Consider the following 60258-nt stretch of genomic DNA (forward strand, 5'->3'; position numbering starts at 1 on the left):
ACAGAACCTCTATCAAGTTTCTGAATTGCTTTACCAAGGATTTTTAAAATGCTTTCTAAAGAATATATGTGTTTGTGTTGTGATTGCGCTTTGCAATAAGCTTAAGTATTATGCTCTTGAATTACTTTTGATGTTGTGTTGTGATTGCCTTTTGGTGCCTTCCTCTATAACAAATGTATCTTGATTCCACAAGGTTTCTGATACCTATGAGGGTTTTTTTTTTCCCCCAAAATGTGTAGTTTTCTTATCATCATTTGTTTTTATTGTTTTCTTTTACGGCTTATATACCCTGATTCCGGAGGTTCTTGATACCTATGAGAGGTCACTTCACCAAGAATAAAATGGCCTGAACATAATGAACCGATGCTGCATGGAAACTCCTCTTTTTCTTTGCCTTCCATCATCGTAATTCTCTTTCCATGTCTCGACCATCTTCCAAACCTACCGTTCACAAAAATCTCTGTGCTCCTTTTGGTTTTTGTTGTTTCATAGTCTCTACCTCACAACAAAGAGGAGTAGTTGTTAGCACCCAGTTTTTGCTTGGTCTGCCGCCTGAACCCCAATTTGTCCCAAATTCCCTTCCGATGCTCACAATATGCTTCTGGGTTATTTTGCAACAAATAAATAATAAATGAGGAATACTTTTCAAATTAGCCTATATGAAGCTAAACCTTGGTCCCACCATCTTTGATGCTGCTGGCAAGATGGCTATAGCTTATGTAGATTTGTTGGTCATGCAATCCCATCCATTTCTCAAGTCTCAACATAAGATTAACAAGTCCATCCTATCTATCAAGATTATGGGTCCAATTAGAGTTAGAACAATAACAAGTTTGTGTGCGGTTCTAGAGTGGAGTTCATATGAAAACTCCATCGAAAATGTGCACGGTTATAAATGAACAAATGTTGGGGGAGATAGATGCTAGGGGTAAAATTTACCACCTTTTTTTGTTGTTTTTTCAACCTATACGTGAACAATCAAGTCTCCTCTTCTCTGTTGTTTCTTCAATCGAGTTTGAAGAGAAAGGGATGGAATGGGCTATGCTTACTACCTTCATTTTGTTAATAAACGATCAGAGTTGAGTGAAGCATGCTCAGAATGAAGAGCGGGAGTTAAAACTGGGTAAAATGGTCGGAGTTGAGTGAAGCATCCTATCTTCTCTCGTTCCTTTAACCCAAATTGAAGAGAAAGGGGATTAGGGAAATAGGAAGGGAAAAGGGTAAAACGGTCCAAATCTTTTCATAAAGGTTAGTTTTGGCATTACAAAAATGTTTTAACCACACTTGATATCATGTAATGGTTTTTGATTGACGGTGAGTTAACGTTGGATGCTAGATTGTCGCACATTGAAAGTTCGGGTACTAGATTATCACATTTTAAAGTTTGGGTATTAAGGGCCTGTTCGATTGCTCTGAAGTCTGACATTTGAAAGTGCAATAATTACATTAAGAGGTATATTGGTATTAGTGAAATTTTCTTTCCTTTGAACTCTGAATGTAGAGAATGTTGTTATTAATTTTGAATTTTAAATAAGAATTATCAAATATACATTTTTACTACATATATGAGGGTTTTATTTGTTTTTTTGTGTGTGTTATTGGAAAACAAAAAGTTGTATAATTGCACTTTAAGAAATAGTAGAAAACATGTGCGTGCATTTGCACATGACGGTATCTATAAGACAAAACTATTTATAATTCATGGGCAGTTTTTGAACAATTATAAGTGGGTGGTTTCTGAACTGTTACAAGCATGGTTTTCAAAACCAGACCGGACCAGACTGTTTGACCGGAAAATTCAGGAACCGGTTAGGTGACCGGTTCCGTTTTTCTCAAAAATCGGATATTTGCAAAAAAATATTGATTTGGTCATCAAACCGCTAACTCGGGTGATTTTACCATTCGAACCGTTCAAAAGCTTTGACCATTTTTTATTTTTTTGTCAAAATGGAATGATCGTTTGGACCATTTGACCCAGGGGTCAAACCCCTGACCAATTCATTCTTTGGGTCGATTTTAAAAACCTTAGCTATAAATGGACAATTTTTAGAATGAGAGTAAATGACATATATGTTCTTTTTATGCCCGTTGTAGTCTACTTAGATAATGGATAGAAAATGTCCGATGAAAATTGTAAATAAAAAGGATTTATAGATAATATAAAAAGATGGATATGAGAAATTGAACACCAATTTCCTCTTGTTAAGAAGTAAGAGAAAACAAACATGCCCTAAATTGGCATTATGCCTAAACATCGTATCTATCTGGAATTTTCCCTTTATAGAAGTATGACTTATTTTTCATTCGAATGGGGGAACACGGTGGATCTCCTCTTTCGTTCGAAGAGAGGCGGAGCGGCAGCGACCAGAATCATTTTCCCTCTGGTTCCTCTCCGTTCTTCCATTCTCTCCACTTTTCCCTCTCTTCTCCCTTCCTCCTTCTCTTCTTCTTCTTCCGTCGAACCTTTCGAATCGCCATTTTCTACTGTTTGTCGCCCTTGATCTAGAGAACCAGCGACAGAGACTCAGTAGCGCAAAACTTTCACTAGCAGCAGCAGCTCAACCGTACCACCTCTTGTATTTCAAGCAGCATACCTCCGAGGCATCGCCATTTTCCCCAATCCCCTGGTTAGAATCCAAATGAAGTGAATGATCTGAGACTGAAACATACTGTGATCTCCTCTGTGTTCATCGTTCATGAAGTGAAACCGAACATAACAGCCTTCATTTGAGCTTAACCTACCTTTCTGCTCCATTAATCTCTCGATCAGCAACCGTTCAATTTCAGGCCAACATACGGCTCTGGTAAGGTTTCGTTCTCACCAGTACTTCCCCCTGTTAATTTTCGGGTCTCTTTCTTTTCTTTTTTATCTGACTGCCGGTTATTGGGGATGGCGGTGAAGTTCCACTGAGCCCTTCTCTGTGAGTTTTATCCGGTGCCATAGTGGACAATGCAACCTCTGTAACCGGGTTTTAGGGATGGTAACGTGATTGCTGCCTAAGGGTTTCCAATGGATTTAATTTAGTTATTATTTTTTTAATTTTGTGGTGTTGCTGATAATGATTCTATCTTTTTATTTTTGCTATTTTCATGTTGATTATTACCATTGCTGTGATTTGAGATCGATCTAAAGGTGATGTCCGCCATGCTCTGTTTATGGGTGATTGGTTTAGTGTTTTGTTTTAGTAAAAGTTTGTTTGATTCAAACTCTCGGGTCAGGGATAGATATTTTGATTTGTTATCTAACAAAATCGGGTTTGGGGAAGATAACTCCCCGGTCAATGAGAATTAGCTCAAGAATTAAAATAAATAAATAAAAGAGGAGAAGAAAATCAATAGACTTGTTCGGGCAGCATACCTCCGAGAACCCCCCATTTGCTAATGTTGTTCATTCATTCATTGCAATTAAATATCTTCTTAAAAGGCAACAAAAGTTATAAAATCATTATTTTTTTTATGTGAGGAATAAGAATTTCATATCCTAACATAAACTTGTTCGGTCTTGCCTTGAGGGGTGTGGTACAAAGGCGACTCTTAGAATCAAGAATGCAATATGTTTTACATCACATTAGCTATTTGAAGCAATGCAATTAAGGAAAAAAAGAGATTGTGGATTTTACATGCTTGAAAATGCTTTAAATGTTTACTTTTATTTTTAAATTTTCACTTGAATACGCTTTACATGTTATATTTAGGTATTTTAATTTTAGATAATAGGTTTTTTAAAACATTTATTTTTAAATTTAAGTTTATATTTTTTATTAACATTATGTTTAATACTTTTTGAGTATCCAATACCCTTGATTGAAGACGATAACTGTAGATTCTGTGTAGATTATAGAGCATTAAACAACATCACGATGAAGGACCGGTATCCAATACCCTTGATTGAAGAACTATTTGATGAGTTGGGTAAAGCTAAGTATTTTTTCGAAGTTAGATTTGCGGTCGGGCTACCATCAGATTCGACTTTCGAGTCCATCCAGAGGACATACACAACTGCATTCCAGACCTCAGATGGGCATTTTGAGTTCCTAGTAATGCCTTTTGGTTTGACTAATGCACCTTCCACATTCCAAAGGCTCATGAATGAGATCTTTAAGCCCTACCTGTGCCAATTTGTGCTTGTTTTCTTTGATGATATACTTGTTTATAGCCCGAGCTAGGCCACTCACCTGGAACACTTGCAGTGTACATTGGGCTTACTACGCCTCCATCAACTGTTTGCTAAACCATTAAAATGTTCCTTTGGACAGACCCAAATTAGCTACCTAGGGCACATAATCTCTAATGGGTAGGTGCACACTGGTCCAGAAAAGATAGCTTGCATTCTTATGTGGGCTAGGCCCACCTCCCCACGGGCCCTCATAGGGTTCCTAGGTCTCACCGGTTATTATCGCCGGTTCATCTAAGGGTATGGGATCCTTGCAGCACCCCTCACTCGATTGTTGAAGAAGCACTCCTTTGAGTGGGATCATAAGGCTGAAGAGGTTTTTCAGTTACTCAAGAAAGCGGTGATGACACCACCCACATTGGCACTTCTAGATTTCAACCTAGAATTCGCGGTGGAGGCTAATGCATTGGGTAAGGGAATAGCTACACTCCTAATGCAACAAGGTCGGCCCCTGGCCTTCTTTAGTAAGGCCCTTTCTCCTCAAGCTCAAACCAAATCAACTTACGAGAAGGAGCTCATGGTGATCACTCTAGCTGTTCAGAAACGGAGAGCATATCTCTTGGGCCGAAGGTTCATTGTTAGGAGGGACCACCGCAACATCAAACATCTGTTGGAGCAGCGAGTCTTGGGCCCTGACCAACAAAAGTGGGCCTATAAGTTGTTGGGGTTTGATTTCGTCTTTGAATATAAATTTGGGCCTTCAAATGTTGTGGCTGATGCCCTCTCCTGGGCAGATGACTTTCACGTGATAGGCGTGTTGCGACCCACTTACCCCCTACTGGACCAGTTAAGACAAGAGGCCCATGCCGACCCTCACTTGGCATAGATATAGGCCCTAACCCTCGACAGTTCCACACTTACTTTAGGGTATGCTATGAAAAATGGTATTCTCTTCTACAAAGGCCAAATGGTAGCATCTGATAGGTCCAAACATCATTAAGAATTGCTACGGATATTTCATGACTCGACCTAAGGGGGTCATTCAGGGGCTCTTTGCACCTATAAGCGTTTGGCAGCCCATTATCATTGGAAGGGCATGAAACGCTGGTACAGGAGTATGTCGCAAGATGTGCGACTTGCTAACAACAGAAATATAGCACGCAGACACCAGTCGGGTTGTTGTAGCCTCTGCCCATATTGAAGAAAGTTTGGGAAGAAGTTACCATGGGTTTCATAACCAAGCTTCCCACGTCTCAAGGGAAGTTGGTAGTGTTGGTGGTGGTAGACCGGTTAAGTATGCACACTTTATTGCACTCTCCTGACCCTACTCGACAGCCATAGTGGCCTGTGCCTACATACAGGAAGTGGCAAAACTCCACAGAACCCCCCACTCCATTTTGACCGATCGAGACCCACTCTTCATTAGTATCTTCCTACTTCACAGCTCAAGGGGTTCAATTGCTACACTCAACCAGTTATCACCCCTAGACGGATGGACAGTCAAAAGTGGTCAACTATTGCTTGGAAACATATCTAAGGTGTTTTGTGGGAGATATACCCAATAAGTGGGCCCAATGGTTACCATGGGCCTTGTATTGGTATAATACCACGTTCCAAATCTCAGCTAGAACTGCCCCTTTTAAGGTGCTTTACAGGTGTGACCCCCCATCCATCTTACCTTACGAACTAGATACGTTTCCGGTAGCAGAAGTTGTAGTTCACTTGAGGACAAGGGATAGCATACTCAAGACCCTCAAGTTCGATCTACAATAGGCTCAACAACGCATGAAGCTAGCTTATGATAAGAAGCATCAGGAGTTGGAATTATCTATTGGGGATTGGGTTTATTTGAGGATCCAACCATTCAAACAGGCATCTTTGGCTCGAAGGACGTCCCATAAGTTATCTCCACATTACTTCGGCCCATTTCAGGTGGTTGAACGAATTGGGGCTGTCGCCTACCGTTTAAACCTTCCTACAGAATGCAAGTTGCACCCCATCTTCCATGTTAGCCTTTTGAAGCCCTGTCTGCCTTCCATTGATGTTGCCAGCCCTATTCTCCCTCAGTTCATCGAGGCATGAGAGGTGGTGTTTGAACCTCAGTGGATTAAGGATCTCCAGTGGATAAAAAGTGGCAGCAAGACCCATAAAGAAGCTCTAGTAATATGGCATGGCTTGCCTCAAGAGGATGCCACTTGGGAAGACTATGACCGACTCCAGAGGCAGTTTCCCACCATTGACCTTGAGGACAAGGTCATTCTTGATAGGGGAGGGAATGTTAGGTCCATGTCACATACCCACTAATGGGCCATTAGTGGGCCCACTTATTGAATGTGGTTTAAATTAGAAGAATTTAAGTAGTGGGTGTTTTTTCTGTTAGTTGTTGGGCTATGCAAGTAGTGGAGAGCCATGTGGCCCAGCTGTGAAATTTGTTAGTAACTTGTTCCTTATTTTTGGGGTCAGTAAGTAGTGGGAGAGTGTCATGGTTAGTCATGTAAGGTAATGGGTTATGGGTAGTTGTATGAGTCTGTTAGAGGAGTCTGTATTAATACTTCCTTTGCTCTTTGAAAGCTTATCAATTGAAGAATTTTTATCTAGAACCGTTTGGTTTTTATTGGAGGTCTCTTGTCTCCCTCGAAGCAGACGAAACTCACGTTATGTCCCTAACTGGGTTTGTAACAATTGGTATCAGAGCCAAGCATGGATCCCGGTTTTGAGCATAAGCTTTCTCAACTACATTCAAAGGTTCAATTGTTGGTTGCTGGCCAAGAGAAAATGATGGAATGTTTCAGACAGATGTCTGATTCCCTCATGGCTCGTTTTGATTAGTTGGAAGCTGTCTTCGGCAAAGAAGAAGAAACCATTGTGGAGGTCACTTCTTTCTCCTCTGATTTTCGGAAAAGTACTCCAGGCTCCAAGTCTACTCGTCATCCTCGTGACTCCTTAGTCATTCGTTCATCAACCCTGATTCAGAATTTTCATAGTGTTCCATCTCGATCTTTACCATCTGCATCGCTTCGTTGGCATCAGAAACCTAACTCTAACACTACTTTGTCATTTCAAATGGTACCTATTGATCCTCATTCTTTCACCTTTTCCACCATGAGTCACATGTTCGAAGGCCTGTCAGTAAGATTAGACCACTTAAAGGAGAAGTGTGAAGTCACACATCATTGCTGTAGTAGTGAACAGTTTGTTTCTGCCATGGCAACTAAAGGAGATGCTACTACAGTGATTACCAACAATCAGTGGAGCTCAAGACCAGAATGTTCACCTCCCCTCTCTCTCTTCTTATCTGAAGAAATCTCCTACGGGAGCAGTAATTCCATAAGCATTAAGCTCTGTGAGTTGAAGAATACTGCTTTGGTTTCAGCTCAGTCCTATAAAGGAACCAACCCTTACGAAGCCACAATCGGGTTTGACATCACCTCTCATTACCACATGAACCGACATTGATCTACAACGAGAGCTTATCAAATTTTTGAATGCCAACATCATCGCCGGAGACAAAAATGAACATAGAGTTGGCGTGATCATCTCCAAAACTTTCGAAACAGGGAAGGGAATGAAGTTTGTAGAAGCTGCAAGGGACAGGAACTTAGTTCTGCACTATCAAGCTAAGATGATGGAGGAAGGGAGCATTCCCTGGGACTCACCTTGGACAATGGGAAACGGTTCAATCTCCATTCATTTGTACACCGGTTTCCTCCATGACACCATTGACTTTGTGTTTGATGGCATCGCAGAGAGTGAGAAACAGGTATTCACTTTTGATGATTTCCATTTGTCTCTGGTAGTTAAATATGATCTCAAGCACGTTAACCACAACGACGATGCTAGAAAGAATAAAGCTGCAATCACCACCTATTCTAGTTCTGCCCTTGTAGTTCCTACAACCAATTCTAGGCCTGCTGGTTCTGGCAACCTAGATGAAAAAGACGTGGTCCATGCCATTGTCAAGGCTGGTCAAGCAGTACAGTGTGGTCTTTCAGCTGCATCATCCCCTATTTGTCCACTTCTGGCAATATGTTTTTCCATGGATGTTAATATTATGAACTCTCAATGCACCAGGTGGCTCACGAAAGAGTATGTTGGAAAAAAAACAATTACAAGGAAGTTGATTGGAGAAGGAATCCAAGAAAGTCTGGTTGCTCATGTCCCTCCTTGGACTCTCGTTGGTGATACTTCACGAGAGGTGAAGTTTCCTTGCACACTGGAGCAGCTACAAGTGCCACCCCGACATAGTCCAAAGACTTCTGTGTTGCTTGAGTTGTATGACCGATCACCACTCTGTCAAAACTGGAATTCTTCCTTCCAAAAGATTGGGCTGAAATTCATGTCCCCACCATCAGACTAGGCACCCATGTCGCTAACATCTCATCACTCAGACTTTTGGATTCCTACGTGGTCAATTATGTGGTCACATCTATGCACCGGTTAAAGATTGGAGGAGCAAAGGCATCTTTTGTGGTAAGCTCAAGGCAACCAATGTGGCTCCAACTAGCTTTCAAGAGTTCAGTCAGGTAATTGAGGCGTTCCCGGATGGCGAAGTATTTGAGCCTCATAATGCGTTTTTAGATTTCAGTCAAGATATTCCAAGATTCTATACCACCATGCATCTCAATAACAGGATTTTTAAGTCTCATAATATTATTCATCCTACAAGTGTGATTCAATGTCTTAATCCTGTGGGCAAACATGCTGGGTTTCTCAGTGGTGAGAAGGCTTCTGTTGTGGAGTTTTGTAATATGAATGGTCACAAGAGCAGAAAGACAACAATGATCATGATTGATGACCTAAGAAGATCAGAACCTTTGGAGGTTTTCCCCTCCTTCCACTGGATCGCTTACTTGCAGATACTATGGCGAAATCACATTGGGAGAAGATTGGTGATTTAGCAGATCAGTTAAAGTCAAAACGATGGGGAATTCTGAAGTCCAAATCAAAGAATTTACTCGATCCTGGTGGGTGGAAGAAAATGATGGGGTGATAGCCAGCTTCGTCAACACGTCTCCATTATTCCATCATGCTCTGCATAGTTCTACTTGGACAAACCAGCTTAAGATTGTTCCATTACAGAGGGCAACAACGTTGCCTAGCAAATGCTGCTTGAGGTCAATTGAGAACACTGAAACAGAAGCAAAGACATCCAAACCTCCACTTCATAATATTTCTACATACGACGGCGGGGGAACTTGCACCGACATTCTTAACAGTGATTATGCTATTGCTCTTCTTCCATTATTTGCTGAGATAACAATAGAATCAAGCTCTTGGTTTCTTGTTCTCGAAAGGCATCTACAATCCCTATATGGAGCTTTCTGGAACGTTTTGGAGTTTTCGCCTACACTCCATAATGGGAAGTTTGAACAGCTTCACTGTACCAAAGCCTATGAGATGATCCGGAACTGCCTAGCTCTTATACTAGGAAACCAAGTAGAGGACTCTAGCACGACTGCTGGGATACATAAGGGATCTACAAGCATGGATCGAGGACCCCAGCTGAAGTTATTTACAAAAAAAGCTGATTGGATTCAACCACAACCATGGGAAGAATATGGAGGAGTTACATGCCTTATGAGGCTATGTTTGTTTCGTTGAAGCTTGGAAATTAGAAGAATTAAGTAGAGGGTGTTTTTTTCTGTTAGTTGTTGGGCTATGCAAATAGTGGAGAGCCACGTGGCCCAGCTGTGAAATTTGTTAGTAACTTGTTCCTTATTTTTGGGGTCAGTTAGTAGTGGGAGAGTGTCATGGTTAGTCACGTAAGGTAATGGGTTATGGGTAGTTGTACGAGTCTGTATTTATACTTCTTTTGCTGTTTGAAAGCTTATCAATTGAAGAACTTTTACCTAGAACCGTTAGGATTTTATTTGACGTCTCTTGTCTCCCTCGAAGCAGACGAAACTCACGTTACGTCCCTAATTGGGTTCGTAACAGTCCGACATAGAAGGAAGCCCAGACAACATGGCCTAGGCCCATCATGCTCAAGCCCCAACTCAGAGCATTCCGTGGATCATGTGCACGACACCACCTTTGAGGTTTGTCTACACATGTCGTCCACGTCATGAGGGCTGATCAGAGTTTGTTAGAGGTTGTTGTCCTCTTTCCATGCATTATAAATATCTGTAATAAGTTGCATAAGGGAACATATGGAAAAACCCTATTAACATCTTCTCTACCTCTCTTCTCTTCCTTTTCTCCTCTCTATTTTTCTCTCTCTTCCCTTCCCTCTCATCCATTTTAGGAGGGTGAGATCCTTCGAACCAGCTCCATCATCATCGGGTTCCGAAGGTGATAGATCCATTAGGATCCCATCCAACCTTGGCCTAGCCCTTCATGGTACTCCACTATGGCATCCTTGATAGAATTTTCATCATCCAACATTTGGCCATTCGCTTACAGTTTGAGAATAGAGTTCTCCCTTCTCCTGGCATTAGCAACCTTACAAAAATTTTTTTTGACGAGTAATAAAGTATTTTATTAAGATTAATAAAGGTGAATTGACAAGTGAAAACTTAAAGAGTCCTTTCTCTTTGATGCCATTTGATCTCCTCTTGATAGGCCAACTTATAAGAAGTTGCTTAGCTCCCAATCTATCCATTTAAGAAAATAATATTCTTCGACCATGTGTGGGCCTATTTTCTTTGAAATCACAATGAAAGAAAAAGCTCATGTCAGAGTGCTTCATGAATTTTGTTTTTTATTTTTTTATTTTTTTAAATTCCAACTTACTACCATGAATCTTCTTTAATTCATATATTGATCTTAATAGATCAAGCTCATGAAGCTTCACCACGGGTTTACCACCATCCCAAACCCCTGGTCTTCTCTTTTCTATTTCCTTTCCTCTCTCATTCATTGTCATTCAGTCACAAAGATGGTCAATCTCAACCCAAAGCATCTACCTCGACTAAAGAATGTCCTAGTCTGTGTAGATCTTGCCTTCATTCAACTCTGGCAAGCCTTCATCTAATTCCTTGACAATCCAACTCAAAGGCATGGGTCCAACAGCCACTAGTGTCTAGGGGTGATCAAATGGGTAGGTTCTACCCGGAACCGAATGGAACCAACCCTACTCAATCTGTTACAGGGTAGGTTCTGATTCCAAATTCTTGGAACCAACCTCCACCTAGGCTGGTTCCAGGGTCTAGGGGTTTACCCTACCCAAACTGACCCAATGAACCAGCCTTGGTTTAACTGACCTGTTAGAGAACCAAACTTGCCTTGAAATAAAGCCCAAAATATTTTTTGGGATGAGAAGATTTGAACCCAAGCGTTCATGGTTACAAAGGAAATATTTTTTGAATGTGTACAATAAGTAATTTATTTATTTTGATAATTATAAATGATTTTATTAAACAAGAGAAATAAGATTTTACAAGACCCCTTGGAGAGGCACAAGATGCAGCCTCCCCTAAGCATTACAAGAGATCAGAAATAAAATTACAATACTGCCCAGAATAAATGGTCCTTAGTAGACCCCTGTTTAGCAAGATGATCAGCCAAGGCATTTGCCTCCCTACCCACTCACTGATATCTACATGTTATGTGCCTTGTTAAACATTTAACTTTTTTGATGAGATCCCTATAACTCCAAACAACTGAGTTTGGATTTGATAGTCAACCCACAATCACCTTAGAGTCGCCTTCAATCAATAGGTTCTCCAATCCTAGTTGATTAGCAATCTAAATTCCTTGTACTTATCTCAGCTCTTGTAGAGTCCCCTATCCCTATTGGGCTTGAGAATAAGGATATGATGTTGCCATTCTCATTCCTCAATACTCCTCCAGTGCTAGGCGGTCCTGGATTACCCTGGTTGCTTTCATTAAAATTTAGTTCAAAAAATCATTCTGGGCGAGTTACCCAAATTCTAGTGGCTCTTGTTTTTCTAACCGAAGAGTGTGCAACTGTGGCCCAGTTCCTTCAGATGTCATCAAATGAAAAAGAGAAAGAGGCCAAGGATTTCAGCCAATGGATAGCCCTGGTTAAGATACATTCCTTCACTTCTACAAATGACCTCTCTTTATCTTGGAAAATTATAGTGTTTCTTTGTTTCCAAATTGTCCATTGGGTGGCTGCTCTGAAACATCTCAACATACACCCTCTTTTTGTTAGGCAAGCAAAGGTAATTGGTGAGATTAATGATTTTACCTCTGTTGGTTGATTCCACCTACATCCAAACAAAACAAACATCCGGTCACAAAGAGCTATAGCAAAGGAACAAGAAACTAGTAAGTGGTAACAATCCTCACTATGAGAATTGCACAATACACACCAGTTTGGGGATAAACAAATAAAAGGCTTTTTCCTTTGTAAGTTCTCCAAAGTATTAATCTTACCAATGTACACTTCCCAGCAGAAAACAACAATTTTGGGGGGTACAGGTTTTGTCCAAACTTCTTTCACTGGAAAAGGCTCAAAAGGAGTATTCAAACACAGGGATTTGAAGAAGGATGCACAAATGAAAGAATCTTTTGGGATAGGAGTCCACACCCTTATATCAGGTGAAGAGGGACCCAAGCAAACACTCTCTAGAATGGATAGAAGTTCAGTAACACAAGCAAGCTCCTCCTCCCTTAAGCCCCTATGAAAAGAAAAGTCCCAATTCCAGGATAAAGGTAAAACTAGAGGGGGAAACGATAGAGATAACCTTCTTTTTATAAAGGGAAAGGGCATACAAAGAAGGAAATAGGTCTGTTAGAGGTTGATTACCCATCCAAGTTTCTTCCCAAAAAAGAACCAAATTTCTGGAGCAAGTATCATACCTTACAAATTGACGGAAGTTGGGGAGGACGCCATGTATTGCCTTCCATGGAATTGTTTGGGTAGCCCGATGAGATACCCCTGCATCCCAACCAAAGATAGAACAACCATGAATGCCAAGCACCATCCTGTGCCATGAACTTTCTCTTTCCATAGGCCATTTCCATAGCCACTTTCCCAATAATGCTTCATTTTTTGAATGTGTACAATTTATTGAATGTGTACAATAAGTAGCGAAGATTTTTTTTTTTTTTTTTTTTTTTTTTTTTTTTTTTTTTTTACAATAAGTAGTGAAGATTTGAACCCCAGAATATTTTTTGAATGTGTACAATTTATAGTGTAAAAGGTAATATTTACAAAATTTAAATTTAATATAAGTTTGAAACTATAGATTATATTTATTAAATTCAAGTTTTTAAAGAACATGTTTTTCTTTTGTGAAGGGGGAGAGTAAAGAAAGTACAGGTTCCATGGGTAGACCCTAGAACTGACCCTGGAACCACCAAGGCTAGAATCGGCCTTGGAACCGACCTTCACAGGGTAGGTTCCGGTTCCAAAAACCTGGAACCGACCTTCACAGGGTAGTTCCCAGTTCCAAAAATCTGGAACCGACCCCTATAGGGTAGGTTCCGGGTTCTGCCACGGAACCGTACCGAACTGGCCCATTCTCACCCCTACTAGTGTCCACTTGCTCTTTCTAGGAAGAAATATTGGGTGACTGGTCCAATTTACAGGCTGATATCCACTTATAGCTTGTTGAAGCACTTAAGCTCGTGCATAGAGATGGGGACAGATGATGAGACGTGTTAGGGTCTGAGGAATTAAAACGAGAAAAAAAGCATTTCAAACAAGCAGACAGAGTTGGTTATCTTTATGCTTGATGGATGGATCATAATAATAATGCTTTAGAATCACTTCTATTATGAATAGAACTGTAGACAGTTTTAAGTTGTTGAGCTGCAAGTGTATAATGTGCAGCAGAACATCATGTTGACTGGAGTTCAAAAGCCCCTCATTGAATCAAAATTCTAAGAGCATCTATACATGAAAGAGAGCCTGTGAGGACCAGAGAACCTCATAGGTAGGGGTTTCTGATTTTCTCCTCTTAAATCATTGAGAAAATGTATCAAGAGAAAACTGATGGAAGGCTTTTATATTTGATCTTTTCATGGTTGTTTTGTCAACCATGTGAATATTGGGTCAAGTTCTGGTTCCATGTAATAGATTTATCAAAGGTTTTGGTAGATTTACTAACTTTCGTATTCATCAAGTAAAAAAAAGATTTACTAACTTTCGTGGATGATTTGCAGGTTAGCAAGGCTAAAATATGGCTTTAGTTGATGTTATCAGGTCTTGTTTGGATTCCATTCATCAAGTAAGATTTTTTTTTCCTGAAATCGGAGGGCTTGTGAATTTATTTAAAGGATCAATTCTTTATTATTTGTTGGACATGGTATTGTTTCTTTTGTTTCACTTCTCAAAATAAGTGAATAATTTAAATGCCTTAGATTTAATAGATTTTTTTCAAGTGAATTACTTGGTTACTAGTTACTTTGGTGTTCCATGAATGCTTTACCTTGGCTTTGACTATTTCAGTTGTTATTTTGTGTCTAAGGTATCTTTCCTTTTGATCTTGATTAGATATCAGAGCACATTGAAGATGCCATTCTATATCTTGATGCTGGTTGTGTGGAGGCCTTCCAATTTCTTGGGGCATTCCCACTGTTACTGGAACTAGGTGTCCGTGCTGTTTGCAGCTTGGAGGGAATGTCTTCCCTTGACATTGTAAGTATAAGTCCATGCGATGGATTTTTCAGGTTTTATTTAATGATTTCTCCTATCTGTCGCTTGTTATTGAGTTCAAATTTGAAATCTTGGGTCAGTTTGAAATAAAATGTTAGTTATAATTTATAAACTAAACTCGACTTAGCCTTAATCCTAACTATTTTGGGTTGAGTGCATAAATCCTCTCTTGCCTTTCTGCTCTATCAAGAACCATGCTTTTTGTTAATTGTTGACTCCTTATAACTTCTTACCACATCAGCCCACATTTTCTTTAGTCAGCCCTTAATATTTTGGAGCTTTATACTTGCACCAAGTTACTCCTCACTGGTGTTTGACTTAAAGGTTTAAAATGTTGATGTCCATGGAAATGTTGGTCGTCCAAATATAAGAAACATGGCGGAAATGTCGGAAATATTGTATGGAAATATTGTAAAAATTATATGGTGCTGGTGGGGTGGTTGCAGAACCCCGAGGAAACTATATGGTGCTACAGAAATGAAGTAAAAAATTTAAGTGGCTGACAAGGAATATGCCTGCTAGGTACACAATAGGTGGGGAGATCAGCAAATGCTTTGGCTGATAGCTTAGCTAAGCAAGGGGCAAATAGGGAAGTCTTGTTTTGGGCTCAGCTGTAATGTTTGTCTTTTCCTTTTAAGTTTCTTTGTAATCAGTTGAGAGAGGCTGCAGCTCGCTCCTCTCCACGGGCTGTTGTACGAGGCTGCAGCTCGCTCCCTTTTACATTATTATCTTGTTCCAAATCACTAAACAAAGCTAAGAAACTAAGGTTATAGACAAAAAAAAACATGTAGAAGTTGCCCTGTAAACCTTAAGATTTAGAGCTTCATGATAGAATGAGTTAAAGCAGAACTTAAACTCACAGAAAATGTAAATGGTTGTAATAGATCAACCAAATAATCTATTACACAAAGAAAAACTAATATTTAACTTCATGCTCGAAATGAATATTATCTTGCTCAAAATGGTAATCATGTAAGTTAGGTGTAACATTGTTAGTCCACATATCTACAATATTATCACCAAGTTATGTTATTCACAATCTCTTACACTCCATATAGTTTTGGTAGTGTTCACCAAGGTATATGTCGATTTTGGTAAAATTTCGTGTTGCTAATGGAAATGGAAATATGTCATGGAAATATTAGGGAAATTGGGGACATTTTAAACCATTAATTGACTTCCCTCCTATTTTGTCATCTACATGGTTTAAAATGTCCATAAATTTCCTAATATTTCCACAACATATTTCCATATCTATGGTGATTGACATGAAATTTTACTGGAATTGACAGCACCAACACTATGTGGACTACAAGAAATAATATTATAACATAAGTTGGTAATATTGTAAATAATGTGGAGTAGCAATGTTATTGCCTTCCTAATGGACTTGATTGTCACTTTGAGCTAGCTTGATATTCTTTTCATGAAGTTAAATATTAATTTTTGTTTGTGTAATAAATTATTTGGTTGGTCTATTTGCTTGAACTCATTCATTCCATCATGTTGTTTTGACTCTTGAGGTTTATAAGACAACTTAACAATGTATTATTTTGTCTACAACCATAGTTTCTTATCTTTGTTTAATATTTGGAACAAGAAAATAATTTAAAAAGAAATGCCTATGCTTCTTTACCATTTCATAAGACATCATTCTATATTTTTGCATATTTTACAAATTTCCCTCCATGTCTATAATTTTTACAATATTTCCGACATTTCTGACATGTTTCCTCTATTTATATTACCAACATTTCCACAGACACCTACATTTTAAACCTTGGTCATCTATTGGACCTACTCCTCTATCCTCTTGAATGAACCGAGCTATTACATTACTCAATCATTGCAACAGGAAGAGATGGATTGCTTCGTATAAATGGCATGGTGGAAGAAAGAGCTGAAGCTGGAGAAGAAGAGATTTCTACTGGAGGAATCAAGAAGTAGAGGAGCTACAGCCCTGAAAATCAGAGAGGACAGCAGGGCAGCAGTTTTATTGGGATTGGAAGCAGCAGGTTAGCTCAAGGGATTCATGGATAGAGCAATGCTTACAGTGAAAACTCAGGGATGGAGGAACAAACTGTGAGAGAAGGAAAGAAGTTTGAAGCTGAAAAGAAGTAACAAAAATGGCTGGTTCATCACACTTACAGAAAGCGTTGGAGGAGGAAGGAAACAGTTGAATGCATTCCAGAAGGTAAGGAGAAACATGGTTGGATGCTGATGCCTAAAATGTTAGAATATTTTCTGGTAAGACAAATGGAACCAAAGATACCAGAATGCCCTGAGAGCAATTCCAAGGAAGAACAAATAAAAGCATGAGAGGAAAAGTTTAGTGAGAGGAAAGAAGATGTTCTGATTGTCTCCACTTTAGCGGCACCTAAAATGATCTCGAGAGGCAAGACAACCGATTGGGGAAAGAAGAAGCTAGTCTCAATAAAGCAGAGAATAACTGACTGGAATGAAGTCCTGGAGATAATTATGGAGAAGCTTCATTTAAAGGAAAGACCGAAGCTTTTCCCCTTTGATGAAAGAAAGGCAGTTCTGGATTTGGTGGAAATCCAAGCTGAAATTGTGAACCTTGAATCAAAACTAGGCCTGATTGCTCTAGAGAACTGGACACCCTCATGTAATGAAAAGGAGTTTCCAGAAAGAGCGATAACTGTCAAGATCTTAGGGCTGCCATTCAACCTGTGGCAGGAAAACATCTTCAAAAAAATTGCAGGGATTTGGGTAGGAGTACTGGAGGCCTATTACTTGCAGGACCTTCATGTAACAATGATGAAGATTTTTGGAACCCACTAGAGCGTATACCATGCTCAATTGACTTCATAGGTGAGAGGTGGAGAAGAGTTTGGTTGGCTTCGATAGCCGAAGCCAATGGTGACCTGGCTAGTAGAGTACCACTTGGAAATCTTTGGTTGGAGCAAGGAATGCTTGGGATGGAGGAGAATATTTTGGAAAATGAAAAGGCGGAACCAAATGGATCAGTGGACTGATTTTCATATAAGGAAAGTTTTTTGAATAATGTTGAATCTCATCCAATGGTGCCTAAGGGCTCTTACGTGGAGATCTAAAAATCTATTCCCTCTTTGAGTGGTCAAAATTCAATTGAAAAAAGGAAGTTGAAAGGCTTGGTTGAAAATTCTACTGAACTAGATTGGGCTAACTTTGGAGCCAGTTTGGTTTCAAAAGAGTTATGTGACTCTTTAAAAATGATGCGGACCTTTTATAACAAATCATTGGGGGGATGATTATCCCCATCTATCATCATCCCCTTCAACTCTCTCTAGTCCAAGGAGGCTCTTGGTGAAGAAAAAACCCGAAGGAAAGAAGGAAAAAATCCGGACGTTCTACAACCATTGTTGATAGCTAAGAAGGGTTTGAAAGGGAAAACTAAGGACTTGGTATGGGTATGGTGCCAAGTGGATAACTCTACTACCCTAGAGAAGCCCAATTCGTGCCACAACAGAGAACATCCAAACGAATCAGAGTCAGAGGAAGAAATGGAGTGGGAGGACCTCAGAGTTTTGGAAGACGAAGATGTGGAACAACCTTCGAGCATTGGTAGCATCTTTACTACAAAAGGATGCAAACATTTGGAATTTGAACAGATGGGTACTGGGCTTCTATTTGAAGAAACTATGGCTATGAAAATTCTTGAGTTGAAGGAAGGGGAGGTGGACGAATGTACCATGAATTTTGGCGAGAACTTAGACGAACTAAATGGAGAAGGGACCATAGAAACAAATCAAGCAGAAGCACATGGCCTCTGTATTTGGGGTGGCGATGTTCAATACAAGTCAAACCCAACTACATGTGAGGAATAGATCAATTTGGATGTACAAGATAATCTTGGAAAGGAACATAACGCACCAGTGTGTCTCTGGGAAAGATTTTGTCGCCTAGATATAGTGAGTTTCTTCTCTTACAATTGCCCCTTTGTCTTGTTATTATACTAACCCAGTTTCCCCCACTTTTTGCTTGCTTTGCAGATCTAGTCATAATCCATCCTCCAGATGTAGACAGTGACCTGAGTGCCTTTGAAAAGGGGGAAAGGGAAGAATTAGTGGCAGAAGAGGAGAAGGTGATAATGGATTTGATGTTTGAAAACTTAGCAAATTTGGTGATAATGGATTTGGACTGAAAGGAAAACTAAAGATGAACATGATATGGTGAACCAAGCAAGTGGAAGAGTTGGTACTAGCTTCTCTCAAAAGAAGAGAACAAAAGAATCGAACGAAGGAATTGTAAATTGAGAGTCTATGCAAGGAATGAAGGGGGTAGAGAGAGAAAAAGGCAGGAGAAAGAGGAGTGAGGTAGAAAGATTAGCTAGTGGTGTTTTCTACATTAAGGATGTGATTCAAAAAAAGGAAGAGGAGGGGGGCACTAAGAGGGTAAAGAAGTGGTAGGGTCCTGTATCCCTTTTTAATGAACATAATTTGCTGGAATGTGTGAGGTCTAGATTCTAGAGAGTGCTAAAAAGAGGAAGTTAATTAGGAATGTTTTGAGGAAAGAGAAACCAAGTATAGTAATGTTGCAAGAAATGAAAATTTCAGAGGTGGACAGAAGATGGATGAGGAATTATGGGGTTGTAGAGGCTGGAGTTGGTCTTTTGCCCCATCCTGGTGCGTTTTTGGAGGGATACTTACAATATGAAAAAATGTAGAATCGATGTGTTAGGAGGAATTAATTGGGCAATTTCTTAGTCTCAGTGAAGTTCAAAAAGGACAATGATGGTAGAGTTTGGATTTTGACAAATGTGTATGGTCCTAACTCTTACAGAGATAAAAGCCTATTTTGGGAGGATATCAACGTTATGAGATACTCAAGTGAACTAACAATCCTAATCAAGGCATAACAACAAGTATGAGGAACTTTAATGCTTTGGTGGAGTCTTTGGAATTGAAGGAACCTCCACTGTTGCAAGCTATCTTTACTTGGTGTGTGGTTCTGAGGTTCTAGTTTGTTCTAAACTGGATAGGTTCCTTTACTTAGTTGACTGGGAGGATCTTTGGGGTAATTTAGTCCTGAAAGCAGTTCTTAGAGTGACTCTAGACCATTGCCCCTCTTTGTCTTTTTGAGGAGTATTATCAAGGGCCCCCACCCCTTTTATATTTGAAAATATGTGGTTAGAGGACCCAAAATTTCTTGAAAAAAAATCAAGGGTTGGTGGATGGATAGCGGGATCAATATTGATAATATGGGGGTGAGGTTCACCAAAAAGTTGAAAGTTTTGAAGAAATAATCAAAGAGTGGAATAAATGGGAATTTGGAAGATTAGAGGAGGTAATGGACATATTTGAAAAAAAGAATGGAGGGGATTGATTTTAAGGAGGTTCAGAGAGTGTGCATGGTGGGGGAGAGATCAGAAAGGTAGAGATTAAATGTGGAGTTAAAGGGGGTTCTTAGAAAAGAAGAAATTTCCTAGAGACAAAAATAGAGATGCAAGTGGCTTATAAAAGGGGATGGCAATACCAAAATTTTCCACTCCTTAGCAAATGGAAGAAGGAAGAACTTGATCTCCAGTATTGAGGTTGAAGGACAAATTGTTACCAGAGAGGAGGAAGTTGTCAAGGTTTTTGTGGATCACTTTAAAGCAATCTTTGCCACCATAGGAAGGAGAAATTTAGAAAGTTGCGATCTTGAATGGCAAAGGGTACCTGAAATTCATTCAGCACCTTTAGAAAGGAGTTTTAGTCTACAAGAATTCCATGAAATAGTGTTTACAATGGAAAGATAAAAAGCTCTAGGTCTTGATGGGTTTTTGATGGCTTTCTACCAGGATTGTTGGGAAATTATAAAGGGTGATTTAATGGATGTTTTTGAAGAATTTCAGGAAAAAGGAAAAATCTCATAGGGGATAAATGCAACCCCCAAAGGACACTATAGGCCCATTAGTCTTTTACGAACCTTGTATAAAATTGTTGCCAAAGTCCTAGTTGGTAGACTAGAGATTTGTTTTCCCTTGGTGATATCTCAATTTCAGGGAGCTTTTGTGGATGGGAGGCAAATAGTGGATCAAATCCTGGTGGCAAATGAATGTGTGAGGAAAAGAGAAAGAAAAGGGGGAAAGGGGTGGTTTGTAAATTAGACCTAGAAAAAGATTATTACATGGTGGATTGGGATTTCCTTGTTGGTTTGCTAGAAAAGTTGGGGGCAAAATGGAGGAAATGAATTTGAGGGTGTTTTACTCGGTGCATTTCTCAATTAGGATTAATGGGATTGGTAGAGATTTTTTCCTAGCAAAAAGTGGTTTGAGACAGGGAGACCCCTTGTTTGCTTTCTTGTTCACTCTAATAGATGAAGTCCCAAGTAGAATGATTATTAAAACTGATTTGGACAATATGATTAGGGCTTGGAGGGTAGCATAGTTGTCAAGAAGGACTGTTTAGAAAGTTGCAAACTTTCAAAAGAAAGTAGCAGAAATCAGAGTTCAAGAGGAGAGAAGAAGAAGAAGGTGGCGACAACTTAGGTTCAGAGAGAGATTTTCGAACATAATCTCTTCTCTTACTCCCTTAATTCTATTTCATTAAGTTGAACTTTTGTAATTTACAGAGAAGCCCCTAGTTGGGCAGAAAATTAAGAAGACATAACATAAGAAAGAATAAAGCCCAGATTAAGGCCCATTACAGCAAAGAACATAAAAGATAAAAAAGGATAAATAGCCTATGGACCATTCGGCCCATCTTCTCTACACTCCCCCTCAAGCTGAGCATAGATGTCAATCATGCCAAGCTTGCCAGTATCATGCTGAAGTTTAGCCTTGGGAATGCCCTTGGTGAGAAAATTAGCTAACTGTCCTTCAGAGGTGATGAAAGGTAGACACACTTCTCCAGAAACCACTCTTTCTCGAATGAAGTGTTTGTCAACTTCAATATGCTTAGTTCTGTCATGTTGCACTGGGTTGTGAGCAATGTTGATGGCGGCTTGATTATCACAGTATAACATCATTGGCTTATCATGCTCAATACCCATTTCCTCCATCAACGATCTAAGCCACAATAGTTCAAAAACTCCATGAGCCATGGCTTTGTATTCTACTTCGGCTAAAGATCGAGCAACAACTGATTGTTTCTTGCTTCTCCAAGAGACAATATTACCTGCCACCAAGCTACAGTACCTAGAGGTAGATCTTCTGTCATCAATGTTTTCGGCCTAGTCAGCATCTGTGTAGGCTTCTAGTTTCATATGGCCATGCTTAGCAAATAGAATTCCCTTTCTAGGGGAGCCCTTAAAATAACACAGAATCCGCTCTACTGCTGCCATGTGAGTATCCCTAGGAACATGCATGAACTGACTGATGCAACTGACAGCATATGCATGTCTGGCCGAGTCATGCATAGATAAAGAAGTTTTCCAAGTAGTCTCTAGAAGACTCCCTTATCTTCTAACAATATTCCATCGGAAGCAGAGAGTTTATGGCTCATACCGATAGGAGTAGCAACTGGTCTAGCACCCATCTTCCCTATTTCAGAGAGCAAATCAAGAACATACTTTCTTTGAGAGATAAGGATTCCATAATTGGATCTAGCAACTTCTATGCCAAGGAAGTATCTCAATTCCCTCAAATTTTTGATCTCAAACTCTGTATGAAGGAAAGATTTGAGATCATTAATCCCTGAGACATCATTAGCAGTCACAACAATATCATCAACATACACAATCAGGTAAATGGCCAAGGATCCTATCCTCTTCACAAAGAGGGTATGGTTAGACTGTGTCTGTACATAGCCAAAGCTAACAAGGGCAGCCCTAAACCTTTCAAACCATGCTTTAGGGGACTGCTTGAGTCCATAAGGAGATTTCTTTAGCCTGCAGACCTTTCCTTTCATATTTGTTTCATACATCCCTAGAGGAAGAGACATATAGACCTCCTCATGTAACTCTCCATTCAGAAATGCATTCTTTACATCCAGTTGATAAAGTGACCAATCTGAGTGTACAACCAAAGATAGCAGAACTCTCACAAAAGTCATCTTGGCAATAGGGGCAAAGGTCTCCAGATAATCAGTCCCATATGTTTGTGTATAGCCTTTTGCAACTAGCCTAGCCTTGTACGTTTCAATGATGCCATCAACATGATATTTGATAGTAAAAACCCACTTAAAGCCTATTGGATCCTTCCCTTCAGGCAAATTAACCACTTCCCAAGTGTCATTCTTGAGTAGGGCATCAATTTTTGTTCTCATAGCATCCCTCCATTCTGGAATATTAAGAGCTTCTGACACAGACCTGGGAATTGGGTTAGAAGCAATAGAAGAAAGGTAGGCAAAATATGAAGGAGAGAGCAAACCATAAGAAAGGTGTTTGGAAATGCAATGTGCAGTACGCTTCATTTTTCCTTTCCTAATAGCAATGGGGATATCAAGGCCTGGGAAGGATGGTTCCAAAGGGGCTAGAACAGTACTTGTTGTTTCATCTGTAACTGGAAGTGCATGAGGCTCATGTGTTGTAGGGGAAACAATCTGCTCATTTCTGGTTCTCTGCTGTTGGTACAACCTGGGATTAAAAAGAGGGCGATGAGGTAAAATAGGAGGAATAGGAACACTGGAATGAGAGTGAAGTGACTGATCCTCCTTTGACTCATTTGAAGGAGGAAGAGACTTAGCAAAAAACTCAATTGGGATAGGAAGAGGAAGAGCAAACACTTGTGACAAATCCTCCCCCTTTGGACGATGTCTTTCTAGAGAAGAACCATAAAAGGAAGAAAGCTCATCAAAGGTGACATCCATTGAGACATACCGAGTGTTGGTCTTCAGATCAAAACAACAATAACCCTTCTGTGTGGGTGAATAACCAAGGAAGATACACTTGTGGGTTTTTAGTTCAAATTTATGTCTCTGGACACTTGGGATATGTGCATAACAAGTGCAACCAAAGACACGAAGAGGGATAGGAAAAAAATCCTTGTCCGGATGAAGAAGACTGAAGGGAGACCTGAACCCTAAAACCCTGGATGGCATACGATTTATAAGGTAGGTAGTAGTGAGAACAACATTACACCAAAATTTTGTAGGGACATGTGAAGCAAATAGAATACTTCTTGCAACTTCAACAATATGATTATTTTTTCTTTCAGCAACTCCATTCTGTTCTGGGGTTCTAACACAGGAGCTTTGATGAATAACCCCTAAATCAGTGAGATAGCAAGTCAGGTTTTTCTCAAAATATTCTTTTGCATTATCAGATTTGAAAATTTTAATTTTGGTATCAAACTAGGTTAGGACAAATTCATGGAATTGCCTCACAAGTCTGGGAACTTCATCAAAAAAATCCAAGTGAATCGAGAAAAGTCATCAATGAACAAGATAAAATATTTGTAGCCACCCATAGAAGGTAAGTGGTAAGGGCTCCACACATCAGAGTGCACAATATTAAAAGGAGAAGAAGATCTTTTATTACTCAGAGGATAACTGTTTCTACAATGTTTTGACAGTTCACAAGACTCACAATGAAGACTGGACAAACTAATTCCCTTAAACAGTTCTGGGAATAAATGACTTAATGCAGAAAAAGAAAGATGACCAAAACGAAAATGACATAACATGACTTGACTGATGGACTCTGTAGATGTAGACCCAAAAGCAACTTTTCCAGGTTGTTCATGGAACTGCCCAGGAGTATCCAACAGATATATTCCATTTGCCTCACGGCTGCTCCCAATCATCTTCTGAGACTCCATATCCTAAAAAACACAATAGGAAGGGAAGAAAGTTACACAATAGTTTAATGACTTAGTTAGGCTACTTACAGATAACAAGTTTGTATTTAGTCTGGGTACATGAAGAGCAGAAGGAAGAACCAAGGAGTCTGTAGCCTTGATGGTTCCCTTACCGGAGATAGGGGCAAGATAGCCATCAACTAGGGTGATTTTGTCACGTCTAGGAAGTAAATCATATGAAACAAACAAGGTAGAAAGGCTGATCATATGATCAGAAGCACCCGAATCAATAATCCAAGGGATCCTACGATTACCTGAAACGATTGCATGATTGGCAGAAGCCCGTATACCTGAATGAGCAAATGCATAAGAGGTTGAATTTCCTGGAGGGTTGGAAGAAGAGGTCACACCCTCTAGGTGATTGATCATCCTCCCAAACTTTTCATATTCTGCCTTCATAGCTGTTAACTGCTCACTAGCCTTCATCTCTTCAATTTGGTATCTGTCACTATCTGGACCAACAACAACATTGTCACTCTCTGCCTTTATATTATTAGACTTTTTCTAAAACCGAAGTGGTAGAAGCTCAGGATGCAATTTCTAGCACTTGTCTTTAGTGTGTTTTGGCTTTTTACAATACTTATAGATAATCTCTTTCTTCCTTGAGCTACTTGGAGTCCCTGCAACCCCCTTGGGTTTCACTCCCATATTAGCAAAGTGATCATTTAGACCAGTCCCTTGGACCTGGACAAGTCTTCTGCTTTCTTCACTACTTACCAAGGCATATGCTTGAGACAGTTAGACACTATCCTTGGATAAAATATTTTGCTTTGTAATGTCGTACTCTGGGTTTAGCCCTGTGAAGAACTCAAACACCCTGTTTCTCTCAACTAGTTTTCTGTAGGTCTTAGCATCATTAGTGGTGTCCCAGGTTACAACTTCTATCAAATCTATTTCTTGCCATAAAGACTCAAGTGTTGAGAAGTATACAACTAATGGTTTCTACCCATATCTCAAATTCTTCACATCACTTCTCAACTTGTAAACCCTGACCACATTTAATTTTTGGGAATAGGTTTCAGCAACACTATCCCAAATTTCCTTTGCTAAATTCATCCACAAATAATGCTGACTAATCTGTGTTTGCATTGAGTTCACAAGCCATCCAATAACAGTATAATTTTCTTGCATCCACTTTTCATATGATGGATCATCTTCCGGAGGAGCCTTTTTTCTCTCGGAGATAAAACCCCATTTGCCTCTACTACAAATATGAATCTTTACTGATTGTGACCAAGCCAGATAATTAGTTCCATCCAGTAGAGAGTCTACAAAGGCTCTCGGATCCTGTCCGGATTCAGCAACATGTTTGTTTTCAGAGTCTGAGGAGTTCATCTTCTTAAATACTTCAAAAACGATTTAAAACAACTTCGAATAACAACAAATGAAGACATAACAAAAACTGTGTTGTGAACCAATCTCTATGCAGTCGTACCGGTTACCTACGTCACACCTGGAAGCTGGGAGAAACAGAGAAAACTCAGCCGCTCCTTGTAGACTTCACAAAACACCAATCCACTTGATTCGATCTTCAAGAAGAAGAATGAGAAGGCCTTCAGTCACTAAGCGCCCAAGTCAAACTCCCTGTGGGGCCCGCAATCAGATTTCTCCAGAAAATTAGGGTTTCGAGCAACACACTTGAATCTGTCAAGAGGACGACAAAACCAGTCCCCTTTTCTCTAGAAACCACTAACAATTGGGCTGAAATAGGTTTCTTTAACTATTCATACGATTCAGTTCTCTATACACTGTGTATGGGAAAAAAATGTGAAAAAAGGGAAAAACGAGCCTGCTCTGATACTAAGAAGAAAAACAACCTTTTGAGAAGAAACAACTGTTTAGAGAGTTGCAAAATTTCAAAAGAAAGTAGCAGAAATCAGAGTTCAAGAGAGAGAAGAAGAAGAAGAAGGTGGCAGCAGCTTGGGTTCAGAGAGAGATTTTCGAACATAATATCTTCTCTTACTCCCTTAATTCTATTTCATTAAGTTAAACTTTAGTAATTTACAGAGAATCCTCTAGTTGGGCAGAAAATTAAAAAGACAACATAAGAAAGAATAAAGCATAGATTAAGGCCCATTACAACAAAGAACATAAAAGATAAAAAAGGATAAACAGCCTATGGGCCATTCGGCCCATCTTCTCTATAGAGAAATTTAGAAAGTTGCGATCTTGAGTGGCAAAGGGTACCTGAAATTCATTCAACACTTTTAGAAAGGAGTTTTAGTGTAGAAGAAATCCATGAAACAGTGTTGGGAAATTATAAAGGGTGATTTAATGGATGCTTTTGAAGAATTTCAGGAAAAAGGAAAAATCTCATAGGGAACAGACGCATCCCTCAAAGGACACTATAGGCCCATTAGTCTTTTAGGAATCTTGCATAAAATTGTTGCCAAAGTCCTAGTTGGTAGACTGGAGACTTGTTTTCCCTTGGTGATATCTCAATTTCAGGGAGCTTTTGTGGATGGGAGGCAAATAGTGGATCAAATCCTGGTGGCAAATGAATGTGTGAGGAAAAGAGAAAGAAAAGGGGGAAAGGGGTGGTTTGTAAATTAGACCTAGAAAAAGATTATTACATGGTGGATTGGGATTTCCTTCTTGGTTTGCTAGAAAAGTTGGGGGCAAAATGGAGGAAATGAATTTGAGGGTGTTCTACTCATTGCATTTCTCAATTAGGATTAATGGGATTGGTAGAGATATTTTCCTAGCAAAAGGTGGTTTGAGACAGGGAGACCCCTTGTCCGCTTTCTTGTTCACTCTAATAGGTGAAGTCCCAAGTAGAATGATTATTAAAGCTGATTTGGACAATATGATTAGGGGTTGGAGGGTAGCATAGTAGTCAAGGCGACGCCTAGGCGACAAGGCGCCCTTTGAGGCTCGCCTCGCCTAATCGCCTCACAGTTTTCTACTTCCTACTATAAGATACTTTTTTATTCATTCTTTTTTGAGATTATAATTATAAAATAGACATTATTAAACTAAAATAATAATTTTGTGTGTTTATATACTAATTTCTTTTTATTAATTTCTTATTTATTAGGGTTTAATCAACACAAACATTGCTAAATGCTGTATTGAACCCTCAAAGACTTGAAAACCTGAACCAATAAGGAAGAACTAAAAATTTTATCTAATCAGCACATTTTCGTCTTCCATATATTCTTCTTCTACTTCTTCTTCTACTACTACTACTATCAATGCCTTTTATTTTCTTCTTTTCCTATAACAAAAATAAGGGTTCAGCCCCTATATTTTTTGAATTTTATTTTCCTTCTTCCTTTTCTTCTCATGAATATGTTGATTTTCTATACTTTAATATGAAATTTATACTTTTCTTAAGAAAATCATGAATAATTATTAAAGAAATGTGGTTATGGTACCTAAGGAACTCCCCTAGGATCTATGTTTTTAACATAAAAAATCCATCACCTAGGTGACTAGGCAACAAGGCGCCCCCCAGTTGCCTAGCCTCGCCTTGTTGCCTTGAAAACTATGGAGGGTAGGGAGAAAGGATGTGTGTGATTGCCTCTCATCAATAGTTTGCAAATGGCATAATGATTTTTTGTGAAGACTGTAATGTGGATAAAATAAGAAATCTAAGGGATTTAGTCAATGAATTCTAAAGGATTTCGGGTTTGAAAGTGAATTGGGATAAGAGCTGTGTGGCAGGATTTGATATAGAAGAGCTAAGCATTCTGTTATTGGTTGGAACTCTAGGCTGTGAGGTGAGAGATTGGCCCATAGAATACATTGGCCTCCTGTTGGAGGGAAACCCAAGGTTAGAAAGTTTTTGGAAACCTGTCTTGGGAAGGTTTGGCAAAAAACTGGCTATGTGGAAAAGGAGTACATTTCTTTGGGAAGAAGAATTAACACTAATCAAGTCCTCATTAGTATCTACCATCTGTCAACCTTTAGGATCCTGGTCAAAATAGCTAGGCAGTTAGAAAAGATTGAGGGGTTTCTTATGGGAAATAGGGGATGGAAGAAAGGATCATTTGATAAAATGGGAACAAGTATGTAAAACTAAGGAGCAAGGTTGATTAAATTGGGAATCTGATCAAGAGGAATAGGACTCTATTAGGGAAGTGGCTTTGGAGATTTCCTCCGGAAGGAGATGGGTTGTGGCACAGGGTCATTGAAAGAACACATGGATTAGGAAAGAATCACTGGGATGCAAAACTGGACTCGCACACTTCTTTAAAATCCCCACGAAAGCAATAATAGAGGTGCCTCCATCCTTAAATTTAATTCATTTTGATGTGGGTTTTGGGAATAAAATCTTGTTTTGGGAAGATCTTTGGGTTGGTGATTTGCCTCTTTGCTAACAATTTCCAATAATTTACTCCCTTTCAGCCTATAAGTTTGAACCAGTTTCCGTGTTTGGTGTAACCTCCCCATCTGGGGTTAATTGGGATTTCAGATTCAGGAGGGGTCTTAGAGACAATGAATGTGAATCACTCATTTGGACTCTCTCCCTTGATGTCTTATTTTCTTGTGCTTCCTTCTTTAATCTTTTAGTTCTTTCCACTCCTAGGTGGAGGGGGTAGTTTTTCTAGTAAAGGAAATTTGGGGTACACCTATCCCTCCCAAAATATAATCTTTGTGTTGGGAAGTGTTCCTTTGTAAGATCAACACCCGTGACATTCTACAGAAAAGGAGGCCCAATTCTTGACTCTCTCGTCACACGTGTCTTTTGTGTAAGGCTAGTAGTGAAAACTTACCTCACTTATTAATCTCCTGTCTTCTCGTGTTTTGTATTTGGGAATTCTTGACAGTGTAGCCGGCCAGAGATAGGTGAAAGAGGAGAGAAGAGAAGAGAAGAGAGGAGAAAAGAGAGGGTTTGCAATGCAACAGTACTGGTGGCGCCAATGTTTATTTAATATATATAGGGCGACAGAAAATAACAAGGGAAAAGTCCCTTGTGCCCCTGAGTACAATAACAGACATAACAGAAATAAAAAAACGAAATAAAAAACACTTTAATTTGGACAAACATGCCCTAACAACTGCAACTAAGTTATTCTAACATTATTCCAACACTCCCCCTTAAGTTGGAGCATAGATGTCAATCATGCCCAACTTGTCACACAAATCTTTGTGTCGCACATGATGAAGACCTTTGGTGAAGATATCTGCAAGTTGCTCTTCCGATTTGACATATGGTGTGCACACTTCTCCACTTTCAAGTTTCTCTCTGATAAAATGCTTGTCCACTTCAATGTGCTTCGTCCTATTATGCATAACTGGATTAGCAGCAATATTGATGGCTGCTTTATTGTCACAGTAGAGTGAAGTAGGATTGTTTACTGCAAAACCCAGTTCACCTAACAGATTTCTTATCCACATGATTTCCGCAACCCCATGAGCCATCGCTCTATACTCTGCTTCAGCACTGGGTCTAGCCACCACACTTTGTTTTTTGCTTCGCCATGTGACAAGGTTTCCTCTTACAAAGGCACAATAGCCACTGGTGGACTTCCAGTCATTGACTGCTCCTGCCCAATCTGCATCAGTATATACTTCCACTTTTAAGTGACTGTGTTTCTGGAACAACAAACCAGCTCCAGGAAACTTCTTGAGATATCTCAAGATCCTCTCTGCAGCCTCAAAGTGAGTTGTCATCGGGCTGTGCATGAATTGACTAAGGACGCCCACTGCATAGGCAATATTAGGCCTGGTCATTGACAAATACAGAAGTCTCCCCACGAGTCTCTGGAACATCTTTACATCTTTCAAAAACTCTCCCTGACCGTCTCCCAGATGGTGATTAGGTTCAATAGGTGAATCAGATGGTTTTACCCCCAACTTGCCTGTATCTTCTAGTAGATCTAGTACATACTTCCGTTGGGAAATAAAGATGCCCTTGTGAGAGCGGGCAACTTCAATTCCAAGGAAGTATCGTAAGGGGCCTAGATCCTTCACCTCAAATTTAGTGGCTAAGAATTTTTTTAGTCTCTGGATTTCAGCCTCCCAATCTCCTGTGATCACTATGTCATCCACATACACAATAAGATCTGCAATTTTACCTTCACCTCTTTTTACAAACAAGGTATGATCTGACTGGCATTGTTTGAATCCCATTTGTTGGACTGCTACATGGAACTTACTAAACCAAGCCCGAGGTGATTGTTTCAATCCATATAGGGACTTTTTCAACCTGCACACCTTTTGTTCACTGCCTCTGGCACAGAACCCTGGGGGTTGGGTCATGTACACCTCCTCTTCCAAGTTACCATTCAGGAAGGCATTCTTGATGTCCAATTGGTGAAGATCCCAGTCAAGATTTGCTGCCAAGGAAAGGAGAACCCGGATGGAGTTCATCTTCGCTACAGGGGCAAAAGTCTCTGCATAGTCCACTTCATATACCTGTGTGAAGCCTCTTGCTACCAGTCTAGCCTTGTACCTTTCAACAGTTCCATCAGCTTTGTGTTTCACTGTGAACACCCACTTGCACCCCACTGGTTCCTTCCCTTCAGGAAGATCTACCAACTCCCACGTACCATTTTTATGTAAGGCATCAATTTCTTCCTGCATTGCATCTGTCCATTCAGGTTTTGACAGCTTCTGCCACGGTCTTAGGGATGGGAACACTATCCACAGAGGAGAGGAAGGCACGGTACGAGGGTGAAACATGCTCATAGGACACAAAGTTAGAGATAGGATGATTAGTGGTACAAGATCTAACACCCTTTCTCTTAGCAATAGGAATATTGAGATCATTGGGGACATGTGAATCAACATTTAAAGGAGCAATGGGAGCAAGTGTACCTGGCAGATGAGACGAATCTGCCTCGAGTGAATCCGATGATGTTGGTTGCATAGTGTCCGGCTCCACGGCTCTTGAACTCTGCTGGCTCTTAGGACGACGATGGAAAACCCGGAATGGAGGAGGATCGGGTAAAGGCGGTAGTTGAATCTGAGTCGTCACCTGTTTCTCCTCAACCCTACTCTCCCCCTGAGGAGAAACCAAGAAGAACGGTTGACTCTCAAAGAATGAGACATCAATGGAAACATAGTACTTGCGGGCAATTGGATCATAGCAACGATACCCCTTTTGAGATGAGGTGTAACCAAGAAAAACACAAGGAATAGCCCGAGGGTCAAGTTTACCACGAGTAGGTGAGAGGTTGTGGACAAAACAACGACACCCAAAAACACGCATCGGAATGGTGGACAGTGGGGCTGTAGGGAACAAGAGCTGATGTGGGGCCTTATACTCTAGTAGCCGAGAGGGCATGCGATTGATGATATTTGTCGCACACAATATTGCATCCATCCAGAACTGTTTTGACAGATTCATATGAATCAACAAGCCACGAGCAACTTCGAGTAGATGACGATTTTTTCGTTCAGCCACACCATTTTGTTGGGGTGTCCTGGAACAAGAGCTTCGCTGAAGTGACCCACTCGAATTAAAGAACTTCGTGAGATCATTATGGAATTATTCCTTTGCATTGTCCGACTGGAAAATATGAATTTCCGTTTGGAACTGAGTGAACACCATGCGTTGGAAATCTTTCACAATTTGTGGCACTTCATCTCGAGATCGCATATGATAAACCCAAGTGTATCGAGAATAATCATCAATCAGCGTAACAAAATACTTATAGCCAGCCGCAGTAGGTAGAGTAACAGGGCCCCAAACATCAGAATAAACAATATGAAAGGGAAATTCAGATCTTTTATTTCCTAAAGGTAAAGAGCTTCTACAATGCTTACTCAACTGATAAGTTTGACACTGTAACTGACTCACTGACAAGGACTCAAACAACTTTGGGAACATAACTTTTAACGACTCAAAAGAAAGATGACCTAAACGACTATGCCATAAATAGGCCTGACTCTCACTCGACGAACTTGTGGACTCAGTCGCCACTAGACCAGCATTATTCTCCAACACGTAGAGACCATCCACCATGCTTCCTCTACCAATCATCTTCCCCGAGGCCAAATCCTGAAACACACATGAAGACGGAAAAAAGGTGACTGAGCAGTTCAAAGAGTGAGTAATACTACTAATGGACAACAAATTAATAGGTAATTTCGGAACATGCAGGACATTTGGAAGAGTAAGGCCAAGTGGGAGAGATATGGTGCCTCGGCCAGCTATGGTAGAAAAAGAACGACCAGCCAGTCTTACCTTATCTCTCCCAGAGAGGAGGTTATATGTCTGGAACAAATTTGACTTACCGGTCATGTGATTTGAGGCTCCGGAGTCAATAATCCAAGGTGAATCAGTAGTATGAGATGACACATGGAAGGCTGTGGCATTACCTGATGTAGACGCAAATGAGGTAGGAGTAGGCCCAGAATCCACCTGGCGGAGAGTCCTACCATACAATTCCAAATGTTCACGGAAGGAATTGATAATATCTTCCTTAGGGTCAGAACCGGGATGTCTCTCCTGAGCTACGGAAGGACTAGTCTCTATCGATGCCAGATTAGCTGAGTTGTACCTTCTTTGATTCTGCTGGCCTGGTTTCTTGCCCTGATTCGGTGCTGACTTCTTACCCAAATCCTATGCCCATTTAGGTTTTCCATGGAGGTCCCAGCATGTATCTTTAGTGTGTCGTGTCTTCTGACAGTGAGTGCACCAAAACTTGCTTTTATCTTCTGTTTTTTTTTTCTGAGTGTCACCCCTTTTAAAACCACCTCCGACATTTGTATCTGAATTTCCTCGGACAGCTAGGGCAACTGACTCCCCTTCTTCACCATTCATCACACTTCTGCTGCTTTCTTCTGACTACACCAAGGCATACACCTCCTGAACTGATGGCAAGTCTTTACTACCCAAGATCTGTACCCTGATGGACTCATATGACTGATTCAGTCCTAGGAGAAAGGCAAACACGCGTTGCTGTGATACAAGTGACTTATAGGCTTTTGCATCTTCATCACACTTCCAATTCATGTTCTGATAGTGATCAAGTTCTTTCCATATTGATGTCAAATCAGAATAGTACATCGAGAGACTCCTCTCCCCCTGCTTGCAAGTAGAAGATTCAACTTGTAGTTGATATATCTTGGCATAGTGTCTCTGTTCTGAATAAGTGGACTTCGCTTGTTCCCATATCTCACAAGCAGTTTCAGCCCACATAAAGGTCTTCCTTACTTGTGGCAGCATTGAAACCAAGAGCCAAGACATCACCATACTGTTCTCTTGGTCCCACCTATCATGCTCAACACTTCCATACTTCGGTTCCTTTACTCTCCCATTGATGTATCCTATTCGCCCCCTAGCAGTGATGTAGAGTTTTATCCCCCTAGACCACTCAAGGTAATTCAGACCATCAAAGGGAATGACAGCCATGGGAAAGCTCATATCCATTCCCCCACTCACTCCATTGTGGCTCCCTGAGATTTCTGAAGTAGCAGAATTCTCAGTCGACATGGTCAAGCAGTTACTCAGTCCCACACACCGGATTTAGGACCCCTCCTTACTCCACAAAGCAATGCTCCACTCAGTTCACACCCACACACTAGGGTTTACCAACCAGATTGTGCACAAACCGTACCAAATTCTGGACAAAACTGAGGTAATATTCGGCAGTTTCAGACCTGCCTATCAGAATTCTAGAATGGCTAACAGCCACTAATCAGCAGGAGAGATCCTTCTTGCTTATAGTCAACTCAAAACATTGAGAAGACAGGTCAGCATTGACCTACAGGTGTCTTAACACACCAACAGGATCACATGGTCCAAGACAACTAGGGTTACACAAGTTCGATAGCATTCAGCCGCCCCAGATTCATAGGGTTTTCACTCGCCCCATGATCAAGGAGAGTAAAGAGGAGAAAAATAGAGGGAGAACTGTACCAGTCGTAGCTATTCTGTACCAGTAGGGTTGATCGATCTTCTCTTGACAGTGGGGTTGATCGGTCTTCTCTCTTTTAATTAGTATTCCTGCTCTGATACCATCTTGACAGTGTAGCTGGCCAGAGATAGGTGAAAGAGGAGAGAAGAGAAGAGAAGAGAGGAGAAAAGAGAGGGTTTGCAATGCAACAGTACTGGCGGCGCCAGTGTTTATTTAATATATATAGGGCGACAGAAAATAACAAGGGAAAAGACCCTTGTACCCCTGAGTACAATAACAGACAACAGAAATAAAAAAACGAAATAAAAAACACTTTAATTTGGACAAACAGGCCCTAACAACTGCAACTAAGTTATTCTAACATTATTCCAACAGGAATATTTTTTTTCTCTTTTTGGTTGCAGTTGGTCCCCCCACAAGAAGTGGTAAGTTTATTAAACTCTAACTTCCTAAGGCTCAAGGAAAAGAGAGAGAAGATCATGTGGAGGACTGTAAGAGCAGCATTGGTTTGAATGATATGGGAAGAAAGGAATAATGGAATTTTCAGTAGAGAAAAGCCAGTCAAAGGAAGAGCTAGTGGAAGCTATCTTAGTGAGAGTTGCACATTGGGTAAAAGCATTGGACCTGCCTGTTCAGAGTTTTTTCAGTCAATGACATTATTAGAACTTGGTCTGAAGTAGTGAAAACAAGTAGACACCTTGAATAAGTGCAAATGGATTGGAAGCCCATGGCTGTTAATAAGCTGAAACTGATTTTTGATGGTAGTTCTATGGGCAACTCAGGAAGAGCAGGAATTGGGGAGTGATTAGAGATGACCAAGGATTGGTGGTTTTGATGTATTCAAGTCCAGTTGGCATAGGAGATTCAGTCAAGGCAGAAATCTGGGCATTGCTTCAAGGATTGAGATTAGCACGACAACTTGATCCCAGGGACTTGGAAGTTGAAGGCGACTCACAACCAAGGTTCAAAGTATCGAAAACGCAAGGTGTACCGGGAGCATAGTTGTCAAGGCATCACCTAGGCGGGCCTTGCCCAAACACCTTGACTTTTAGCAACTAGGTGTCCTTCTAGGCGACTAGGTGCCCGCCTAGGCGACAAAAATGACAAGGTGGGCGCCTTTTATAATGTCATTTATATTGCTCTATCTTATTAATGTATGTGTTAATACATTTTATTATATGCTATATATATCAATTATACTTTGTTTTAATGTTTTACTATTGAAATTTAAAAGATCAAAGGGTTTTGAGAAGAAAAAAAGAAAGAGAGAAAGAAAAGAAAGAGGAAAGAAAGAATAGAATAATAAAGTTATTTTTTCTATTCTCTCCCTCTAAATAAAACAGAAACTCCATCCTTGTTTTTTTTTTCCCTATTTTACTTTCCATCTTGAATATTTATCATATACAGTTGATAACCATCCTAGACACCTTGAAAACTATGCCGGAAAGACAATTTTAAGAGACATATCGGGATACGCTTTGGATACGTATGGATACGGAAGAAAAAAAATCAAGATACGCATAAATATAGTAGAAAATTCATATAAAGCCTAAAAAATATATTACTAACAATAGTTACAAACTTTATATGATTGTAGATAAGTCGTTTAAATGTAAAAAAACCATAATTTAATGGTTTATATAAAGTGTGACATATTGGGACAGAATTAGTGACCATTGAAAAATGATGGAATAACTAAAATGTAAAAAAAACTAAAATGTGAATGCCAATTTTCAAAAAACCAATATAATTAATCTTAATATTTATTAGTATATACATTTTAATAATTAATTATGGCATTTATTAATAAACACTTGTCACACATTAAGAAAAGTGAAGATTTACTTAAAATTAAAAATACATATGATCATAGCAGACAAATATGTATGGCTCATTGGCGAACTTGTGGTTGTTAAAATGAAGTGACCAAGGTTCAAATCTTGCTATAGCTAAATTTGAAGTTTTACACTAACGAAACGAAATTAATGAGAGGGGATCATTAATTAAAGGAATTAATGAGAGAATTTGAATTAGGCGCTAAAAATTCAAATTTAAATGTGCTTTGGAGTAATTGAGTAATTAATGAAAGAGAAGTTAGACTTAAATAAAGGATTAATGGCATTAATGAGAGATTCGGTATTAAATATTGCTTGACGAAATTAATGATGAACCGAAATCATATGTATCGAACTGTATCAGACTGTTTCTGGTCCGTATCGGAAGATACAGATCCGAAACAGCCTGATATGGGACCATATCGGCCGATACGTAAAAAAAGAAATGGAACAAAGGATTTATACATGTTCCGTGTATTGGGTTCTTGTCGGAACGATATGTATCGGCCGATACGGCCCAATACGTTGCGATATTTTGAACCTTGCTCACAACTAGCAATTCATTGAGCTAAACATCTCAAAGCAGCAGCACCTTGGAAATACAGACATGATTTTAGGGAGATTGTTGTCGTTGCAAAGCAACTAAATTCAAAGTTCATCTGGGTGAGAAGAATTGCCAATGGGATGGCTGATTTTCTAGCTAAACAGAGAGTTGACAAACAAATCTATTCTCGGAAAACCTGTAAACTTTTGGGTTGGAAGCATCCAACAGTTGTACTAAATTATAATCATTTAATAAAATGAAATTCTCTTGTTGATCAAAAAAAAAAAAAAAGAAAAATCCCCTATCCACATTGGGAAGATGTCATTTTGTTGATGGGCAACTGAAACTTTTATTAATTAGAAATAAAGATTTTTTTTTTTTTTTTTTTTTTTTTTTATGTACGACTGAAAATGTAGGCCAGCTACTAGCAGTAGCATAAAGTACATTGGAATCCCTTACATTGTAGCCCAAAAGATTTGCTCCCTATTTATCCTTTGCCTGGCAAGTGAACGAGCCAAGCCATTTGCTCATGTCCAAATCACTGGCTAAATGCTATATATAAAGATGATGTTTAATTGCTTATTTATATCAAAATACTATATGGAATATCATATTTAAGACCCTTTCAGATGCTTACTTGCTTATAAGTGGCACTAGGGAGTAGGAACTGACTCTGCCTTCAGTGGGTTTGCAGTTAATGTTCTCATGTGCTGGCATATCATTTTCTCTGTTGTTTTTGCTTGAAGAGGACATCAGAATGTGTTAGAATTTAGCAGTTAAGCAATCTGGATGATTTAGATGCATCGGTTCTGCCTATCATTCATGCACCTAATATTTTCAATTCTTCTGTTCACAGTCAGATTGTTTTGTAGATATTTTCTTTCTTAATTTATTTTGGCATCTTAAGTGGGTTTGGAGTGGGGGGGGGGAATGAATAGTTTTAATTATTATTTTTTTCTATGTAGGTGGTCAACTGGAAGTCAAATTTCAACCCTGTAAAGAAAATAGTGGTCATCACATCACGTCTTCTGAGTGATTCACATCGGTATATTCTGCGTTGTCTGATGACTCACCAAACTGTTCTTCATTGTACTATACTAACATCCATGTCAGAGGTGCTTGTTCCATTCTAATCTCTCTTTTTGATTGATGAGGTTTCATGGTTTTTGTCTTGAACTTCTTATGTATTGAATTTCTGTTCATGCATGGTGAAAACTTGCTAACCATGTTTCATTTAACAAAGTTCCTTGTTTTTTCTTTTCAATTTAGTCAAATATGCCAAAATAATAAAACTTTTTCTCTTTACTTATCTATCGATCTATTAACCAATTGGTTTTGAAATAAACTTTGCTTGTTTCAAGGTAAAGGGGTTAGAAACAAATTTGCACCCACTGCCACTACAATAAAAGTTGTGAGAGGCTTTCAATTATGCTTTTGCACCAGTTTTTCATCAAGGAAAATGCAAACATAAAGTAGTTGATTTACTTTGATATTATCTAATTCTTTTTGGCCACTCACTCCCTTTAAGAGTAACTGTTGCACATTTTGGATCAAAGAGTATTACATCATGCATATAAATTAAAATGTTTGTTTGTAAAATGTCATCATACTGCTCTTTTGACAAGTGAAAACATAAGAAAATCAATAGAAGTGAGCATCGATTAGTAAATCAAGTAAATACTTATCATATTTGTTCTAATTTTCATTTTATAAAAACCATACAACCATGGATGCTTGGAGTTTACATTGAAAAGAAGACTTTGACACAGTAGAATTTCTTTTAATCATTATTTTGAGCATACATACAAGGTTCAAAGTATTGATACGTATCAGCCGATACGTATCGTGCCGGTGGCTTCCCGATATGCCCCTACAGGGGGTGTATCGGTGTTCTAACCGGTTCACGGGGTGGAGGAGCATTAAACCGCCCCCCTGAACCAGTTTTGAAAAAATAAATAAAAAAAGCCAAAAAAACACTATCGGTGTTGCCTGATACGCCCCTACCGGCGTATCGGGCGTAACGATATTTTGAACCTTGCATACATATATTAGTTATGCGTTCATTCTTAGGGATTGATGGATGATAGGGTTCTAGAACTGAAATGTTTCATTCTTGCTGTCTCATCAAGTCATCATAACTTCTTGTCTTATCATATGTGAAATGTTTGTTTCTTGCTACATTAGATTTACAGAGTGAAGTTTTGGTTTATAAATTTTCTTTCTTCCTTCAGTTGGTGGTCAAATCTTATTTTGTTGCTTTTATCTTTATAATTCCAGATATCCCACTCATGTGATGCTAATTCACCTCTGGGACCAGATGCTTTTCGTGAGTATGAATCCTTGCTTCTCCAAGATTATGAAGAGTTTGTCAGGAAATTTGAAACAAGGGCACATGGTTCATCTGTTCTTGGTGAATTTACACAGTCAGAAAAAGGCTGTTTTCCAGAAAGATTGCATTTGGAAGATGAGGGCTGGTCACAATTTGCTTTTGGTGAAGAGGAGATTGTTGGTCCTGAAGATAGTTCCAGCGGTAGAGATTTAAAAGAGGGTTATTCTATGAATTATTCAGGAGAGAGATGGCACAGATTGGTTGTGTCTGTGCAACACTTCCCGATGATATTATGTCCTCTTTCATCTAGAGTCTTTGTTTTACCTTCAGAGGGAACAGTCGCTGAAGCATGCTTATCGAATGAACATGAAGACTCTCTTAGCCCTGGGTTGCCTCCCATTAGTTATGGATTATCCTCAGACAGTGATGAAGCTCCTCCTGGGGCAACCCTTACAGCACATTTTCTTTACTATCTGGCTGCCAAGGTATTGACTAGAGTTGGGTGCTTTCAACTTAAAAAATTGTCATTTTGTTTATCCTCTAATTTATTTATACTGACTGCATACTTTCCCTTTTGTTCCATGGTCATCATTTCGTTTTCTAAAACATTTAGATGGATCTGAAGATGGAAATATTTTCTCTCGGTGTACTGTCAAATACTATTGGCAAAATTTTGACAGACATGTCTAGTCTTTATGATGTGGGAAGGCGCAAACGCGCGGCAGGTTTGTTACTGGTTGACCGAACACTTGACCTTGTTACTCCATGTTGTCATGGGGATTCACTAGTTGACCGAATGTTCTCATCGTTGCCCCATAATAGAAGAAGAACATCTTCCATGCAAATGAAAGGCTCACAAATCAAAGACAAGTGCATCCAAGCTAGTTTACAGCGTACTCCCCTTGATGTTCAGATACCACTTGGGCAATTTCTTAGCAAAGAACCCGAGACTAATAACTCTAGACTAATGGAGAGCATTGAAGCTTTTCTATGTGGTTGGAATACTAGTAAATCTGGATCTCAAACCATTGATATTACTGATCTTACCAGTAAATCCCATGTTGGAAATTCCACATATTCTGTGGTTGAGATGCTTAATGGGTCTTTTGTCTCCTCTGAGAATTATCTGGGTGCATGCTACTTGGAAGCTATACTGGATAGAAGAACAAAAGAAGGAATCTTGCTGATAAAGAAATGGCTCCAGGAAATAATACGTCAGAAAAGAGTATCTGCAAATATAAAAACAAGCCCTGGTTTTACTTCAACCTCAGAGTTGTGCTATATGGTTCGGGCATTAGCTGATAACCAATTATCTCTAATGAGAAACAGAGGAATTATTCAGTTAGCAGCTGCTTCAGAGTTTGCACTGAGTGAACCATATAGCTCCCGTTGGGATGCATTTGTCAGTGCTGAGAAGATATTGAGTATAAGTGCTGGAGACACAAGTCAGAGTCTTTCTGCGCAGATTGGTGATATCATCAACAAGAGTGTTTTACTGACATCAAATGAACAGAATAATCAAAGCATGGAATCTTCTAGAAGTCTTCTTTCTTTTCAGGATGCATTGCTCCTTGCAATTATTGGTTATATTTTGGCTGGTGAGAATTTTCCGACATCTGGGTCTGGTGGACCCTTTTCTTGGCAAGAGGAGCATTTCTTAAAGGAATCCATTGTGGAAGCAATCATTCAAAACCCTGTAGCTGCAAAATTGAAGTTTCTCCATGGCATTGAAGAGGAACTTGAGGCCAACTTCAACAAGATTAAGTCTGAGAAGCCCAAGGGAGAGTCATCAGATCAATCAGCAATTGATGATTTTGATGATGAGCAGTGGGGTAACTGGGGTGATGAAGATATAGATACTAATAGGGAACAAGTGTACAGTGATGTGCAACTTAAGTTGGAATTACGAGATAGGGTAGATAATCTTTTTAAACTCTTTCACAAATTGTCCAATTTGAAGAGGAAGAATAAGGCACTGAGAGAAGGGCCACTAGCCTTAGAAAGTAACTATGGCGGAAACATGTCTAGAGGGTTGCTTTATAAACTTCTAACCATTGTCCTGGGCAAGCGTGATATACCTGGATTAGAGTATCATTCCTCTACAGTTGGACGACTTTTTAAAAGTGGATTTGGCAGATTTGGTCTTGGACAAGTATGCTTATATGACCTATTGCTTTTATTTGCTTGGTATACAGTTTTTTTCCCTTTCTAAATGCTCAACTTTGATTTTTGTTAACTGCAGGCAAAACCAAGTCTTGGAGATCAGAACTTTATTTTGGTTTTTGTTGTAGGGGGCATCAATGGTCTTGAGGTCTGTAGTTCTTAAACCTTCCAATTTAAATTTGACAGCTCTTCTCAGAATCTTCTTTTTTGGTTAAATACTAACTTTCAATTGTAGATATGAATATGTAAAATATAATATTTTCCTGACACCCTTTTCCAGTAAAAAGGAAATTTGTACGTGTGCTTCAAAGTACTGATCTTTGGTTGCCTCTGAAAATCAGGTACATGAAGCTCAGGAGGCACTATCCGAAAGCGGGAGGCCAGATATAGAATTGATTCTTGGCGGTACAACTCTTTTAACCCCTGATGACATGCTTGATTTGCTATTGGGGTCGTCTAGCTACATGTAACATCTTGTAATATTATTAGAAAGGAAAGGGAAATGAAAAGGAATGAGGAATATAGTATATTAGTATTTGTTTTCCATTATTTGATGTATAATATTTCACATTTTCATGTGATACATGTTCGTTGATTCTTTCCTGTGATCATTCAACCAAGTAAATGATATATTCAGGAAGTGCCAAATTGGTTTTGAAATGGGAAGTGAAGGAAAAGAAAGAAAAGAAGACGTACAGGTTGCGATAAAGGGCATACAGAATTACTCCGGGTTCATGCAAAAGCCTAGTTTAAAAAACGCCATTCCACACCCCCACAGTTTACCCAACATCTATGTTACAAAACTGATAAACATCTTATGTTACAAAGCTGATAAAATCAACTCTAGGAAATTGTTGTGTGCATGCATCAATAACCATATCAACTGGTGACTGGTGAGGCAACTAGAACTGACAATGTCTTTTGGAGATTTTGGTTTTGATTTATTTTACACATAAGGCTCAGTTTGAAAGAGTAAAAATACAAATGTACTGTACAAATAAATACAAAGTAATACAAAATACAAGGTTTTGTATTCTATATATTTTTTTGGTAAGATTGCACTCTACATATTTGTATTTGTAGTTTTTTACTCCTTGAAATTGAGCCTAAGCTGTAATTTTTTCCTCAATAAGCATTGGTAGGAATGGCAACGGAGTAGGAGTCATATTCTCTGACCTTGATTTTGGAATAAATCCCTATCCCCCTTAGGGGTAAAAGTTGTCCTCCATCCCTGATCCCCTATAGGGACAGGTTCTCCGTGGGGACCTGAAGCTGCAATTTTTTCCTCAATAAGCATTGGTAGGAATGACAACGGAGTAGGAGTCATATTCTCTGACCTTGATTTTGGAATAAATCCCTAGGGGTAAAAGTTGTCCTCCATCCCTAATCCCCTATAGGGATAGGTTCTCCGTGGGGACTTGAATCCTAGAAATTTTATAGTTAACTGTATTTTTTTAAATAAATTTAATTTAAATAAATAAAAATTTTAAAATATAAATAATATTTTAAAATTGAGGTCGGGGTGGGGTGGGGACTTCATTCCCTATCCCCGACTCTGACCTTGGTCAAGGATCACGATTAATCCCCGTCCCCGCCTTGCCAAAGCAATCCCCATCCCACCCTTCCTAGAGTTGTAAAATGGGTTGTGTTACTTGCGGCCTGGCACGACTCGACATGACATAATTTTATGGGCCGTGCTAGGCCTGAGGTTTTAGGTCCATGGGTTGGCACAACATGACACGACTGAGTAGACCTTGTCGCATGTTCTCGCGTGTTGGCACAACCCATATAGAGTTATATAATATAATATAATATATAATAAATATATAATATATTAATATATATATATATATATATATATATATAATTTTATTTTTAATTATATTATATTATATTATTTTATTATTGCATATATAAATAATTGTGTACATCAAGTTCATATAAAATAAAATTTTAAGATATTTTTTATTGTCTATTTTTAATTTGTGTTAAAATTTTCATTATATATATATATATATTTTTTTTTTTCAAAGTTTTTAAAAAACATGGCTTGGCCCGTTTTGTGGCTTGGGCTGGCCCAAGACTTGGCTCATGGACCAACCTGGCCTATGGCATGACACAACACGACATGGGCCCATGCGGGCTCAAGCTGCGGCTCAGCCTGTCGGCCGGCATAGCACGGCCTGCACTTTGCATAGGCTACATGTGAGTCATGCCGTATCGGCTGCTCGATTTACACCTCTACCCCTTCCCCATGAATTTAACATATTCCCGATGTGCGACTGGATGCCATACTCTTAAAATATTTGCATGGTTTTTACTTAAAAAAATCCAGCCTCACCAAAACTAGCTATTTGGGTTTCATCACATAACCATACGAACACAAATCACTATCTCCATGAAGTATCACAACGAAGTGGGCCCAAAACACGCTAACATTGCCTCTATCATAGATTCCCCTCATGACTTGTCTGCCAAAAAAGTAGACTTGTCAACTGTCAATTGGGGGAAGCTTTGATAGAGGCAATGTCAAATGGTGAAATGAGCCAAAGGTTGCGCTTAACTTCCCTTTTTGGCTCAGGGCTTTTTCTGCTTTACTCTTATTTTTTAATAAGAATCTTTTAATAATGGATGTTTATTTTCTCTTATCTCTTATTTCTTAAAGTGCAATTATACAATTTTTTGTTTTCTAATGATACTTCTAAAAGACAAAACTCTCATATATGGGGTCAAAATGAATATTTGATAATTTTCAGAATTCAGAACAATATTCTCTGCATTCAAAGCTCAGAGGAAAGAAAAGTTCACTAATACCAATATACCTCTTAATGTAATTATTGCACTTTTAGATGTCAGACTTCAGAGCAAATGAACATGCCCTTAGCCCGACTTCTCTATTTCCTTTTTTACAAAATAGGGAGAACTGAGAACTAGATGAGAATTCCTTTTGCCATCTACCCTGTTGTTTCTAAGGCTGTGTTTGGTTGCAGTGCAATTTTATTTGCACTAGTACAAATGTATGGGAATGCAAATGTAAAAAAAAATGCCAATTCTTGTTTAAGTTTGTTTAGGATTTTATTTTATTCTGTTCCATGTATTAATTTATTACATTTGCACTGCAATCAAACAAAATTAGTTAAAATTTGAAACAAAAATAGGTTAGAATTTACACTCAAATCATTTGCACTGCCATGATTTTGGATTAGTGCAAATTTGTTTGTATTGCAATCAAACACAGCCTAAGCAAGAATTTGACCCAGTTTGTTGGGGACACTTTCCTCTACAATTTGTAATCGACAAAGAACTTTCAGAATTCTGCAAAGGTTGTAAACAAAATGTTGTACATATTTGGTTGTTCTTCATGAAGTGTCCCTTAGGTTGGGTTTGGTTGTAGTGCAAATTCATTTGCACTAGTACAAATGCATGGGAGTGAATGTAAAAAAAATGCAAATTCTTGTTTAATTTTGTTTTGGATTTTACGTTATTTTGCTTCATATCTTAATTTACTTAATTTTTATTGCAATTAAACAAAATAAGGTAAAATTTGAAACAAAAATTGGTCAGAATTTACACTCAAATCATTGGCACTGCCATGGTTTTGTATCAATTAAAATTTATTTGCATTGCAACCAAATACAGCCTTATGCTCAGTTTGAAAAGAGTACAAATACATAAAAAAATAATATAAAATACAGTTTTGCACTCCATATATTTGTTTTTGTACTTCCAAACTGAGCCTTAGCCTTAGTTTGTGAAGAGTGCAAATACAAATATGGTGAGTGCTAAACCTTGTATTACAGTATTTCTATACATTGTATTTGCACCGTATATATTTATATTTTGCACTTTTCCAAATTGATCTTTATACATGATTCAAAGTTTGATAAATTGGATATGCACAAACATGCCTATTTAGTGTTTTGAGGCTATCAAAAACTAATTTTTGTAACCTTTTTTACTTTCCTATTTTCACTAATGCTCAATTTGAAAGGAGTACAATATAAATTTGTAGAGTGCAAAACCTTATATTTTGTATATAATTGTACTGTATATATTTGCATTTATACTCCTTCCAAACTGAGCCTAAGGGCTAATTTAATTGTTATTTGACATTTAAAAATGTGAGGTTCTGGAAAAAGAGTACTAGTGACTTCCCAATATATGTAAGGTACATTGAGCCAATCAATGGGAGGTCTTGTAGGCACATGACATATTCTAATAGTAAAACTCTGTCCATTGTATGCAAATGTGTGCCCGGGGATCAGCTTGTAGGTACATAGAGTTAGCCATGCACATTAATACCCAATGACGATAAATAAACCGTATCATTCCGGGACCCTTCCGATATGTCCCTATAGTAGGTGTATTTGGGGTCTGATCGGTTCAGGGTGTGGAGGAGACCTAAACTGCCCCCTGAACTTGTTTCAAAAAAAACAAAATAAATAAAACGTAAAAAAAAGGGTATCGATTCACCCGACACGCTCATACTGACGTATCGGGTGTATCAATATTTTGAACCTTGCTCTACGGGTGTCTCTATGACCTTGCCTCACTCCACAGACACCTCTGCAGCATTTTCTCACAACCTCTCTCTGTGAATGCCTCTGCAGAACCTTCATGGCCTTGCCTTACAACCTCGACTCCGTAGTTGCATCTGTGGCCTCGCCCTGCTCCCACCTTGCCTCACAATCTTTCTCATCTCTCACCAGAGGTGAGAGTAGGTAGGCAGTCTCTCATGTAGATGATTTAAAAATTTTCAGATTTGGCCGACTAATTTCTAATGCCATTTGCTCGGTATTCTTGTTGAGTACATGCTGTAATTTTGAAATCCATATCTGTTCCTTTCTGTTTTTCTTGTTTATGATTATTGCTCCGAGACACGAGGACAAAATACAAATCTCACTAGATTATTGGATCCGTTCCCCAATTGGAGTGGAAATTTTCCGTATTTTTGTTCTTATCGTTCGACATTTGCTAATGAGGTGGTTGGTGCATTACTTCTTTAACAGTTTTGGCCTTTTCTTTATATCAGTTGTTTTACACTTGTTGATTTCAATTGTTGTTGCTTGGTTTTGCGTTTAAAAACTTTAAGAGGACACTCATTTAACTTTATGTTTCGTCCTGCATGAATGTGCAGATAAAGCCCGAGTTTAACTTGTTGTCATAGTCATCCGGCCAACTTGACCTTGTCTTGTCATAGTCACTTATGGCCTGTTTGTTTCTTCTTAACTCTTATTTTTTTAGAGAAATCTTTTAACTGTAAGAGAAAAATAGATGTTCGTTTCCTCTTATATCTTATTTCTTAAAGTTGAATCATACAACTTTTTATTTTCTAATGATACTCTCAAAACAACAAACAAAAATTCTCATATAAAAAGTCAAAATGAATATTTGATAATTTTCATAATTCAGAATTTAGAATTCAAAACAACATTCTTATGCATTTAGAGTTTAGAGAAAGAAAATTCACTAATACCAATATAACTCTTAATATAATTATTATACTTTCAGATGTCAGACTTTAAAACAAACCAACAACCTCTTAGACAACCCCAACTTATAACCCCTTTGTAATCCTATCACATCTCAGTCGATTGACTTGCACCCCTTGTCACAATCGCCCTGTCAAACATGCTCATGACCCATTGTCATGGCTGCCCTTCCAAACCCACCCACCCCCTTGATCGCAATCACCCACACCTGCTTGACTTTAAACCCTTCATCAATATTAATTAATTGCATGCTACACCTTGCCACTCATTGCATGCACCATGTCATCCATTACTCTCCATCAGCATTAACCACATGCTACAACACCCCACCGCCCATCGCATAGTGCACCATATCATCCATTGCTTTTCATTAATATCATTCATTGCATTGCATCAATATACATGATAGTGCACCATGTCACTCATTGCACCTTATTGCTTTTCATCACATCCATGTTAATTTCAATTGTGTATCTATCGATTCTCTAGCAGTATTCATCACATCGCATAGTCCACACTTATCGAGTGAGTTTCCCAGTTTCCAAGCCTATGGCCCTTGCCATGGCCACCCCAAACAAATTCAAAGTCTGCAGCCACCCACCCAGGCCCACTTGCAGCCATCCATCCAACCATCTAGTCCACCCATGGTCGCCTAATCAAATCCACCCTACTGTCACGGGGCTAGTCAATAAAGTCCCATGTGACACTCGATTGGGTCAAGTGTTGCAACAAAAGCAACAATAATGGCACACAAATTAATCAAAAAATATTTTGTATTGCATTAAAGATGGTAAGTTCAAGCATACAGTTTAGTGTCGAGGGGATTTCGTGCTTAACCTTTATATGTTTTAGTTTCACTCAGCTACTTACCTCTTCTCAAAAAGTAGCTTACGCTTTTGGAAGAATAACAAAATATTACATTAACATGTTTGAAAAATGATACTACTATTTACAAGAACGCCATTAGCACTACTCCCCATACAAAAAGAGTACAACAGCCCATCTAAGACACATACAGTAATACATTGATAGTACCTTGGCAAACTTCACTTGTGCCAATCTCCCCAGCCCAATTCAATCTATGTCCTTGGAGATCATTGTTTTAAGTACTCTTCAACTTTGTCAAGATAAGGCAGAGAACCTTCAACGATCTCCTAACTCTCTTCTTAACTAGGCCCGGACCACTTCATTAAGTATTCTTGTTGGGGAGTCTAGGCAGAGGGGGATGTCCTATGGCCATAGATGGAGATTAACTTGCAGGTTTTGGGTAGTTGAAATGTTGGTGGAGGTTGGCGAAGTTGATTCCAAGTGCTATCAAAGGTGTTGATATGATATGGCTTAAGTTGTCTGACATGGAAAATAGGGTGGAATTTTATCCATGAGGGTAGCTTGAGGTGGTAGGTGATTTGTCCTATTTGGGAAACGATCTCGCAAGGTCCTTTATATTTCCTTACGAGACTGGGGTGTACTTGGAAGCGGTATGATCTTCTAGCTTGGTTTACCCATTTTTTTCATTATTTTTGAGGCTTTTTCTAAGGATGCTCGGGTAAGGTCAAGGTTTTCTTTCTAGTCCCTGGTGAAGGTGAAGGCTTTTGATCTTTTTCCTTGGTAGTTGACTACTACGGTGTGTGGGTAGGGTAACAGTTGGTCGGGGATGACTCCAAATGGACTCTTGTTCATCATCGAGCTCTTTTGTGCGTTGTAGGAGAATTGTGCAATGTCAAGGAGGTGTACTCAATTCTTCTAAGTGGCTGAGATGAAGTGCCAGCGATATTCTTCCAGAAGGGGATTCATTCTCTCATTCTACCCATCAAGCTCTAGGTGATTTGCTACTGGAGAAGCTCAGTTGTGAGCCCATGAGCTTAAAGGGTTTAGTCCAAAATGCATTGGTAAAGTGGGGGCTACAATCACTCATAATGTTTTGTGGCACGCTCAACACTTGTCTCTTTTGCTGTACATGACTTGGGTGCTAGGATGAAGGTCACATACTTTGATAACCTATCAACCATGACAATAATAGAGGCATAATCTCCAACCTTGGGAAGACCATTGATGAAGTTCATACACTCTCCTAGGGGTATGCGGAAATAGGCAGTGGTTGAAGTAAACCCAAAGGCTTCTGATGATCAGTCTTGTCCTTGTGGCAAATTGGGCAAGTCTTGGTATATTCCCTCATATCATCTTCTATGTATGGCCAATAATAAGCATGTCACATCAAGGCAAAGGTCCATTACGATCATGGATGTCCAGCCCACAAACTATCATGGCATTCACATAGGAGCTCATTAGACTCGGGAACAAACATCTAACCACCCCAAGTAAGAAGTCGGTTGCCTTCAACCGAAACCAATGAGTCTTCCCTTCATGTGCAGCTTGCATTATATTATCGGCTTGGGGATCCTTCTTAAGGCCTTCTTGGATGCGATCTTTAAGATCTACTATCACTTGACAGGCAAATGGTTTGACTGGTGAGAGGGTGGCCAATTCTGCTTTTCTATTAAGAGCATCAACAACATTGTTTGTTATCCTGGCTTATATTTAAGAGTCATGTCAAACTCGGCCAAAAAGTCTTGTTAGCATGCTTGCTTTAGGCTTAACTTTTACATGAGATTGGAAGTAGCTAGTTGCTATGTTGTTAGCCTTCACCAAAAAATAGGAATAAAGAATATAGTGTCACTAAGTGCGGCAATGTAAAATGGCTATTGTGGCTATCGGACCCAGAGGGGGGATGGAATGGAGTATGGAGTTGGAGTCGTCACTTAAATTTTTGGGAAATGGGAATTTAGGAAAACCCAGGATTTTTTAAGAAAAACAATTTATTTTTCTTGGTGACTTGTTGCTTAATGGGGATGAGATTCTTTAGGTTCATGAACCAAGATACGATGTGGGAAGGTGTTAAGCACCCCAAACACGTTCGGCTAAACCGACCTCTACTTCACCAAGAAAGAAAAACTAACTTTTATCTAGCAATTAGTATGAGAAGAAAATATTAAACCAAGAGATAACAATTAAATGATCAACTAGAGAAATGTAAGCTACGACTATCAAAACTGATGAGTAAAAGATTGAAGAATAAGGCTAAAAACTAGCTAAAAGAAGAAGTTGGAAATTCAAGAAGCTCCTAATGATAAATTACATGCATGTGACCTATGATGCAATGCCATAAACGGTTAAAGATATTAAAGTTAAAAAGACCAATACAATATTACTAGACCATAATTGACAAGAATTTATCTTAAAAATGGCACTTTTTAAGAGAAAAAAAATAGCTACTGATTTGGATGGTAGAGAGAGAGAGAGAGAGAGAGAAAATGGAGATTTTATCTTAAAAAGGGCACTTTTAAATGAGAAAAGGATCATTGACAAAGAATGATATAATTCAAAAAGAGACACCATGTAACTATTAAACTAACCAAATAAATACTACTAATGCATATTCAACAAGAAAATTGGATATCTTATAACAATAAAATTCGTCTTCGAATGCATGGCTTGCTGGCCAATCCTATTCAACTACTCAAAACCTATAGCATAAATTATGTAAAGAGATTAATAGAAATGAAACATGATATAAGCATTCTTTAATAAAACTATGAAAATGCTAACCTAGTACTCATGTGAAAACTATAAAATACTAACCCACACATTCATATGGAAAGGACGGTGATAAGAATGATCAAAGAATTACCAAAATGGATTTGAGTGAGGAAACTAACCTGATATATAGCATAGGAGAAAACAGCAAATGCAACCACCATCGTCATATTCTGCAACATGGGATTCTTCAGTGAATTGAGGGGTTTGGATCTGATTGCTGCAATGGTTACAAATTTATTTGACATGCATGACCTCTTCCAGTGATCTCCACAACAACATGGAGACATTTTTAGATGTTGTACATGTTGATCATGTGGCCCAAAGATGAATAAATTCTGCTAGACGTCTTCAACACTTATGCAATAACTTTATAGACTTAAAAAATGCTTTAGATTTTTTCTTCAATGTAGCTTAGCGTAGGGGGGGGGGGTTCTTGGACTTCAAACATGCATGGGGGATACAAAGGGCATTGGAGAGTGAGTGGGCAAGGTCTTGGAACATGAAGGGGGTATTCTCTAGGCTAATGGGGGTAGAGCCCCCTCTCTAAGCTAGATTATTTGTCTTGATTGTGAGAAAGGGGGGCTATTTATAGATTTTTGAGAGGGGAATGGAAGGCTGAGATAGGGAGCCAAGGGAGATCAATGGCTGAGGTTTAAAGGGCTTTTAGAGGGAGATTGATTGAGGGAAGGGGCTATCAAGACATCTTTAGGAGAGATCCTCTCAATTAATCAAAACAATAAGTGGAAATTTTCACCAATTTACCTAAATTGGACATTCAAAGTTTAGGTGATTGGAGGCTCCTTAGCTGGTTAGATTTTAAATTTTAAGATGGTTCTAGAGGCTGGAAGAAGGAATTGGTCATGGAATTCCCTAGGTTCGAAGTTATAGTGAAGAGGATTCCAAACGGAGGGCCCGGGTCACGTTTAGCTTCGAGTCTCAAGATGGAGGGGCTAACAGTGCCACAATTGGACGATCTTGGTACCGTTGGACTTGAGATTTTGAGCTCTACCCATCTACAAAGTTGGGTGGTCTTGGTGTCATTAGACTTGGATTTTTGGGATCTATGTACCTATGGTTTTGAATTTTTGATTTGACATGGAATGAGGTTCAGAATTAAAATGACCTTGATCGAATGACTGGAATTGGTTACAGCTTCAGGTCTTAGGATGAAGGAGTAAACGATGTCAGATTTGGATGATCTTGGTGTTGTTGGATTTGGAGTTTTGGGATCTACGTACCTATGGTTTTGGATTTCTGATTTGGTGTGAAATGAGGTTTAGGGTTAAAATTACTCTGATCAGACGATCGAAATTAGTTATAACTTCATGTCTTAGGATGAAGGGGTAAACAATGTTGGATTTGGATGATCTTCATGTTGTCATATTTGGATTTTTGGGCTCTACGTTCCTATGGTCTTAGATTTCTGATTTGATGTAAGATGAGGTTTAAGATCAAAATGACTGATCGAATGATAAACGGTGTTAGATTCGGGTGATCTTGGTGTCATCGGGTTTGGATTTTTGGGATCTACATACCTATGGTCTCAAATTTCTGATCAAACTTTTATGAAAATCCAAAAGTACCCCCCGGGTTAGCTGAGAGGTTAGTTGAAGCATGCTTGAAGTTCAAAGTGTTATTTTAAGACTAATGAGCACAAAAATGGGGTGTCTACAAGTATCATTTCCTTTTCTTACAACTCTCAAAAGCAATGTGGTGGCCCTCTTGCATCAATACACCCCCAATAACAAAGTCTGAAGTATTTGTGTGCATCTTATATGGCTTGTTGGGATTTGGCAGGATAAAAATAGGTTTTCCTAAAAACGGCCTTATTCAGATCTTTAAAGGCCAATTGGCTTTCTTCTTACCATTTCCATGCACTTGTCTTCTTCAAGATATCAGTCAAAGTAGCAGCCTGAGCTAAATAACTTGGTATGTCTATGATAATAGTTGACATGTCCGAAAAATGACCAAAGTTTTGTCATGGTAGTAAGGGGCTCCCTATCTTGAATAGCCTTGACTTTGGTGGGGTCCATGCTAATGGTTCCCACGTGAACGATATGCCCAAGGAATGCCACCTCCTTGTCAAAGGAGAACTTTTCCTTCTTCCCATATAAGTGGTTCTCCCGCAACACCTAGAATATAGTGCGGAGGTGGTCAACATGTTCCTCCAATGAACTATTGTAAATTACAATATCAGTAATGTAAGCAACACCAAATTGATCAAGATAAGGATGGAAAATGCGATTCATTAATGTTCAAAATGTGACTAGAGCATTGGTGAGCCCAAAAGGCATTACAAGAAATTCAAAGGACCCATATCGGGTGACACATGGTCTTGTGCTCATCATCTTCAGCAATGTGAACTTGATAGTAGCTTGAGTGAAGGTCCAATTTGGTGAAGTACTTGGCACGACTCAATTAGTCGAACAAATCGACCACTAGAGGGATGGGGTACTTGTTCTTGATGGTAAGCTTGTTCAGGGCCTGATAGTTGATGCAAAGGTGGAGTGAGCCATCATGTTTCTTCTAGAATGAGATTGGGGCCCCATAAGGAGCCTTATAAGGTTAAATGAACCTGGCCTCCAATAACTCACTTAGTTGTTTTCGTAGCTTGACAAGTTTTGGGGGTGACACGAAGTATGGAGAGCGAACTGGGGCTTGACACTTGGTTCTAGCTTGATCTTGTGGTCAACTTCTTGCCTTGGTGCTAATGTCCTTGGGAATTGTGGTGGCATAACATCTTCAAACTCATCCAAAACAGCCTTGACTTTGGTTGGTACACTCCCTAGGGCCACCTCCTGGGGTTCAACACTCACCATTGTGGCTAGATAGGTAGCTTCACCCTTTTGAACACCATTTTAGAACTATAAGGCTAATAGTTGCTTGTTAGGCTGGCCAATCCCGAGTATGATTGACACCACACAAGGTAAAGGGATCCTCAAAGATGTACATAGAATTAAGGAAGGGCATGGGCACCACCTTCACATGTGTCAAGAAATCCATGCCCAAAACAACCTAGAAGTCATCCATAGAAACTACTAACAAATTAACATGCCCTTTCCAATCATCCACTCATAGTTCTACTCCATGAGCCACCCCTTGGATGGGTTTGGCACTAGAATTCACTGCCTCCAACCACCTCACCTCTTTTGTTGGAGTAAGCTTCAGACGTTGTGCCTCTTCCACCAAGATGAAGTTGTGTGTAGAACCTATATTAACTATGGCTTTTGCGAGTTTCCTAATTAAGGATATCCCAATGTACATCAACCCCTTTTGTGTGGTATTTGGAGCCATTGAATCTCTATAGGGCCCCCATCCTTGATTCTTCTACCTCATTCTCTTAATCATTGTGTTCATCACCACTGAGTTTTGTGAGAAGATCATTCAAATTTTCTCGACTTGGGCACCCCTTGGTCTTATGTTTACCTTCACAAATGAAGCATGGTGATGGAGGGGGCCTCTTGGTGAAGTTGCAACTTTTGAAGATGGCGGACTCCCCCTTGAGCTTCCTCCTACCTTTCCTATCATTAGGCATATTGTATCCAGTAGGGCCCTTTGGAGAAAAAAATAAGGTTTCTTGTCTCCTCCTGAATTGCCTTGGCCTTGGAAGTTGTTGGGCCTAGATCCATCTTTGTTTGGTCTTTTGTTGTCCACCAATTGTTTAGCAATTGCCATGGCTGTGGCGAGGTCTTTCATGCTTCATCATTGAACATCGAGCTCAACCCACTATTGAAGGTCATCCATGAAGTTGAAAAGGAAGTCCTTGTCTAACATGTTAGCGATCTCAATCATTAGGGTGGAAAGCTCCTTCACGTACTCATGCAACGAACCCATGTTCTTTAAGTTCTTAATATTTTGGTGGCTTGGTACTCTACATTCTTTGGATAGAATTGACACTTTATCTCCCTCTTGAACATGGCCTAAGTATCAATAGAGCATAGACATCACTCTACATCGGCAATTCTCTTGTGCCACCATAGCATAGAAAAAACATTAAGATACATTACTAGGGTTTCCAAGTTGAGGTGGAGCTCATCAACACGATCATGAGTTCCACCTACCATTACCTCACATCGCATAATGCGTTTGTCCATGGCTGCGAACTTGTCAACGGAATTCTCGTGCTTGCCAGATTTGGATGTCGTGGCATTGTCTTTGAGCGAGCTACCTTTAGGCTCATCATTAGGCTCGAACACCTATGAGATTCCTTATTGTATTTTAGCATGGATATCTCATTTCTTCATCTTGCTAGAAGCAATGTAGGGTGTGTCATGAGACACATCATGTTATGGAAAGGAGGAAACTGAGCTCTGGTACCAACTATCATGGAGCTAGTCGATGAGGCCTTGTGTGGCACTCGATTAGGTTGAATAAGCCTACAAAATAAGGCAACAAGCAACAATGATGGCATACAAATTAGTCAAGATACTTTGTATTGCATTAAAGATGGCAAGTACATGCACAAGAAAAAAGTAGCTTAAGTGTTTGGGGAAGTGACAGAATATTGCATCAACATGCTTGAAAAATCATACTATTATTTACAAGAATGTCATTAGCAATACTCCGACACAATAGCCCACCCAAGACACAAACATTAACACATTGATGGTACCTCGAAAAGCTTCACTTGTGACACCATGGATTCTACTGTGACAATCCACCAAAACTAAACCCACAACCCTGCTGCAGTTTTCAAACCAAGCTCAGTCCGTGACCCCTTTCGCAACCATCATTTTAATTGCATTTCAGTCATACATATGCATTCTCTCATCACATTTTGTACATGCTATCATATTCATCTATCCATCACTCTTCACTCACACTATCATATTCATCCACTCATCACATTTCAATCATACTACCATATTCATCTATCCGTAGCATTTCAGCCATTCTATCATCCAGTCATTTTCATGACATTTCTATTGCGATGGAACTTATGACACATTTAGCATTGCATTTTGCCATGGAATTTCAACATTTCAGCATTTTAATCACATTATCATCACATTTCAGATTCACTTCGCCAAATGACACAATACCTCACACACACTTTTGTTCATCACACTCCACATAACACTATTATTCACATGCAATTCTATTACACTATCTCCGTGTCACTACATCTCTCCCATTCTATAGAAACACTCTATGCACATACCTGTAATTCTATCACATAGTAACCAAAGATCAAAGTATCAGTATCAGGTGTATTGTATGGGACAACTTGGATATGGATACGAATACAGATATGCTTTGGAAATGCATATAAATTCCATAAATATATTAATAGCATCAAGTTTAATGTCAAAATATCTATAAGTAATGTATAAATGCAAAGGAATTGTATATTTTAATGGTATATATGGAGAAATATATTACAATTAATGTAGTGGCATGCATAGATACCATACATTTTTATTGATAATGCATCAATAAAGAGTCCAAGATACATATTATATATATTTTTACAAATTAATACATGCACAAAACCATTATTATTTTATTTTCTATTGAAGTCTAAGGCACAAAACATATGCAACTAATACATTTGAATTATTATATCAAAATTTTCTATTTTTATTTTTAATTTTTAATATTAGCAAAGTTGTCTACTAAAATATTAATTCTCAAATGTTTGGTAAACAATATTTTTCATTTTTGTAAACAATAAATATGCTATTATAAAATTAAAATATTAATAATTATTTCATTGCTAATTTTTTTATAAATTTTCTAAAATAAAAAATTAAGTTTTTGATATAAATTTAGATTAGTGAATTTGCTAGATTTAATTTATACCATATTCTTAAATATTTTGTAAATAATATTTTTATTTTTATAAATAAAAAAACATTGTTTTTAATGAAAATTAAAGTATTAATTAATAATTTATAGATATTTTAAGATAAATATGATGTGAAAATTTATAAATTTTAAGTATTAAAATAATTGTTCCATTATTAATATTTTATTTGTATAAATATCTTGAAATTAAAAATAATTTTTTGATATAAATGTGGATTTTATAGATTATTTATTTTATTGGTTCATAAAATACTAATTTTGAATATTGTTCTTTTTTATTTATAGTTGGAGTTGTTGAACATATGCATATATTGTTTTTTTAGATTGTTGTAGGCATTAATGCTAATAAAAGTCAATTTATTTCATTTATTGCCATGTAATTCTAGGATTTTAGGCAACTTGAGTTACTTGATTTAAATCACACTAGGTCCCTCTTTTATAGTGAACACACTTGTTAAACCAGAGTTCAATACACTTCCTTTCGGTGTGATGTACTGGTCAATACTGAATGAACCTTCCACCCAATTCTTCATCTTAATTCATGCCCACACATAAAATTTAGTTCAAAATTCATTTGTTTAACCATCCAGTCAATAAATATTCCAATTTTATATTTATGATTAAATCACACAAGAAATTATAACCCAAGTAATCAAACTCCTCTTACTAACTAAAAAATATTCAAAATAACTCAACTGTTCAGTTTTAGCCTTAAATTCCTTCATTTCCTTCTAAAAGAAGCCATAGATCTCTATCATCCAAATCTCATTTGACTAATCAGACCTCACCACTACATTTAGAGACCCAAAAAAAAAATGGTATGCCAAAATTTGTAACCTAATTCCTCCATTTAACCATTAAACAAATAAGATTTCGTTTTGACTCTTTTCATTAGTTGATGAATTATAAGCTAAAACCTTGATCTAAACCAAATATTTTAATCTACATCTTTGATAAAAGATCATTCTCTTCTATCAAATTTAGGACATTCAAAAATACCTACCCACCAGATTTCATGCCAAGATTCTCTCATGAACCACTATTAAGCAAAGATTTTGTTTCAACAAATTTTATTAGTTAGAGCTTATTAGTCATAGATTTCCATAATCCAAATATCATTGGACCAATTGGATCTCATCCCCATGTTTAAAGACCCAAAAAACCCAAGAACATCAAATTTCATGACCTAATTCACTCATTTGATCATTAAACTAGAAAGATTTCATTTCAATGCATCTGATTAATTTGCCCCTTCATTTATCCCAATTTAAGACTTTAAGAGTGTGGGGGCTGATGCCGGCCCTACACTTTACCTATTAAAGCACCTAGAACAATAAGGATAACCCAACTAGACTAAAAGAACCCAAAAACCCCAAGGTAACCATTCTTGAACATAGGAAATGACATAAGGGCCATTATGGCCATTTCAAATTTACATTTTTTCCACTATAAGGTCAAATTCAAGCTTGGCATAGACAAGTTCTAAAATAACCCTATTTGTCACAAGAAACCCTAGAAAAATTCATAAAAATCTTGGATTGATTGATTAAACCCTCGAAGATCCTCTAGAAAATCCTATTAGATTGAGATTCTTAAGTTTTCTTGCATGTTTAGGTTTTCCTTAAACCCTAGCACATGTGGTGGATGAGTTCCAAACCTTTCCCAACCTTTCCTCTCTATAAATCAAGCTCTATGAGGTGATTTTTTAGAAACAAAAGAGAAATCCCCATTCGAGTCCCCAACCATTTCCAACAAGAGCTTGAGAAGAAACTCTAAATTTAGGGTAAGAACGTACCAAAAATTGCTTCATTTCTCTTCGTATTCACTCTCTAACCTTAAAAGAGGAAAAACCCTCACAAGTATTCATTCTTTTGCATCAAGGAGCAACTACAAATCATTCACTTGGCCTAAAACATCAAAAAGTATTATTCTCGATCTCTGAAATAACTTCTATCAAGATCTATCAAGGTTAAATATAGAAGATTCTTAGGTTTTAAGAAAACTTGCACCTAATTCCTGATATCATCTCCTCAAAACTAAGACTAAAAGATGCTAGAAAGTATTTTTTTACATGATTTTGGATTTCAATCTTTTTTTAGTCTGTGAAGTTGTAAGCCTAGATAGATCTAAGGATGAGCTATCATTTGCCACTTGGAGAGAGAGGTACCTAATACCTTCCCTTTCTCAATCCAAGTGAATTTAAAAAATCTTGGTTGAGTGTGCTTCATAGGTGGAGAAATGAAGTCACTATATTCAAAATAAAATCAACTTTTCAAAGCTTATAGAAGACCTATTTCCTCTTAAAATTAAATGGGTGGAAACTCCTTATTTTGAACCAGTCATGAGCTTCTCGAAGCTAACATTCATTGTTCATATTTTATCTATGCTTGTATAGTTAGTGGTTTGCTAGCTGTGAAGGTTTGGATAGCACTTGCAAGTCTGTCCAGTGAATATATCTTGTTAGTACCTATAAGTCTGACTATTATAAAAGGTTTTGTTAGAACCTAGAAGCCCAACTGGTGTAAGGTTTTGTTGGCACTCAGAAGTCCAACTAGTATAGTAGAAATTCTCAGGTGGTGTGCCCGAGGAATGGACATAGGCTGGGTTTGGTCAAACCTCTATAAACTCTATGTGTGTATGTGTGCATTCTATTATTCTTGCCTTTGCTCTTGATAATTCTTGTTGTCTTTCATACTTAAACTTGCAATGTTTTCATATACTGCACTTTACATTGTAGAACCCAATTTACCTCCTCCCACCATTTGTTAGGCTATGTAGGTAATAAAATGTTCCCACATCCCCTTAATATTATTGCCTCCTTATATAAGATATAGGGAGCTCTAGAATTGTAATTATTCCAAAGCCTAGAGTAAGTCAATCGAACCCTCAAGAGTGGAAGTTAAACTGCAACTTCTAGTGCCCAATAGATCCGGACTAAAGAGTTGTAAGAGTTGCATATTGAGTGGAATAACTTGGGTTGATTGGGTTGATGCATTCAAGGGAGAATTTCAAATTGTTCTTTATCTTAAAATGTGGGGATTAGCAATTTACAAGTATGAATTAAAAGAAAAATTAAAATAGTCAGATTCCATGGAAATCTTAGGTAAATTATGAAATTGATTGATTTAGTTTGCTATTATTTCACTTTCAGTGTCTTGGTAAAGAAAGGGGTTCCAAATAGATATACAAACCTAATTAAAGATATCTAAGAGGACATAACAAGAAACTTAGGAAACATGTGGAAGAAACATTAAATTTTTCAATTACAGTCTTCACCATAGTCCATTAATTAGCCCTTATATAATTGCATTGCATTGGTCATAAATGAATTGATTAAACATATTTAGGTGGATATCCCATGGTGTATGTTGTTTCCTAACAACATTTTTTAATTGATGAAACTAATATAGGACTAAATGCAAGATTACATTTATGGACAAAATCCTTATAAATGAGAGGTTTTAAAGTAAGAAGGACCGAGAATATATGATTTGTAAATTAAATATTAATAGGAGTGGTAATCAAGATAAACTTAAGATTGGAGACCATGAGATAACTCAATGTGACATTTTCTAGAATGTTTGTTAGATAATCCATAACAAGGGAGAGATTGAAGTGGATGTCGCTCATGGAATTAGAGAAGGATTGATTAAATAGAGGGATGCATTCAAAATCTTATGTGATAGGCAAATACCATTTAAATTAAAAAGAATGTTCTAAAACATAGTTGTAAGGCCAGCTATGTTGTATGGATTAGAGTGTGCTCAGTCAAAGAAACATGTCCAAAGAATGAATGTGGAAGAAACACATTAAAATAGATAAGTGGAAAAATTAGAAAGATAGTGTCAAAAGAAGTCATTCAAAGGAACCTATTAATAGCTCCGATAGGTAATAAAATGAGAGAAAGTAGAATATAATGATTTGGTCAATGAAGACCTTTGACAGCACTGATAAGAAGTGATCTATTGCATGTTGAAAGGAGCTAGGAGCCTATAAGGGGTATGGGCAGACCAAAACGGACATGGGTTGAAGTAGTAAGAAATTGTTTAAGTGTTAATAATTTAATAATAAATATATCATTAAATAGAACTAAATGGTGAAACAGGTTTCAAGTAGCCAACTCCATAAAGTGGGGATAAGGCTTGGATGATGATGTGACCTACAAAGATAAACTTATTTTGCACATTTGGTGATGTATTTTGACTTGCAACTTTGGATTTTGTATTGGGGTTTTGTTTGATTCAATAATAACTTTTTTCTTTTTATTTTACGATAT

General features: G+C 38.4%; 1 protein-coding gene across 3 annotated transcripts; it reads left to right on the forward strand.

Annotated features, from left to right (window-relative positions):
- The first annotated feature begins 2183 nt into the window (after positions 1-2183).
- LOC148843781 (vesicle docking protein) lies at positions 2184-41733 on the forward strand. Of its 3 annotated transcripts, XM_088958744.1 has the most exons (8): positions 2184-2804; positions 14189-14253; positions 14520-14663; positions 37559-37708; positions 38871-39407; positions 39536-41074; positions 41165-41233; positions 41427-41733. In XM_088958744.1, exons 2-8 carry the CDS (start codon positions 14206-14208, stop codon positions 41553-41555), a joined length of 2616 nt encoding a protein of 871 aa, XP_088814870.1. In that variant the 5' UTR covers positions 2184-2804; positions 14189-14205; the 3' UTR covers positions 41556-41733. The 3 variants fall into 3 exon arrangements, with proteins under 3 accessions (XP_088814870.1, XP_088814871.1, XP_088814872.1); XM_088958745.1 differs by lacking the exons at positions 2184-2804; positions 14189-14253 and adding an exon at positions 16537-18592 and having other exon boundaries at positions 14529-14663; XM_088958746.1 differs by lacking the exons at positions 2184-2804; positions 14189-14253; positions 14520-14663 and adding an exon at positions 27639-35322.
- The last annotated feature ends 18525 nt before the right edge of the window (positions 41734-60258 follow it).

The sequence above is a fragment of the Nelumbo lutea genome, chromosome 8 (assembly GCF_056320005.1).
Source record: "Nelumbo lutea isolate HS-2025 chromosome 8, American lotus-T2T, whole genome shotgun sequence".
Lineage (NCBI taxonomy): Eukaryota > Viridiplantae > Streptophyta > Magnoliopsida > Proteales > Nelumbonaceae > Nelumbo > Nelumbo lutea.

Coding starts and splice junctions, on each gene's coding strand:
- LOC148843781 (XM_088958744.1), top strand. CDS start 14,206: ATGGCTTTAGTTGATGTTATCAGGTCTTGTTTGGATTCCATTCATCAA. Junction 14,664..37,558: donor GAATGTCTTCCCTTGACATT/GTAAGTATAAGT, acceptor TTTTCTATGTAG/GTGGTCAACTGGAAGTCAAA. Junction 37,709..38,870: donor TACTAACATCCATGTCAGAG/GTGCTTGTTCCA, acceptor TTATAATTCCAG/ATATCCCACTCATGTGATGC.